This window comes from Arachis hypogaea, chromosome 3 (assembly GCF_003086295.3).
Source record: "Arachis hypogaea cultivar Tifrunner chromosome 3, arahy.Tifrunner.gnm2.J5K5, whole genome shotgun sequence".
NCBI classification, from domain to species: Eukaryota; Viridiplantae; Streptophyta; class Magnoliopsida; order Fabales; family Fabaceae; genus Arachis; species Arachis hypogaea.
This window is the reverse complement of record NC_092038.1, coordinates 100,343,551-100,415,639: the sequence shown is the minus strand read 5'-3', so window position 1 is coordinate 100,415,639 and position 72,089 is coordinate 100,343,551. Positions and strand designations below refer to the sequence as shown.

Here is a 72,089-nt window from a genome sequence, read left to right as displayed (position 1 = left end):
GTAGCTTGACAGTGGGCTCTCATGGAGCCTCATAGATGCTCAGAGCAATGTTGGAACCTCCCAACACCAAACTTAGAAGTTGGTTGTGGCCTCCCAACACCAAACTTAGATTTTGACTGTGGGGGCTCTGTTTGGCTCTGTTTTGAGAGAAGCTCTTCATGCTTCCTCTCTATGGTTACAGAGGGATATCCTTGAGCCTTAAACATAAGGGATTCTTCATTCACTTGAATGATCAATTCTCCTCTGTCAACATCAATCACAGCCTTTGCTGTGGCTAGGAAGGGTCTGCCAAGGATGATGGATTCATCCATGCACTTCCCAGTCTCTAGGACTATGAAATCAGTAGGGATGTAATGGTCTTCAACTTTTACCAGAACATCCTCTACAAGTCCATAAGCTTGTTTTCTTGAATTGTCTGCCATCTCTAGTGAGATTTTTGCAGCTTGCACCTCAAAGATCCCTAGCTTCTCCATTACAGAGAGAGGCATGAGATTTATGCTTGACCCTAGGTCACACAGAGCCTTCTTGAAGGTCATGGTGCCTACTGTACAAGGTATTGAGAACTTCCCAGGGTCCTGTCTCTTTTGAGGTAATCTCTGCCTAGTCAAGTTATCCAGTTCTTTGGTGAGCAAAGAGGGTTCATCCTCCCAAGTCTCATTACCAAATAACTTGTCATTTAGCTTCATGATTGCTCCAAGGTACTTGGCAACTTGCTCTTCAGTGACATCTTCATCCTCTTCAGAGGAAGAATACTCATCAGAGCTCATGAATGGCAGAAGTAAATTCAATGAAATCTCTATGGTCTCAGTGTGAGCCTCAGATTCCCATGGTTCCCCATTAGGGAACTCATTGGAGGCCAGTGAACGTCCATTAAGGCCTTCCTCAGTGGTGCTCACTGCCTCGTCCTCCTCTCCATATTCGGACATGTAGGTCATGTTAATGGCCTTGCATTCTCCTTTTGGACTCTCTTCTGTATTGCTTGGAAGAGTGCTAGGAGGGAGTTCATTAATTTTCTTACTCAGCTGACCCACTTGTGCCTCCAAGTTTCTAATGGAGGACCTTGTTTCAGTCATAAAACTTTGAGTGGTTTTGATTAGATCAGAGACCATGGTTGCTAAGTCAGAGTGGTTCTGCTTAGAATTCTCTGTCTGTTGCTGAGAAGATGATGGAAAAGGCTTGCCATTGCTAAACCTGTTTCTTCCACCATTATTGTTGTTGAAATCTTGTTGAGGTCTCTGTTGATCCTTCCATGAGAGATTTGGATGATTTCTCCATGAAAGATTATAGGTGTCTCCATAGGGTTCTCCCATGTAATTCATCTCTTCCATTGAAGGGTTCTCAGGATCATAAGCTTCTTCTTCAGATGAAGCATCCTTAGTACTGCCTGGTGCAGCTTGCATTCCAGACAGACTTTGAAAAATCATATTAACTTGCTGAGTCAATATTTTGTTCTGAGCCAATATAGCATTTAGGGTATCAATCTCAAGAACTCCTTTCTTCTGATTCGTCCCATTGTTCACAGGATTCCTTTCAGAAGTGTACATGAATTGGTTATTTGCAACCATTTCAATGGGTTCTTGAGCTTCTGCAGGCGTCTTCTTCAGATGAAGAGATCCTCTAGCTGAGCTATCCAATGACATCTTGGGCAGTTCAGATAGACCATCATAGAAGATACCTATGATGCTCCATTCAGAAAGCATGTCAGAGGGACACTTTCTGATCAATTGTTTGTATCTTTCCCAAGCTTCATAGAGGGATTCATCTTCCTTCTGTCTGAAGGTTTGGACTTCCACTCTAAGCTTACTCAATTTTTGAGGTGGAAAGAACTTTGCCAAGAAGGCATTGACTAGCTTTTTCCAAGAGTTCAGGATTTCTTTAGGTTGTGAGTCCAACCATATCCTAGCTTTGTCTCTTACAGCAAAAGGGAATAGCATAAGTCTATAGACCTCAGGGTCAACCCCATTGGTCTTGACAGTGTCATAGATTTGCAAGAATTCAGCTAAAAACTGATGAGGATCTTCCAATGGAAGTCCATGGAACTTGCAATTCTGTTGCATTAGAGAAACTAATTGAGGCTTAAGCTCAAAGTTGTTTGCTCCAATGGCAGGGATAGAGATGCTTCTCCCATAGAAGTCGAGAGTAGGTGCAGTAAAGTCATCCAGCACCTTCCTTGCATTGTTGACATTGTTGTTGTTTTCGGCTGCCATGGGTTCTTCTTCCTTGAAGATTTCTGTTAGGTCCTCTACAGAGAGTTGTGCCTTAGCTTCTCTTAGCTTTCGCTTCAAGGTCCTTTTAGGTTCAGGGTCAGCCTCAACAAGAAAGCTTTTGTCTTTGCTCCTGCTCATATGAAAGAGAAGAAAACAAGAAAATATGGAATCCTCTATGTCACAGTATAGAGATTCCTTGAGGTGTCAGAGGAAAAGAAAAATAGAAGGAAGAGGTAGAAAATTCGAACTTATCAAGGAAAGATGGAGTTCGAATTGTGCATTGAGGAATAGTGTTAGTCCATAAATAGAAGGATGTGAGAAGAGGGGAAGAAATTTTCGAAAATTAAGCAAAAGATTTTAAAACATTTTGAAAAACTTCAATTGATTTTCGAAAACTAAGAGTGGAAAAAAAATCAAGTGATTTTTGTAAAAGATTTTGAAATTAGAAATCAAAAAGATATAATTTAAAACTATTTTGAAAAAGATGTGATTGAGAATATATGATTTGAAAAGTTATGATTTTAAAAAGATGTGACTGAGAATATATGATTTGAAAAACAATTTAAAAGGATTTGATTTTAAAAATTAATGACTTGCCTAACAAGAAAAGATATGATTCAAACATTAAATCTTTCTCAACAGAAAAGGCAACATACTTGAAATGTTGAATCAAATCATTAATTGATAGCAAGTATGGAAAGAAATTGATTTTGAAAACATATGATTGAAAAGATATTATTTGAAAAAGATTTGATTTTGAAAAATTTTGAAAACCTGAAAAAAAAATTTGAATTAAAAACAGAATCTTCCCTCTTGTGCCATCCTGGCGTTAAACGCCCAGAATGGTATCCATTCTGGCGTTTAACGCCCAAAACACTACCCTTTTGGGCGTTAAACGCCCAGCCAGGCACCCTGGCGGGCATTTAAACGCCAGTTTTCCTTCTTCACTGGGCGTTTTGAACGTCCAACTTTTTCTGTATAATTTCTCAGCTGAATGTTCTGAATCTTCAATTCTCTGTACTATTGACTTGAAAAGACACAAATTAAAAATATTTTTGGATTTTTAATATGAGGAATAATCAAAATGCAACTAAAATCAAATAACAATGCATGCAAGACACCAAACTTAGCAATTTGTATACCATTGACACTAACAAAATGAGAATGCATATGAGAAACAACAAAACACTCAAGTCAAGAGAATTTAAAGATCAGAGCAAGAGAACCATCAAGAATAACTTGAAGATCCTTAGACACATGAATGAATGCAAGAAGAACAAAAACATGCAATTGACACCAAACTTAACATGAGACTCTAGACTCAACAAGAAACATACAATATTTTTGGTTTTTATGATTTTGTAATTTTTTTGGTTTTTTTTCGAAAATTAAGTGGAAAAGAAAATAAAGATATCAAAATTCTTAATGAGAATTCCAGGAATCATGCAATGTTAGTTTAAAGCTTCAGTCTAAAGGAATTAGACATGGCTAGCCAAGCTTCAGCAGGACATTGCATTCAAGAGCTAAATTGATGAGAATCAATCAGCTTTGGTGATGATAAGAACATCACCTTGAAACACTAGAATTCATTCTTAAGAACTCTGAAGAGAAATACCTAATCTAAGTAACAAGATGAACCGTCAGTTGTCCAAACTCAACAATCCCCAGCAACGGCACCAAAAACTTGGTGCACGAAATTGTGATCATCAATGGCGCCATCAACATGGTACGCTCAATTGAAATCTCAACTCTTTATCACAACTTCGCACAACTAACCAGCAAGTGCACTGGGTCGTCCAAGTAATAAACCTTACGCGAGTAAGGGTCGATCCCACAGAGATTGTTGGTATGAAGCAAGCTATGGTCACCTTGTAAATTTCAGTCAGGCAGATTCAAATGGTTATGAATGATATATGAATAAAGCATAAAGAAAGAGATACTTATGTAATTCATTGGTGAGAATTTCAGATAAGCGAATGGAGATGCTTTGTCCCTTCCGTCTCTCTGCTTTCCTACTGTCTTCATCCAATCCTTCTTACCCCTTTCCATGGCAAGCTGTATGTTGGGCATCACCGTTGTCAGTGGCTACAATCCCGTCCTCTCAGTGAAAATGTTCAACGCACCCTGTCACGGCACGGCTAATCATCTGTCGGTTCTCAATCAGGTTGGAATAGAATCTAGTGATTCTTTTGCGTCTGTCACTAATGCCCAGCCTTCAGGAGTTTGAAGCTCATCACAGTCATTATTCTTTTGCGTCCCATTATTCACGGAATTCCTCTCAGAAGTGTACATGAATTGGTTATTTGCAACCATGTCAGTAAGTTCTTGAGCTTCTGCAGATGTTTTCTTTAGGTGAATGGATCCACCTGCAGAATGGTTCAATGACATTTTGGAAAACTCAGATAGACCATAATAGAATATATCTAATATGGTCCAATCTGAAAAGATGTCAGAAGGACACTTTTTGGTCATCTGCTTATATCTTTCCCAAGCTTCATAGAGGGATTCACTATCTTTTTGTTTGAAGGTCTGAACATCCACTCTAAGCTTGCTCAGCTTTTGAGAAGGAAAGAATTTATCCAAGAAGGCCATGACCAGCTTATCCCAAGAGTCCAGGCTATATTTAGGTTGTGAGTCCAACCATGTTCTAGCTCTGTCTCTTACAGCAAAAGGGAAAAGTATGAGCCTGTAGACTTCAGGATCTACTCCATTTGTCTTAACAGTCTCACAAATCTGCAAGAACTTAGTTAAAAACTGATAAGGATCTTCAGATGGAAGTCTATGAAACTTGCAGTTCTGTTGCATCAAAGCAACTAATTGAAGTTTCAGCTCAAATTTGTTTGCTCCAATGGCAGGGATTGAGATGCTTCTTCCATCAAACTTGGACGTTGGTTTAGTGAAATCACCAAGCATCCTCCTTGTATTATTGTTGTTGGGTTCAGCTGCCATCTCCTTCTCTTGTTCAAAAATTTCAAAAAGGTTTACTCTAGATTGTTGTAATTTAGCTTCTCTTAGTTTCCTTTTTAGAGTCCTTTCAGGTTCTGGATCAGCTTCAACAAGAGTGTCTTTTTCCTTGTTCCTGCTCATATGAAAGAGAAAAAAAAAAGAAAAGGAAGAGGAATCATCTATATATGGACAAAGAGGATCCTTATTATTAGTAGAAGAAGAAAGGAATAAAAGTGGAGAATCCAATCACAAGGGTGAGGATAGAGGCAGTGATTGGAGATGAAGAGAGGTGAAGAGAAGTGTTAGTAAATAAATAAATAAATAGAATAAGAGAAGAGAGGGAGAATTCGAAAATAATTTTAAAAAAGTAGTTAATGATTTTCGAAAATTAAAGATAAGATATAATTAAAATTAAAATTTAAAACAATTAAAAAGAATTTTTGAAAAAGAGATGAGATATTTTCGAAAATTAAAGAGGGAAAAGTAGTTAGGTGGTTTTGAAAAAGATAAGAAACAAACAAAAAGTCAAATAGTTAGTTGAAAAAGATATTAAAATCAAATTTGAAAAGATAAGAAAATAAGAAGTTAGATAAGATATTTTGAAATCAATTTTTTTAAAAAAGATATGATAAAAAGATATGGTTGAAAAATATTTAATTTTTTTAAAATTAAAATTAATTACTTAACTAACAAAAAACTAAAAGATTAGATTCTAGAATTTAAAGATTGAACATTTCTTAACAAGAAAGTAACAAACTTCAAATTTTTGAATCAATCATATTACTTGTTAGTATAATTTTCGAAAATCAAGATAAAATTAAGAAAAAGATTTTTTTGAAAAATATTTAAAAAGATTTTCGAAAAATAAATAAAACAAAAAATAAAAAGATTTAATTTTTGAAAAAGATTTTGAAAAGATAAGATTTTTAAAATTGAAAATTTGACTTGACTCATGAGAAACAACTAAATTTAAAAATTTTTTGACTAAGTCAACTCAAATTTTCGAAAATTAGGAGAGAAATAAGGAAGATATATATATATATATATATATTATTTTTAAATTTTTAATGATGAGAGAGATAAACAACAAAAATGACTCACAACATGAAAATTATAAATCAAAACTCCTGATGCATGCAAGAATACTATGAATGTCAAGATGAACACCAAGAACACTTTGAAGATCATGATGAACACCAAGAACATATTTTTGAAAAAATTTTGATGCAAAGAAAACATGCAAGACACCAAACTTAGAAATCTTTAATGCATGGACTCTAACAAACGAAAAATGCATATGAAAAACAACAAAAGATGCAAAACAAGAAAACATCAAGATCAAACAAGAAGGCTTACCAAGAACAACTTGAAGATCATGAAGAACACCATGAACGCATGAATTTTCGAAAAATGCATAATAATTTTTTTAAAACATGCAATTGACACCAAACTTAAAAATTGACTCAAGACTCAAACAAGAAACACAAAATATTTTTTATTTTTATGATTTTATTATTTTTTTGGATTTTCTTTTATATTTTTTTTCGAAAATAATTTTTTTGGGAAAAACGAAAACAAAGAAAAATTTTGAAAAATTTTTGAAAACTTTTTTTTTTTTGAAAAGAGAATTACCTAATCTGAGCAACAAGATGAACCGTCAGTTGTCCATACTCGAACAATCTCCGGCAACGGTGCCAAAAACTTGGTGTTGTTGCCGGATCAGAAAAACTTGGCGCTGTAGTTGCACGTAATTGTAATTCAAATAATCCCCGGCAACGGTGCCAAAAACTTGGTGGACGAAATTGTGATCATCAATAATGGCTCTTTGGTATGTGCATCTATTAACTCAGCACTTTCTTTCCACAATTTCGCTCAACTAACCAGCAAGTGTACTGGGTCGTCCAAGTAATAAACCTTACGTGAGTAAGGGTCGATCCCACAGAGATTGTTGGTATGAAGCAAGCTATGGTCACCTTATAAATCTCAGTCAGGCGGATAGTAATTGATTATGGATTTTCAAAAATTAATAATAAATAATAAACATAAAATAAATATAAAGTTACTCATGTAATCCAATGATGGGGATTTCAGATAGGTGTATGGAGGTGCTGTATTCCATCTGAATCTCTGCTTTTCTACTTCTTCCTTCTAGTTTTTCATCACTCCTTTCCATGGCAAGCTGTATGTAGGGCATCACCGTTGTCAATGGCTACATCCCATCCTCTCAGTGAAAATGGTCCAAATGCTCTGTCACAGCACGGCTAATCATCTATCGGTTCTCAATCAGGTTGGAATAGAATCCAGTGATTCTTTTGCGTCTGTCACTAACGCCCAGCCTTCAGGAGTTTGAAGCTCCTCACAGTCATTCAATCCCGGAATCCTACTCGGAATACCACAAACAAGGTTAGACTTTCCGGATTCCCATGAATGCCACCATCAATTCTAGATTATACCACAAAGATTCTGATTAAGGAATCCAAGAGATATGCGCCCGGTCTAAGGTAGAACGGAAGTGGTTGTCAATCACGCGCGTTTATAGGTGAGAATGATGATGAGTGTCACGGATAATCACATCTATCAAGTTGAAGTGCAACGAATATCTTAGAACAGTAATAAATCGAATTGGATGGAAAATAGTAGTAATTGCATTAAAACTTGAGGTACAGCAGAGCTCCACACCCTTAATCTATGGTGTGTAGAAACTCCACCGTTGAAAATACATAAGTGAAAGGTCCAGGCATGGCCGAATGGCCAGCCCCCAAAACGCGATCAATAGTCTCCTAAGATGAATAATAAAATAAAACTGAGACCAAAGATCTAATACACTAGTAAAAAGTTCTATTTATACTAAACTAGCTACTAGGGTTTACAGAAGTAAGTAATTGATGCATAAATCCACTTCTGGGGCCCACTTGGTGTGCGCTTGGGCTGAGCTTGATCTATCCACGAGCTGAGGCTTCTCTTGGAGTTGAATGCCAAGTTGTAACGTATTTTGGGCGTTCAACTCTGGTTCGTGACGTGTTTCTGGCATTTGACTGCAGAATGCAGCATGGAACTGGCGTTGAGCGCCAGTTTATATCGTCTAATCACGAATAAAGAATGGACTATTATATATTGCTAGAAAGCGATGGATGTCAACTTTCCAACGCCGTTGAGAGCGCGCCATTTGGAGTTCTGTAGCTCCAGAAAATCCATTTTGAGTGCAGGGAGGTCAGATTCCAACAACATCAGCAGTCCTTTGTCAGCCTCCTATCAGAGTTTTGCTCAGGTCCCTCAATTTTAGCCAGAAAATACCTGAAATCACAGAAAAAACACACAAACTCATAGTAAAGTCCAGAAATGTGAATTTAGCATAAAAACTAATGAAAACATCCCTAAAAGTAACTAGATCGTACTAAAAACTACTTAAAAACAATGCCAAAAAGCGTATAAATTATCCGCTCATCAGTTTCCAACGCCAGGAATAGCTAGGTGGATGGCGTTGAACGCCAATTTCGGGCCTCCATTTTTGAAGTAAAGTATGGCCTTTATATATTTGTAGAAAGCCCTGGATATTAACTTTTCATAGCCATTTAGAGCGTCCCATTTGGACTTTTGTAGCTCCAGAAAAGCTTCTCGAGTGCACGGAGGTCAGATCCTCACAGCATCTGCAGTCCTTTCTCTGTTTCTGAATCAGACTTTTGCTCAAGCTCCTCAATTTCATCCAGAAAATACCTGAAATTACCATAAAACACACAAACTCAAAGTAAAATCCAAAAATGTGAATTTTGCACTAAAACCTATGAAAACATAATAAAACTTAAATAAAACATAGTAAAAACTATATGAAAATGATGGCAAAAAGCGTATAAAATATCCGCTCATCAGAATATTTAAGAATGCATCATTATTTGAAATTGGGTTTGTAAATTAATCAACATGATCAGAACAAAATATATGACCTCACGTACTTTCTTCAACATTGTCATGAACGAATCCTCCTCGCCGATGATATTCTCCTAAGTATTAGTTTCCAAAATTGAAGCATCAGCTAGGAGCTTCGATTTGCCTTCAAGGTCACCCTTATTTGCTTCCTCCATATTAGTGAAATTTTTATCAAGAACCAATTCTATGTGTTAGTGAGTCAGGCGGAAACTCTCATTGGGCCAACAGTATCAAATAGTAGGCCGGAATAAAAAGGTTAACCCAAACTAAAAATTCACTAGTTCAACAACAAAAACACAAGACTTTCTCTCTTTTACTAAAAACTTTCATGAGAAGCAATCTCTCTGTCAAATCAAGCTTTTACCAACTCTATTTTTGAGAATCCGCACCTTATATTCCACATCACACAAGAATGTTATTTCGTAGCCTTTCCTCCACAGCTTATGTTATTTATGCTTCTAAATGACAATTTTTAAGTACTCTTTTTATAATAAAAATTAATATTTATATATTAAATTAAAAATAATATATAAAATAATATATTTTAGTTTTCTTTTTAAATATTTCTCAATAATATTTTTATTATTATTTTGGTTTTAACTTTTTATCTAATTATGCTTTTATTATTATTTATGAATAATTTTTTATTTAATTGATCATTTCTAATAGAAATAATAATACATATTATAAAAAAAATAGACGAATAAACAATACACAATAATAACAATAATAAATTTTATAATGTCAAGCAAAAAAATATTCTTAAATTTTTTTAGTACTCTCAGTATTCTTTTATTTAGTATTATTTTATATGGTAAAATTTTATTACTTATGATTCTATTATTATGTATGATCATTTAATTTAATATTTTTTCATGTATACATTTAAAATAAATTACTAAATGGAGTATGTAAAATATATTCATATTAAAAAATATTTAATTTAATATGTTCTAATTTTAATATCTTGAAAAAATAAATAAAATTTAAGATAAATTAACTATATATATATATATATTCTTAATATATTCAATTAGGAGTTATTATAAAAATTAAAATATTTTTATATGATAATAAATGTAAGAATTAATAAAAAAAATAAAAAATAAAAGGAATAATAAAAAATTATTGAACATAATGGTAAAAGGCAAATAAGATTTAAAAGATAAAAAATGAGATTTGAATTCAATAAATATTTATGTTAGATAAATCATTAAATTATTAAATTTAAAAGTAAATAATGATTCTTAAATTAAAAAAATATTAGTCTCAGTCACTTTGAAAAAAAAAGTTCTCTCTTTATCAAGTCAATCTTATTCCAAATCCATACTTGGATATCTGCAAAGATTTTACCTGCTACTATGCCACAACCTATATTAAATAGACTTGAGTACATGAAAAAACGAAAAACTCGATCATTATTTTTATCAACATGGTTAACTCAATGTATAATAATATTTAAAAAAATATTTTAATATTAGCTGGAGCGAATATGAATTGTTAATTACTCAGTTAAAAAAAAACTTTTTATTTTTTATAATGGTAAATGGTATATTTTATTTACTGGAACTATAATTGTACATTTAAGGCAGAAATTTCACCATCATAACTCATCATTCGTTTAGGATAATTTCTACTTTAACATAACTGGGCTGCATTTAGTTTGTTTCATTTGTCGATTCAAATTTATTCAAATGGCCTCGACTATTTTTCAAACTTGTTCGCACGTAAGAAGAATACGTCTTGGCACCAAATTTAAATTTATATTGAACCAAATTCGTGAACTCTATTTATCTATAACGAAAATTTGTCATGCCTGTATTTAATACCATTTTATCGACGTTCATTTTAAATAATTTTATGAGATATCGATCGATTTCAACACAAACGCAGAAACATTATGTCATATTCATATGGATAATCCAAAAATGGATAACTCAGTAATTAAATTCTTTTTCAATGATATAAGATAAATAAGTTCAACATTCATCCCAGGTTACAATCACAATGACAATAACAACCCAAAAAAGACATACACAACCTAAAATAATATCTACTCCCAGATTCACATACCTTCAATAGCCAAACCGAACATAGATAATTTATTAATAACCATCTAACATATCCTCAATGAGTTGAACTTGACTGTGTAATTCAGCATTCTCCTCCTCCAGTTGTTGAATTCGCTGGAAGAGGCAATTGTTCTCAGACATTTGTTGTCCATGTTGTTCTTGCATCAAAACCAGCAACTTCTCTAGCATGGTGAATGAAATTTCTTGCCTAGCAATCCTTTCCTCCATTGATGCTGGACCATGTGCCACAAGCTCCACGCCTCTTGGATTGTGGGGAAGAAACACAGTGATTACAAACATGGGTTGTCCGTCTTTTGATTTGAGGTGTTGAGGGACAAACATAAGAACTCCGATTCGAAGCGAGGAACAAACACGCATAAGTATGAGCTTTATGTCTTCCTCATAAAAAAAATCCTTCACCTCAGTAGTAGAGACTACATGTCCCCCTGCAACATAACTTAATTACTTAGTGAACGGTCAATAAGAATGACATTTATACAATTTTTTCAATGAAACAAAATTATATGAGAAACCTGACAAAGCTTCGGTGCCACCACTACCACTGTCGAGCAATCTACTGCTAGACGAAACGTACAACTCTGAAACTTTCTGCGAAAGAGGACTTCCGTACGAAGGACCCTCAAGAAGAGGTTTAGAACTCCCCCTTCCTCTGGAACACTCACCGCCCTTCATATACTCTTCAGCTTCGTCCTAAGAATAAAAGCTTTTGTGTTCATTGTTGCTGAATCCCAGAACCTGTTTTACACAATCATCCCAATTGGTATATATCCCTAGCTTGCGACCCTTCCTCACAGCGTAGAACCGACGCATCTCACCAAAATCCATAAAAACACATACAATTCTACACTTCTAACAAAAGAAACTTTTTTTTTTGAGACACAACTTGATAAGAAGTATAATCCTGAACCATCTCAAACTAAAAAAGAACATATATATCAACAAACAGAAAATTTTCTTTCTCCCACTTACTTTTTCTCTCCGTTAGACTCTCTCTAACTCGTCTGACCTATCACTTCCCAAGGTCATGATAACACAAACCATTTTTTTTTCTTCAAAAGATTCACATGCCATCCATCCTTGTTCAAAGGCCAAAGACCCAAAATATTATTAACATTTTTTTAAACAAAAATATCTACCAAAACCATCTAATTTAATCTATATTACCTTTTACATATGTATAAATATTTTATATTTTTAATTATTAGTATAAATATGTCTATCTATATATTATTAAGTGATCACCTACATGTTAATATATACATAGTTTAGCCATCTATACGATACTTTTTAATTTGATGCCTAACTTCGCTTGATTTATTTTTGCTAATAATTTTTAAATTATTATAATTATTTTACTTTTATCTTTTTAGATCTAAAATAAACCATTTAATATTTTTTTGACAATTTGACCAAAAATTTTAGACACCACAACAAATACCTATATAATTATATATAGTGAAATACTAAAATATTTATACATTATTAAATTAACCTTGAATGTATCAAATATAAATTATTAATTAAAACATATCTTCTTTTATTAATAGCGCCTCCTACCTAACGAGAATCACTTTCAGTATTTCTTCGTCAACAACACTCAACATGTTACTACCATCACAATTGAATTTGGATCCTCTAAATTTTAGATTAACTTTAGAAGATAAAGTGAGATTTTTGAATGTTTTCTGTTGGTTTCACCTATGAAATAAATGGTGATAGGTTATACTTTACCTTCTAAGGTGAAATTTAAAATTTAGAGAATTCAAATCCATCATAATTTGTCACGTCCCAAATCCGCTATCAACGCAAAGATAAACTTTTGACCAGCAATAAGCTACCTATCATCAAAGATTAACTACTTTAAATTTAACTAACACCCAAAAAATTAAATTCTAAATTCAAATAACCATTCTAACCAATAAAACAATAATTTTTTACAAATTCAGTTATTCACTGTATCTTTATTTTAAAAATAATTTACTAGCAAGTAAAAATTTAAATAACAATTACTTAAATATTTTTGTTCGCATTAACCATTATCCTACACATAATTTACGTTATCATTAAATTAACCTACACATAAATAAATTAACAACTAAATTAACATTGTTAAGTATAAAAAATCTTGTCATCAACACTGTATCTATTTTTTAAATTTTATCGAAAATGTCCATCCTAAACACTAAACCCCTCATCATTAAATATTAAAATTCTTAGCAATCCAATTTTAAAATGAAAAACTTAAACCATTTAATTTTAATCTCTAAACAATAAACCATAAACCCTGATTTCTTAATCATGAAACTTAAACTATCCAATCCTGGGCTCTAAACCATCCAACCCTAAATTCTAAACAATATATTTCTAAATTCTAAATTCTAAAGTTTTTTACACTAAAACCTAAACCCTAAAGCATCTTAGAGTAAACCCTAAATCAAATAACAATAAATTTGAATAACTAAACCATTTTATTCAAAGTTTAAAAATAATAAAACAACAAAAAGAATTTAAATGGCTTTTAATCCAATTTTAATATGTTAGACTTTATTTAAATATTATGAATACAAAGTAAATAATTATTTTTTTAAATTTTTATAAGGCTCATTTTTTAAAGGATTCCTTTTTATAACAATACTTATCATTTCATAATTTTAGAACGAATTAAATATAAAAAGAAAGAGAAAAAATAGCAATAAAATTCACCTAAACGAATCATGAAGGAATGATATCATATCATATCCGATAATAGATAATACTCTACTTAATCTCTATATTAACTAATTGAATGTATAAAAGTGGCAACATTTATTTTAAGGATAAATTATTTATAAATTATTTATTGTCAAGGATGAATATAACTTGTCAAGCATGAATTATTTTTATCAATAAATTATTTATTGTCAAGCATGAATATAACTTGTTAAATAACATGATGCCATTTAGTAAAATACTCATGAAAAAAACATACATATTTCATTTTTTTGTAAAAATTATAAATTATATTTTGAAATTCCAACAACTATATTAACTAAATATATTCAAAATTTTTACTAAGGTTTTACAAAAACAATTGTAATTAAACATTAAATTCTATCATCAATTTATAATTGTTACAATACAAAAATTTTATCACGTACCAAAAATATTATCATCAAAATAAACCCTAAACGAAACAAAATTAAATTCTAAATGCTAAAGCATTTTATTCTTGGGAACTATTATAATTTTTTTATAACGTAAATTATTTATCCTACTACAAAAATTAATCATATAACTAATAATAAAATCATAACTAATGAATTATTATAGTCTAAAACATTATTAAGAATAAGATTGTTGAGAGTATTAGAATAAAAATAATATGTGAAAATAAAACTAAACTAATATTTTCAAGAACACAAAAATACATCTTCCATGATAAAAAAAATTGTCCACTTTCCATTAAAAAAATCAATCAATACCTACATCTACAAAAAAAAATCAATAAAGACCCAAACAAAAAAAATTCAAATAACCCCCAAATCCATAAAATATTATGTTTATTATTTTCGTTGTTCATAAAAAAAATTTAATTAAGATCCAAATCCAGTAAAAAAACTTGGCCTGGCCTAGAAACTTATCTCCATTAAAGAAAAAAAATAGCAAAAATCAACCCATCATTATCATTCATAATTAATAACTAATCAATTTTACATCATTAAATATTTTAGTTCATCCACTGCAGTGGGGTCCACATCCTGCACCAAGATTAGCTTTTGTCTCACTATAGATTTAATTGCATTCTAGACACTTGTTCTATTAGGAGAATGACAACAAATTTTTACATATATAGAAGGAATATCTCTTCTACATGATAGAATTCACCCTAAAATATACTACAAAATTAAAAACATACAATAATTTTCTTAGATTCTTCAGAAATATATTCTCCACTTTTCTTTTTATGAATATTATCATATACTTCAAAAAAAGATACACGACGCTTCAACTTAACTTCATGTAACAACATTTATTAGAATATACTATCATAAATCATTTGAGATAGGCAATATTTTTCTTTATAACTTTCTTCTCTTGTGTTCGCCAAAACTGATAGACCATGTAGTGTGTGTAGTTTATGAGCAAGCATAGCAACTCTATTTTTTTATCGATCACAGAATTGTTTTGCCACTTTGAATCTAACCAGTGATCAACTAAGCCATTCCACACATCAAATTTCATTGCTTTAGGTCCATGACCCTTAATGTCAGCAATACTAGTAGAGTTTGCCTCCATAAAAGCTCTATTCCATGCTCATTTCAAAATGTCAGGATAGCAGTTATGCAGTGTCTTATTCCAAATAGTTCTTGTCATAGCTTTATCATAATTTGATGCAAATTTATGTTTTTCCTAAATTTAAAGAGTGAAGGACTTAGCAACTACTCAATCTAATTATTTATAAAAATCACATTAAAGCAACATTATAATAACTAACCAGAAAATCTTTAAACAATTTGTCCTTCATGTTTGAACAATAATCCTGCCATCTTGCTGCTGGAAAAGGCATCCTACTTAAGAAATCTTTCGTGATGTCAAAATTTACCGTATGATCTGCAAATCTCTTCCTACACTTAAAAAAAATACACAATTATTAAAAATAGTTTAACACACAACAACATAGATCATCAAAGCAACAACAAATTTTAGGCTTAGCTATACCACTCATAACATTAAAATAATTTATGAAAATATCATAAATCATAAAAATATAAAGCTCCCAAGAGTGCAAGACTAAAGCAGTAACCATTGTCATCTTCATGCAAACAATCCCAATAAGAATTTCGTATACTCAACAACAAATATAATTGGTCATATGGCTGATTTAATCTCCTTTCTACTCGAAATTTTTCATCTAATCTCCTTCTAAACACACTTTAAATTATTGCTAGTTTAAATTTTAATAAACTAAAATGGAGCTCAAGTAAATTATATATATATATATATAAGTAATTGTTAATAACAGTCGAGATCAAACTTTCTCTCCATAATTTTTTCCTAAAAATCAGTAATTGTTAATTGTAAATCATTGTGTTCTTGTTAGAATAGCTTTATCCTAAATAAAATAAGGCCTAAAATCTATTGATTTTACAAATACAAACCAATCATACAAATATATACAATTAGTAGAATAATACACTATTATAATTTAATTTTTATATATTATTATACTTCTTTTAAAAAATACAGCATATGCATTACTAACAAGAATAATAAATGACATAATGTACACCAAAATTCAAAAATGCATGGCATAGTAGGTTTGGATTATTAACAAAAAATCAAATGGAGTTTTAACACTTTGCTCTATGCACAAACATCAAAATATGCTCAAATGTTGATTTAGTATCCATCCAGAAAAAATCATATCCATGAATTCTATCTTTGTGATAATTTCAACATGATAAGGTGTGAAATAAATATATATAAAAGTCACAACGTAATCAGGGATAAAATCTAATAATAAACTAATTAATTAAAGGTCGTGCACTTAGTGATACCCTTCTTTTTTATTTTAAGTAGAATGCATGTGGATATAGTAAAGTCAAAATAATATTTTTATAACTACTTATGGGTTAATGCCTTTCTCTACAGCTATTACCAGCTTCTTGTTACTCCTAGTTTCAGTATGCACAGTTGATTATCCGACATTATGTTGCTTATTATCTTCTACATCTAAAGGAAATGTGTAAGATGAATTAGCACCTAAAATGAATAAGAGGACAATTTTAAATTATATGTGTAGTCACTTGTAAATATGTAAACATTTAGCAGTTGAAGTAAGTCATACCATCTAATTGTGGTGACGGTTGTGATAAAAATTATGGGGTTATTGTGATGCTGATCCAACATTTAATTGTGTAAGATGAGGTTCATCATTATTATCGCTCTGTTGACCTAAACATAAAAAAGACAAAAAAAGATAGGATAAAACCACTTCCTAGCCTAGGATTAAATAAATCACAATGAAGACATACAACTCAAATGTATAGTACAACTAGATACCTAACACGTGTACCAATAGTTAAGAAAAATCAATATCAACAGTTTGCTCACCTAAACTCAATAAAATACGCATACATCATATTTTCTAAATCAAGAGTTGATAATGGTAAAATAAATTTAACTATAAATGTGTACCTGGCCTACGCGAAGAAAGCTGAGATTGATCGATACGAGTGTTTCGTACTACTCGTCCACCTCTACCTTTTGGTGCCATGATTATTTGTCAAATAAAAAATAAATAAAAAACAAAGTGTTATTTAAATATTTAAAATACAACCAATTAAAATATTTAGAAGTGATAGTTACCAATAAAAATGAAGAATAAGATATTATTGCACAATTTTGATCACAAAATTGAATTAGCATATTTTCAAAATTATAAACATGTTGTATTAACTGCCCGTGTTTTTGCCTGAATAAAATAATTCATCAATTTGAGTTATTAGCTACATTTGTAAACAATGACACTTGTCAATCCCGTTTTGCTTTTAAGCCAGTTACCTCATTAGAATTTGGCATTCATCTTTTAAATAATAAACATGATTTCTGACACATAATACTACATAAAGGTATTTGCGGTGCAATTTGATTCGATTTTTAAGAAAAAACCATCCGATCCAATTTTATATTAGTAGTTCGGTTCGGTTTGGTTCGCTCTTTTTACTGAGACCATCCGAACCAAACCAAACCAATTAAAATCAGTTTAGTTTGGTTCAATTTATTCGGTTTTTCAATTCAAAAAATGTATTCAATTCTAGTTATTTTCCATGCACTAAAACACTGTCCTATATATTATTTTCAACAAAAATATATGCAACAAAATAACAAGTTTAATTTCACAAAGTCATAAATACAGTCATACAACATAATAACTAACAAAAATCTTGATACAAGAAGTTCAACGACAAAAAAAATTATAATACAATAATCGAAAAACATGAAAAGTTCAATACAATAAAAATAAAAAAAGTTGCTTCCATTAATTTGTACAGCAAAGCAGCCATATTTTGATGTTCCCTAGCAAGATCACAAAACATTGCTCAGCAAACAAAGAACCTGAAATCATAAATTGAGTTATAACAATTAATATCAAATAGGGTTGTATATTCAGAAAAAAATGAATGTTAAACGAAAATTAGGGGAACAGGGCTCATGCCTCAATTTTTGCATTATTTTCAAAATTAGAATCATAACAAGTTTCAGCAAATAAACACAGTTTACAAACAAAATCATTGGTTCACTTTATTAAAACTGTAGAATTATTGCAGTAGAAGGCAGCAACCTTAAATCGAAATTAAAAAAAAATTGTCAAAACAGAAATCACAAAGTCACTAACAAGTAATCAACTTGACTCAAATCATTAACAAAGTAGTAGAAACACAACAAATTAAAATAATCAACAATTTTGTAAAAATAGCAGAAGCAGAAGATGGAACAATAATCAACCTCACTCAGAAAAATTAAGAAACAAAAAAAAAGGCAAGAGACTGAATCAGAAATAGAACCAAACTAAATCAAAAATACAACCAAACTGATTCCAAAAATTTTCATGTGGTGCACTAATTCCACAAATTCTTCTTCTTTCACCTTCTATTTTCCTGCATTAACATTGAATAAACAAGAAATTCAGAATCAACCTTAAACAAGAATTGCTCTAAATCAAACAGAACAAAAAATTCAAAATTAAAAAACAAAATTAGAATCAACAACTCAGCCATAGAATCAAGAACAAGCCAAATATCATAGTCTTAGTGTTTTTTTTTTCTTAAAAGATTATTTGAGGAAGGTTAAAAGGGTATGAACTTGTACCTTGAGGAAGTAAAAAAACTTCTCTGCAATATATTTCTGTTCAAGTGCAGCACCTTTCTGTTGGACCTTACCTGGGTGAATGCATAAAGTTGCTTTTCTGTAAACCTTTTTCATCGAAGTGGAAGAGATTATATCTGTAATAGACACTGGCTCCTAGCCACATTCTGGCCAAAGAACATGAATATGAAATTCAGGATAAGATTTGAGAAATGAAAAATTACAAGAAAGATTTGAACAATAAATTATAGAATTGTTTCAACAAAAGAAAATGAAATAATGAAAATATACATAAAGAAGATGCATCATTTTCTTGTACAATAAAGCTAATAAATATGCTCTAGCATTTGAAATGGAGTAATATATAAAATAAACAATTAAGAAATAAAATCATAAAATAAGTGAAATTTTTATAAAACTCAAAAACTTCTAAAACAATACATAATTTGACAAGATGAAATAGTAGTCTACTTCATTTATAACCAATATAAATAATTCAGTTGCAAATATAATTTAGCACAACCATAGTGAATAGAAACATTGATGAACGAGATACATTGAGTGAAAAATTAAAAAATTTCAACTACATATGGTGTTTCTATCTAATTTTTTATCTTGTAACAATAATATTCTAGATAGGATCTAGTCATTCTTGCTTACACTTTCATGCTATAGCTATTCTGAAGCGGGTAATAATTGACTACTTAGTTAAAAACAAAATCAAATAATTTGTTGTGTCCATTTTCTTTACACTTTCTATTAGAGTAGTAACTAAAGAGAATGGTGTATTAGCAAATCAAAACTAATGTCAAAAGAGCATATGTCTTGTAATTATGATAGCAATGCCCGCATATTGGTTTCTTTTCCTGCAGGCCATCTCTTTATCTAAACATCCGTATAATCGGCGATTCTCTGCTACATTAAAATCAAATCACACCCAAATAAAGTATGAGAAAAAATAAGGAAAAACCCATGAAGACATCATTTGTGTTCTAAGTTCAAAGTACAACAAGTATATGAAATATCACATGAGGGTTCATATATGGATCATTAAACAAAAAGATCTGACTATCAAATCAATTTAGGACACCTAATGGGCACATTTAGATAGGTTTTTCAAAAACTTCCCTTTAAGAAAAAACTCAGAATTGGTTTTCTAAATTGTCTTGTGTCATTTGATTGGTTCACTCTTGCAGCCGGACCTCCTTTATTTTTTTTGATATTTGCAGCTAAGTTTTGTTTAGTGTCACCAGTATTTATATTGGCTTTTCTGGTAGTATTATTTTGCATCTTACCCATGGCAAATTCCTCAAGCTCATCTATCGATGATACATTTGAGCTATTAACTACATAAAACATAATTTAGAAAACTGCTTAGTAGTGATAGAAACAAAGATAGGTAATGGTAGTTTTTAACTAAAGCATTCAGAAAAACCTTTATTTGAGTATGTAACATTTGTTGCCTTAAGTGGAGGTCTTAATATTAAGGAAGTACTAGAGTTGTCTCATGTACCTTTGGAAATATTCCACTTATTAATATGTTCCAACGAGTCAAAGAATGATTGTGAAGATGCTGCGCGTGAGTGGTTTTAAACACTAAAAATGGATCATCATGAGAGGCGGCAGCAGGTTTGATTGAAATAGCAGTTGGTTTATGAGACTTATTACTTGCTCTTCTGAAAAATACAAAATAAAAGAGATAAGAGAGAAAAAAATACATGACGAGATTGTTAGACTGATTAGATGAATAGTGAGACACACCTACCAATGGATTAATTTATGTTTTTATTTATGCCTTATTTACAAATAGATTCATAACATCCTTAATCATCAAATCAACAACTTTAGCAACTGCATACTCTAGAATACCAACCACCTACAAATTGCCTTAAGTGAGAGAAAACAATAGCACAAATAGATAAACCGAGCTTATCAAATTTAATATTTACATGACCGCAGTAATGAAATTTGCACAAAAATAAAAGGAGACAAATTACCTTACATCCATTGCCTCCAAAACTGTTTATAGCTGAACCCCAGTCAGATTCTCAACTTGTAAGTGATATCTAAACAAATAAATAAGAATTTTTTATTATATAAACCCTAAAACTAAAACAAAACATATATTAAGAAAGAGATTCAATGGAACAAGCATAGAACCTTACCTTGATTTTGTAAGGTGGCTGAGGCATTTCATCAAACATATGAGATACATAAAGACACAAAATATGTGAATCTACATAACATAGTCTTCATTCTCATATTCGAAACTAGCACTTTTACTATCTTCACTGTCAATATCTCCGTTATCATTAATGAACTCATCATTAAGTAAAGTGTCCATTGGACAATTTATATCTTCTACGTTTATTTCTTCCATTGGAGAATTTGCATCAAAGAATAAAATATCTCCATCCTCCAAAACAACACGTTGCACTCTTAATTCAAATACACTTTCTTGATAAAAATTAGTACTATCATCTTGCTCATTGGGTTCTTCATCTAAATCATGCTATGTTTCATTCATAAAGAGCTCGGCTCTAACTTTACAAGCCGCCCACCATTCCCCACTAGACTTATACCCACTATGTGGATATTTTGTGCAATATACCTGTTGTGCTTGTTCAGCCAAAACAAATGGCTCGTTTGATTGTAGTCTTGATTTATACTTTATGTTAACTAACCCATATCTCTTGTTAATTTTTACTCCATTAATTAGGTCAAACTAGCAGCATTGAAAGATAACTATAGTGTTTCCATAGCCTAAGTATGATAGTTCCAATATCTCCTCAAAAATGCCGTAGTAGTCTAAGTCATTTTTCCTATAAATATTTCCTTTAACACATATTCCACTATTCATAGTAGCTCTATTTTTATCATGATCCTTAGTATGAAATCTATATCCATTAATTTTTAAGCCATTATACGAAGTGACAGACTTGGAAGGACCATGAGCTATCTGTTAAATCATTCTACTTTTAATGTGACCTGTATCTACCTACAAATGAATACAATGACAAATAAAAGTTATACATTCTTGCTTTAAAAAATAATTTTAATGTTTTAAATATTTAATTTTAAAAGTCACTCACTTGATTTTTTATCCATCTATTGAAGTCCTTATCACAGGCATTTAGTATTTCATCTTCGGAGATATTTGGATCTAATTCTTTCAATGAATCCTCAAATTGTCTAATAAATAAAGTAATCAATATAACATTCAGTTTAATTGTAAAATTAATGTATATAATATGAATATAAAAACTAGTTTTGACTTACTGGAGATAAGGTTCTATTTATTTGCAGTTGACAAGAAAGTATGTGTGGGCGATATGAAGCTCTTCATCAATTAAGTATTTTTTTGAACCTCACCCGATGGAAAGGCATGGGTATCTAAAATAGACAAGTGATTTTCGTCAATATTTAAACCACCATCATCATTCCTAGGAACTTGAGTACGCCTTGATTGTATTGTTGACTCAAAATATATAGAAGTAAAATTTAAAATTTCTTCCAAAATATATGCTTCGCAAATAGATCCTTCAACTCTTGCCATTATAGCATACACCTTTCAACTAGATACATCCATTAATATTTCACAGGTCCTCCAACCTTAGCTTCATAGGGGATGTGGATAACTAAATGCTCCATCACAACAAAGAAAGTTGACGAAAAATATTTTTTAGTTTACAAACTGTTTTAATAATGGAAATCTCTGCCTTCTCCACAACATCAGGACATATTTCAGTAGCACAAATTTCTTTAAAGAACAAGTTGAGCTCTATTAATACTCCCCATATAGATTTTGATAACATATCTCGAAATGCCAAAGGAATTAGTCTTTCCATGAAAACATGGCTGTCGTGACTCTTCATTCCATATATCTTCCCATCCACTAGATTAACATCATGAAATATGTAATGCATAACCATCAGGAAATTTTAATTGCTTTGTCCTCTCATATACTGTCCTTCTTTGTTGAGAATCGAAGACATATGTTGCTTTTTGTTTTTTTTTTCACTTTTCATTCTCAAATACCAACTCCAAGTTAAGGCATTTGCAAATTATCTTCAAATCTTCTCTTGCATTTACGTTGTCTTTTGTCTTGCCCTTTACGTCCATAATAGTGTCAAAGATGTTGTCAAAAATACTTTTTATTCAATGTGCATAATGTCTAGATTGTGTCTTATCACATTAGTTTACCAATAAGGCAACTCCCAAAAATTGTTTTTTCTCACCCAATTATGAATGGTACCAAAGTCACCCTTTTTTCCTCTCGAATTAGCCGCAAAGTTAGCTTCCTCGAGTTTTTCCAACTCATTTCAGATTTCAACTCCACTCATTCATTTCGGTGGAAAAAAGTTTTCCACAGTTGACTTTGTAAAAGAGTACCGATCACGACAAAATGCATGACCAGCAAGCAAGTACTGTTGATGACAATCAAACCAATAAGGTTTAGCGTCGTGTTGTAGTCGAAACGATTTAGTGTTCTTCATGCAAATTGGACAAGAAAGTCGACCGTGAGTGCTCCAACTAGACAACATCCATAAGCCAAAAAATCGCTTATAGTCCACAATAATGCTGCCTTCATGTTAAAATTTTTCTTTTTGCATGCATCATAAGTAGTAACTCCATTGTCCCACAAAACCGTTAACTCGTCAATTAGTGGTCTAAGATAATCATCTAATCTTTTTTTGGGAGACTTTGGTCTAGGGATTAAAAGACTGAGGAATATGTACCCTCTTCTCATGCACATATTTGGAGGAAGATTGTAAGGTATGACAAACACAGGCCAACATGAGTATGGAGTCTTCGAGAAAGAAAATAGATTAAAACCATTAGTGCGAAGTCCAAGCCTAGCATTTCTAGATTCTTGGGCAAATAGTTCATGCGTGGCATCAAATTGTTTCCAAGCATCAACATCAGCCGGATGTGTGATCACCGATTCATCTTGGCGTACTCCATCCACATGCCACTTCATATATTGTGCATTAGTTTTAGACATAAACAAATGTTAAAGCCTTGGAGTAAGAGAAAAACATCTCAATATTGAGTATGGCACATCCTTGCTGCTATTAGCTGTATCCCCTTCCTTTGGCTTACATTGTGGGTTTCCACACATTGTGCAGGCTACATAACTAGTCTTGTCACATGTTTCTTTATAATATAGCATGCAGTGATTAGGATAAACATCAATTTTCTCATATTCTAATCCCAATCCTTGAATCATTGTTTTTGACCGGTAGAAATCTTCTGGCAACTTCTCTGATTTTGGGAGCATGCTCTTGATTATAGCAACCATTCGATTATAACAGCTTTACTCATGTTGAATTCTGACTTCAAGTTCACCATCTGGGTTACAGCTAACAATATTGTATGCTTGGTGCAGCCATCCCACAAAGGTTCGTCAACACTCTTCCGCAACTTATAAAACTTCGACGCTGATGGATTTGGATCCTCTTCTAAACCATCCACTACGTTTAAGTTATCACCTGCACCATCAATACCCATGTCTACATATGGATTTGTATTCTCCTCTACATGTTCTTGGGTAACATTTATTGTATCCTGTTCAACCCATCTTTCGTCGCCATGAGCAGTCCAATTTATATAACCCTCCATAAACCCACGACCAAACAAATGCTTTTCGACCCAAAATATTTCATCCCTAATTCTATTCTTGCATTTTTGTTCATGGAAAAAGAATGAAACCTAAACTATCAACGACTATCGGGTTTCTTTCTACAAAATCTATGAATTCCACAACACCTTTCTTAAGTTCCCCGCTTAGATGACCAGTGTAATCTTGCCTTTGTTACATGCAACTTCTATCGGGTGCCATGATTATCTAGACTAAGGTTTCATTTTAGTTATAATACCAATATTTAACATGCATATAAATGGCATAGTCTAGTATATTTTTTTTCCGTAAATTTCATTAATATATTTTTATTCACAATCAATACTAAATAACCCCTTCTATAAGTTATAAAGTAACAAACATAATACATTCAATTTGAAAATAAAGATATAAATCATAAAAAGATAATATACAAAGCTTGAAGAAAATAATAATAAACAATTTGAAGTATTAGAAACACCAAAAACAGTTGGGTATCATTAATCTCATGTCAAGAACTTGAAATCGTAAGGTTAAAAAGTATGGAGATATATCGGGTTCAATAAAAAAATATCAATAACTAATTATATCTTTTAATACAATAAGAACTCAAGAGATTGATAGAAGTACCATTACAGTAAGAAAAGAGGAACTTAAATTCATGACAATATAAAGCAAGACAGCAAAAAACTCAATTTCAATCAGTAAGAAATTCTTTCAACAATAAACAAATTTAAGTAATCATTTCAAAACAGCAATAAATTCAAGGTTCCAGTAACAAATTTTAGCAACACATTCAACTTTCATAAACAAAATTAAAGTGCATCCAAGTTCAATCAGTAACCAATTCTTTCAGCAAAGAATAAATTTAAGTGATCATTTTAGAATAGCAACAAATTCAAGTTTCCAGTAACAAATTTCAGTAACACATTCAATTTTTAGCAACAAATTCAATTTTCAATAACAAAATCAAAGTGCATTAATGAATTACATCAACAAAACTAAAACAGAAAGAAAGGAAAAATTAATTGGAACTCACCAAATTGGTTTATGTGATTGAAGCTGACGGTGAGGCTCAAATTAAGAAGACGAACAAAGACTAGCCCACCGGAACTTACTACTTCTGCTGCCGGCGACGACGAGCACAGGGAAGGCACGTGTCTAAGTACGAGAGGATGACGAGACAGAGAGCGACTCTAGGACCTGCTACTTCTTCCATGGTGACGACGATGGGGAAGAAGGTGTGTGACTGGGTACGAGACAGTGACATTGAAAAAAGTTGGCCAACTAGCCTGACGACTGAAGCAAGAAGACGACAACGAGCGCAGAAAGGTGGCGACTGAGCTTGAGACAGTAAGGATGAGTGCGAGAACCTTGAGTCTGAAACAGTGAGTGCCAAACTAGAAGAGATGTGAGACACCGAAGATGAGAGTGGCATGAGAGAGGTAAGAGAGCTTGAGGGAGAGAGTGGCGAGAACAAGACCCAGGGAAGAGAGACGTTGAGTCTCAGGGTTGGTGCGCGTTTAGATCAAGAGGGAGAACCTGGGTTGGAATGACGCCATTTCTATATTGTTATTTTTTTCCTAATATTTTTAGGAAATTAATTTCTATGTTTTTTAAATCATAAATTTGAGATAAAAAATAAAAATTTTGTAAATAATAAATTATTAATAAATGAAAAATAAAAATTTTATGATTTATTTAATTTTTTAATGTATAGAATAATGAGATTTGAATTAATTTAAGTAAAATACTAAAATCATTATGTTATTATTATATGTAACAATCAAGATAAAAAATTTATAAATATTTGTAAATTTATTTATTTTCTCAATCTTATTTAATTTGAAGCAGATATAAAAATTTAAATTTAAAAAATTTTTTTCACATAATTTTAGTTGCTACAAATTTTTTCTTTTAATTTTATATTTAATATCTTAAATCATCTTTTGTTTCATTATTCTTTCAATTTTTTATTTTTATTTTATTTTTTTCTTACTATTCTTCATACACATATCTATCATTATTTTTTTTCATGAAGTGTAAGAAAGATAGAAAAAGAATACTATATGTACTCAGTAGAATAAGGAAGAAGACAACAAGAATAGAAGTTATTTGTAAAATAAAAAAGATAACAGTAAGAAGAAGGAAGAAAAATTAACTGATAATTACATTTTTGACCAATACTAATAAGAGACAATAATAGTTATACATGTATTAAGAATGATAATAGAAGGAAATAGTGTTTTAAAGATGTTTAAAATAAGATTGAAGAAATATATTTTTTTTATCTATTAGAATTATAGATGGAGATAAAGAATGATTTTTGGATATAAATTTTTAATTTTGTTTCTAATTAAATAGCATTGAGAAAATAAATAATTTAATAATATTTATAAATAACTAATCTTTAAATAATATTAGTAAGTGTTTATATTAATTTTTTTACACATAATAATGATAAAATATTTTTTAATCTTATTTTTTAATTTAAATTTATTTATTTTATATATTTTGCATGTTAAATAACTTAAGATATTTTATTTTTTTAATAATTTATTTTTAATTATTAATATTAAATTTATAATTTTAAAAATAAAAATATAAAATTAATTTCTTAAACTTAATAGAAAAGCGGCTGAACAGGCACTAGTGACCCGCTAGTTAAAGTAATGACGGAATAGGACTAATGTGTTTCCTCACAAATTAGTATCAACATGAAATAAGTGAGGGAAGTCTATGAGTTGTTAAGCGGTCGCTAATTCCTCACTAAATAAGCTTTTGGTTAGTGACTTAATTGCAACCAGTTACTTCTAACATTTTTTCGGTTAGCTTTGGATTTGTTATAACTCTGCGACGGATTTCCAACGAGATTAGCGAGTAATTTGCTACAAAATAGGTAAGATATAACTTTTGCTTTGCTAAAAGATTGTCATTATCAAGTCACTCGTTAAATTAAACTTGCGACAACTTAGCGACAAATGTATTTCGCCGGCAGATCAGCGACTTGAAATCAGCAAATAAAGTGTGTCAGTTGTTAAACAGTCGCAAATTTCTTGCTACTTAGGTCCTAGGCGCTCAATATCCGTATTTCCACTTTAGCGACTAATTAGCAAGGAACACTTCCCTAACTGAATGATTTATCCATTGCGACGAATTAGCAACGACTATTTTCTGTCACTACCATAATTTTGAATTTTTACAATATTATGCAACAAATTAGCGAGAAACTAGTTGCTAGCTAAAAATAAAAACTTTGGTAACAAATTAGCTAGGAAATTGTCCATCGTAAATGTATTTTAAGTCTTTTTGACGGATTAGCTTGTAACATTGTTCCTCATTAATTAGCCTTCTCGCACAAAGTTTATTTAGCGACGAACTAGTGTGTGAATTGTTTCTCGCTAATTGTATGTCAAACATTTGCGACGGAATAGTGTACCATAATATCATTCGCTACTTTACTTTTATTCGATTGAACCCGTTAGTGAGTGATTTGCTAGAACATTTTTACTCGCTAATTAATTTGGGACAAATTAGCGAGGAAATTTTTTTCGCTCTTTTTTTAGTTAGAAAAGTCCATTTGCGAGAACTTACTCGTGAATCTCTCGCTAATTAGTCGCTTTTCTCAAGTTCGGATTTTGTGACCGCTCATTAATTTTATTGTTAGTGTGTTATTATTTCTTTGCAAGTTAGTGACAAATTAATGACAAAAAATACTTCTCACAAAAATTTATCGCTAATTTGTCAAGTTTTTGTAGTGATTCTGCACTTTCTAAAAAATCATTGAAAAAAAGAATTGCTAGATCCAAAACCAAAAAATGAAAGGAAAAAGAAAATCTTCTTTTAAAAAAAAAAGAAAAAAGAAGAGGGAGTAGAAGTTAGAGAAGCATATGATACTTAATCTAACTTTAATATAGTAATAATTGAAATCTGATGAATAAGATAGTGATAGTCTTTTTTTTTAATTTTATCAAATATATAATTAAATCAGTACAATAAAAGCTAGGAAGAACAAGATAATATTTGTCCTATGGCTATTGAAAAGCCTCTGGCTAACAAACTTCAAAAAAAAAAATTGAAAAGTCTATGGTCCAAAAACAGAAGGCTCATCATATATATCAATCCTTCTAAATTATATCATTCAAAATGGTTCTAATGCTTGCTATATAGTTCAGTTATACATAAACAAGATTCAATTAATATCAAATCTTGCACTGCTATGAGTAATTATTATTTCTTCTGAGATGTATGACATGTCAATAGATTCATTAAGAATCAATCTTAGCTTCTTCATACACCCATATATTGAAATCACAGATTTTCATTTGCACAAATAATAATAATTCAAGCAATACAAAGAGTGTTTGATCCATTTATTTTTCTATGGCTTGAAAGTCACTGTCATTCAAATTATTTGAGTTGAATACAAGTTTTGAGGTTCAATTTCATGTAAACGTCCTTTTAAATTTATTTTTCCTAGCTTCTAACATACACTATATAATTTAAATACCCTAACAAACTTATTTTTTTTCTAATGAAAAAGACTAAAAAGAGTGCAAACACAGATAAGATCTCATCATAAGCATGGTCCCATTGTAATCAGCTTCCAAGATTATCCTAATTCCTGTGAGGATATTATTGCAGTGATAATAGGTTAATGAAATAAAAAAAAAGAAAGATAAAAAAATATATATATAGAGTCCATGATTCAACATTGAATATATCAAGTTACTAACAACTATTCAAAATTAAAATTGATCATAAAAACAATGTGAGCTTGAGGAAGAAGATAACATTCTATAAACTAATACAGATAACAAATACCTGCTAACATAACTATGTTATATTAAAAGGAAAAATGCATTTATCAAAAAAGTTAGAGTTACCAAAAAGGCTAAATATATTCACAAACTAGGATAAATGGAAAAAGAAAGAAACAAAACAAGAAGCATCTATCTCAAAGAGAAGACTTTGTTGATTTCTTAATTATTATTTCTTCTGAGATACATGGCATGCCAATTAGATTAATAATGAATCAATCCCAAATAATAATAAGATTAAATGAAATAATAAGAAGAATAAATATCTGATGCACGAAATTTTAATCCCAATATCAAAATCAAGATTTCTTATGATTTCGTACCACTAACCAGCAAGTGCACTGGGTCGTCCAAATAATACCTTACGTGAGTAAGGGTCGATCCCACGGAGATTGTTGGTTTGAATCAAGCTATGTTTATTTTATTATTCTTAGTCAGGATATCAATTATAATTATCAGTTTGAATTATTAGAAAAATAAAAGAGCGTGAAATAATTACTTGTTGTGCAGTAATGGAAGATATGTTGGAGTTTTGGAGATGCTTTGTCTTCTGAATTCCTGTAATGTAATATTCAACTCAATACCATAATGCAGGGTTCCTTCCATGGCAAGCTCTATGAAGGGTGTCGCCGTTGTCAATGGCTACTTCCCATCCTCTCAGTGAAAATGGTTCAAATGTTCTGTCACAGCATGACTAATCAATTGTTGGTTCTCGATCATGTCGGAATAGAATCCATTGATTCTTTTGCGTTTGTCATCACGCCCAACACTCGCGAGTTTGAAGCTCGTCACAGCCATCCAATCCCAGAATCCTACTCAGAATACCACAGATAAGGTTTAGACTTTCTGGATTCTCATGAATGCTGCCATCAATCTGGCTTATACCACGAAGATTCTGATTCAGGAATCTAAGAGATACTCATTCAATCTGATGTAGAACGGAGGTGGTTTTCAGACACATGTTCATGGAGTGAGGAAGGTGATGAGTGTCACGGATCATCACCTTTTCCACAATTAAGCGCGAAGGAGCATCTTAGATAGGAATATGCATATTTGAATAGAAAAATATAAGTAATTGCATTAATTCATCGAGACGCTGCAGAGCTCCTCACCCCCAACAATGGAGTTTAGAGACTCATGCCATCAAAGAGTATAAAATTCAGATCTAAAAATGTCATGGGGTACAAAATAAGTCTCTAAAAGTTGTTTAAATACTAAACTAGTAACCAAGGTTTACAGAGAATGAGTAAACTAAGATAATTGGTGCAGAGATCCACTTCTGGGGCCCACTTGGTGTGTGCTGGGGCTAAGACTTAAGCCTCTCACGTGCTTGGGCTGTTTTTGGAGTTGAACGCTAGGTTGTAACGTGTTTTGGGCGTTGGACTCCAACTTGTAACCTGTTTCTGGCGCTAGACGCCAGACTGCAACACGGAACTGGCGTTGAATGCCAGTTTACGTCGTCTATCTTTGCGCAAAGTATGGACTATTATATATTGCTAGAAAGCCCTGGATGTCTACTTTCCAACCCAATTGAGAGCGCGTCAATTGGACTCCTGTAGCTCCAAACAATCCTTTCCGAGTGCAGGGAGGTCAGGATCCAACAGCATCAGCAGTCCTTGTTCAGCCTAACTCAGATTTTTGCTCAGCTCCCTCAATTTCAACCAGAAAATACCTGAAATCACAGAAAAACACACAAACTCATAGTAAAGTCTAGAAATATGATTTTTGTCTAAAAACTAATAATATTTTACTAAAAACTAATTAAAACATATTAAAATCTACATGAAATTACCGCCAAAAAGCGTATAAAATATTCGCTCATCACAACACTAAACTTAAACTGTTGCTTGTACCCAAGCAACTAGATGAATAAAATAAGATAAAAATAAATTAAGGAGCAATAAAATCTCCGAGTTTTAAGTGAAGCTCAGATTCTAATTTAGATGAGCGGGGCTAGTAGCTTTTTGTTTCTGAACAGTTTTTGCATCTCACTTTATCCTTTGAAATTCAGAACGATTGGTATCCATAGGAACTCAGAATTCAGATAGTATTATTGATTCTCCTAGTGTAGTATGTTGATTCTTGAACACAGTTACTTTATGAGTCTTGGCCGTGGCCCTAAGCACTTTGTTTTCCAGTATTACCACCAGATACATAAATGCCACAGACACATAATTAGGTGAACCTTTTCAGATTGTGACTTAGCTTTGCTAAAGTCCCCTATTGGAGGTGTCCAGAGCTCTTAAGCACACTCTTTTGCCTTGGATCACGACTTTAACCACTCAGTCTCAAGTTCTTCACTTGGACCTACATGCCACAAGCACATGGTTAGGGACAGCTTGGTTTAGCCGCTTAGGCCTGGATTTACTTCCTTGGGCCCTCCTATCCACTGAAGCTCAAAGCCTTGGATCCTTTTTACCCTTGCCTTTTGGTTTTAAGGGCTATTCACTTTTTTCTTTTTCTTGATCCAATGAAATATTGTAATTTTTAAAATTTTTTTCACTGCTTTTTCTTGCTTCAAGAATCAAATTCATGATTTTTCAGATCAGCAATAATATTTTTCGTGTTCCTCATTCTTTCAAGAGCCAATATTCATAAAATTCAAGATAAAAAATATGCACTGTTCAAGCATTCATTCAGAGAACAAAAATTATTGCCACCACATATAATTAATTATAATTTTTCTTATTAAGAACTCGAAAGATATAAATTACCCCTTTATTCTAGAAATCTACTATTTTATTCATGTTTGATGATGATGAGAAAAATAAATTATAACTTAATTGAGAATAAAATCAGAAATAGATATACTAATTACTACTACTCCTATATAACTTCTAAAGTAAATTCCTATAATAACAACTATCACAAAGTTAAAGATAAAATTAGAACTCAACAACCTGTATTTTGGGAAGTGGATGTTCCTTTGGTTTGTGGGGTGCTTGGTCCTTCAAGAATTAATTTCTGACGCTTCAGTTCCCTCAAGTCGCGCCCTTGCTCCTCTTGTTCCCTAAATAATTTGCAAAGCATGCTATTTTGATTATTCTGTTCTTCCTTTATTTGGCCCATAGCTTCTTGTAACTTGGAAACAGATGCCCTAAGATGCTCCCAATATTCAAATTGAGGGATTTCTGGGAGAAATTCCTGTGCTCTCCTCTTGATGGGGTCATCCTGCAACTGTTGTTTTTCCATTGATATTTTCGTGATTGGCCGTTCAACTGAGATATACTCAGTTATTCCCATGCTCACTCCCGCATCTTTGCAGAGCATAGAAATTAAGCTTGGATAAGCCAATTTGGCATCTTTGGAGTTCTTGTTTGCTATTTTGTAAAATTCAAACACGATTAGTTGATGAACTTCTACTTCTCTTCCCAACATGATGCAGTGAATCATCACTGCTATTTTAATAGTGACTTCAGAATGGTTGCTAGTGGGCAATATAGAACATCGAATGAAGTCTAGCCAACCTCTGGCTACTGGTTTGAGATCTTCTCTCTTGAGTTGAATTGGGATGCCTATCGTGCTGGTGGTCCACCTGGCTTTAGGGATGCATATATCCTCTAGAATCTTGTCCAGGCCCTTGTTTGTTCTCATCATTCTCCTATTAAAGGATTATAGGTCATCTTTTAGCTGAGGTAGCTTAAAGATCTCCCTGATTTTGACAGGATGGATGTGAACAATCTTTCCTCTGACCAAAGTCCGATAGTCATAGAGGGCAGTTCCAGATATTCTCTGCCTGTCTGTTTGCCAAAGATTAGCGTAGAACTCCTGAATCATATTCCTTCCCACTTTTGTTTCAGGATTAGCTAGGATTTCCCAGTTCCTGTTTCAAATTTGCTCTTGGATCTCCGGATATTCATCTTCTTTCAGATCAAATTTGACTTTCGGGATCACTGATCTTAGACCCCTTATTTTATAGTAATGGTCTGAATGTTCTTTGGTTAAGAACTTCCCTTGATTCCAAAGTGGTTTTGGAATACTCAATTTCTTGCCTCTTGGGGTGGGTTATTTTCCTTTAGGGGCCATGATCTAAGTGAGTATGTTTTTGTGATCACGGATAAGCACACCAAACTTAGAGGTTTGCTTGTCCTCAAGCAAAAGAAAAGAAAGGAGAGGGATAGAAGGAGAGCTAGTGTGGAATGGTGGATGAGAAGAGGGAGGCCGAATGGGGATTTAAAAGGGAGGGGGTGGGTTTCGAAAATTAAAAAGATATAAGATAAAAGATATGATTAATAAAAGATAAATATGATAAGAAAAAGATATTATTTTAAAAAAATTGTGAATGATATTTGTAAAAGATAAATCTGAATTTTTATTTTGAAAAAAAAGATTTAAAAAGATAGTTGAGTTTTGAAAGATTTGAAAAAGAGTTGGATTGGATTGGAAAAGGATTTGTTTTTATGGATTAAGATGCACTTGATATTTTTTAACAAGGGATTTTAGAAATTAGGGTTTTTAGAAATTAGGATAGAAATTTTTGGAATTGAAGGACGAGATTTTGAAACATGTTTATGCAAGAAATCATGAAGTTGAAACGTGGAAAATAAAATAAAATAAAAATTGTGAATTAAAAACAAATTTACCTCCTCCCCACCATCCTGGCGTTAAATGCCCAAATGCTGCATGTTTTGGGCGTTTAACGCCCATGTGCTGCTCTCCTGGGCGTTCAACGTCCAGCTGTTGCTTCTTTCTGGCGTTGAACGCCAGGAAGTCCTTTGTCACTGGGCGTTTTTTTGAACGCCCAGGACGCTGTCAATCTGGCGTTAAATGCCCAGAAGGTGCTTCTTTCTGGCGTTCAATGCCCAGAAGATGCTCCTTTCTGGCGTTTAACGCCCAGATGGCTATCCTTACTGGCGTTGAACGCCCAGTGGATGCTTCTTTTGGGCGTTCAACGCCCAAAATAGTTTTTACTGGCTTTTTCGAACGAGTGAGCTTCTTTTTACTGTTGTATTCTCTGAATCCTTCTGTAACTCTGTGAACTCATGCAAATTGCCATTTTACTTTGAAGAAAATTGACATAAATCTGTAAAAATTAATTAATTAAAGAAAGAAAAAGCTTCTTGCCCAATCCTTTCGACGGTTAATTACAGTCCGTTTCAGGATTCTTTTAAGTTCTCTATTAGAGACTTTAGCTTGCCCATTTGTTTGTGAATGATATGGAGTGGCTACCATGTGGCTAACTCCATATCGAACCAAAGTAGAGTAAAGCTATTTATTGCAAAAATGAGTGCCCCCATCACTGACTAATACTCTAGGGGTACCAAATCTGCTAAAGATGTGTTTCTGGAGGAATTTTAGCACTGTTTTAGTGTCATTAGTGGGTGTTGCAATAGCTTCCACCCATTTGGATACATAATCCACTGCCACCAGAATATAAGTGTTTGAGTATGATGGTGGGAAAGGCCCATGAAGTCAATACCCCATACATCAAACAACTCAATCTCCAAGATCCCTTGTTGAGGCATGGCATAACTGTGAGGCAAATTGCCAGATCTTTGGCAACTGTCACAATTAAGTACAAACACTCGGGAATCCTTATAAAGAGTAGGCCAGTAGAAGCCACATTGGAGAACTCTTGTGGTTGTTCGCTCACTTCCAAAATGTCATCCATACTGTGATCCATGGCAGTGCCAGAGGATCTTCTGTGCTTCTTCTTTAGGCACACATCTACGGATTACTCTGTCTGCACATCTCTTGAAGAGATATGGTTCATCCCGAAGATAGTACTTTGCATCCGTGATCAACTTCTTTGATTGCTGCCTACTGTACTCTTTGGGTATGAATCACACTGCCTTGTAGTTTGCAATGTCTGCAAACCATGGCACTTCCTGGATGGCAAAGAGTTGCTCATTCGAAAAGGTCTCAAAGATCTCAGTAAGAGGGAGGGACGCCCCTTCTACTGGTTCTATTCGGGACATGTGATCTGCTACTTGGTTCTCTGTCCCTTTTCTGTCTCTTATTTCTATATCAAATTCTTGCAGAAGCAAAACCTATCTGATGAGTCTGGGTTTTGAATCCTACTTTGTGAGTAGATATTTAAAAGCAGCATGATCAGTGTACACAATCACTTTTGATCCTACCAAATAGGATCTGAACTTGTCAATGGCATAAACCACTGCAAGTAATTCTTTTTTTGTGGTTGTGTAGCTCTTCTGTGCGTCATTTAAAACACGGCTAGCATAGTAAATGACGTGCATAAGCTTATCATGCCTCTGTCCCAACACTGCACCAATGGCATGATCACTGGCATCACACATCAATTCAAATGGTAATGTCCAGTCTGGTGCAGAGATGACTGGTGCTATGACCATCTTAGCTTTCAGGGTCTCAAACGCCTGCAGACACTCCTTATCAAAGATAAATGGCGTGTCAGCAGCTAGCAGATTACTCAGAGGTTTGGCAATTTTTGAAAAATCTTTTATAAACCTCCTATAGAATCCTGCATGCCCCAGAAAGCTTCTGATTGCCTTAACATTGGCAGGTGGTGGAAATTTACCTTAGCTTAATCCACTTTTATACCCTTGTTCGAAATTTTGTGCCCAAGGACAATTCCTTCAGTCACCATAAAGTGACATTTTTCCCAGTTTAAAACCAGGTTAGTCTCTTGGCACCTCTTTAGAACAAGTGCTAGATGGTCAAGACAGGAGCTGAATGAGTCTCCAAATACTGAAAAGTCATCCATGAAGACTTCTAGAAATTTTTCCACCATATCAGAGAAAATAGAGAGCATGCACCTTTGAAAAGTTGCAGGTGCATTACATAGACCAAATGGCATCCTTCTGTATGCAAATACTCCTGATGGACATGTGAATGCCATTTTCTCTTGATCTTGGGGATCTACTGCAAATTGATTATAACCTGAATATCCATCCAGGAAGCAGTAGTATTCATGACCTGCCAGTCTTTCTAGCATCTGGTCTATGAATGGTAAAGGAAAATGATCCTTTCTGGTGGCTATATTGAGCCTTCTGTAATCAATACACATACGCCACCCTGTAACTGTTCTTGTGGGAACCAGTTCATTTTTTTTCATTATGGACCACTGTCATGCCACCTTTCTTAGGGACGACTTGAACAGGGCTTACCCTGGGGCTATCAGAAATAGGATAAATAATCCCAGCCTCTAGTAACTTAGTGACCTCTTTCTGCACCACCTACTTCATGGCTAGATTCAGCCGCCTTTGTGGTTGAACCACTGGCTTGGCGTTACCCTCCAATAAGATCTTGTGCATGCATCTGGCTGGGCTAATGCCCTTAAGATCACTGATGGACCACCCAAGAGCTGTCTTGTGTGTTCTTAGCACTTGAATTGGTGCTTCCTCTTCCTGTGGCTCTAAGGTAGAGCTTATGATTACAAGAAAGGTATCACCTTCTCCCAGAAATGCATATTTCAGGGATGGTGGTAATGGTTTGAGCTCGGGTTTGGGAGGTTTCTCCTCTTTCTGAGGGATTTTCAGAGGTTCTATTATTCTCTCTGCCTCCTCCAGATCAGGCTGAACATCTTTAAAGATATCCTCTAGCTCTGATACGAGACTCTCAGCCATATTGACCTCTTTTACCAGAGAGTCAATAATATCAATGCTTATGCAGTCATTTTGGGTGTCTGCATGTTGCATGGCTTTGACAACATTCAACTTGAACTCATCCTCATTGACTCTCAGGGTTACTTCCCCTTTTTGAACATCAATAAGGGTTCGGCCAGTTGCTAGGAAAGGTCTTCCCAAAATGAGAGTTGCACTCTTGTGCTCCTCCATTTCCAGCACCACAAAGTCAGTGGGAAAGGCAAATGGCCCAACCTTGACAATCATGTCTTCAATCACGCCTGATGGGTATTTAATGGAGCCATCAGCAAGTTGAAGACATATCCAGGTTGGTTTAACTTCATCAATCAACCCAAGCTTTTTGATAGTAGCTGCAGGTATTAGATTAATACTTGTCCCAAGATCACATAGAGCTTGCTTGGTACAAGTACCTTCTAATGTGCATGGTATCATAAAGCTTTCCGGATCCTTAAGCTTCTCAGGTAAGCTTTTCAGAATGACTGCACTGCATTCTTCAGTAAGGTAAACTTTCTCAGTTTTCCTCCAATCCTTCTTATGACTTAAGATCTCTTTCATGAACTTAGCATAAGAGGGTATTTGCTCAAGTGCCTCTGCAAACAGAATCTTTATTTCAAGAGTCCTGAGATAGTCTACAAAGTGGGCAAATTGCTTATCCTGTTCCGCTTGGCGGAGTTTCTGAGGATAAGGCATTTTGGCTTTATATTCCTCAACCTTAGTTGTTGTAGGTTTATTGCCTACAGATGTAGGTTGAGAAGCCTTTTTAGAGGGGTTGCTATCAGCACTTGTATGTGTCTGATCTCCCACTTGCATTTGAATGCCAGGGGTGGAAGTTGGAGTGGCGTTAGACGCCAGCTCCTTGCCTGTTTCTGGCGTCTGAACGCCAGAACTGTGCTTCCTTTGGGCGTTCAACGCCAAATCATTGCTTGTTTCTGGCGTTGAACGCCAGGATTGAGCATGGACTGGGCGTTCAGCGCCAGCATTCCACCCATTTTCTGGTGTTTGGGTGTCAGAGTCATTCCTCTCTGGGCTCTGATTGTCCTCAGATGGATTTTGGGTGGTCTACTCATTTCTTGGCTTCCTGCTACCTTGAAGTGAGGTATTTAATGTTTTCCCATTCCTTAATTGAACTGCTTGACATTCTTCTGTTATTTGTTTTGATAACTGCTGTTTTGTTTGCTTCAACTGTATTTCCATATTCATATTAGCCATTCTTCTCTCTAGTAGTATCTCCTTGAATTTGACTAACTGTTTTGTTAGAAAATCTAATTGCTGAGTGAATTCAACAGCTTGATCTGCAGGACTGAGTTCAGCAGTTATTGTTTTAGCCTCTTTGTTAATGGAAGATTCCCCACTTAGGTACAGATGCTGATTTCTGGCAACTGTATCAATGAGCTCTTGAGCTTCTTCTATTGTCTTCCTCATGTGTATAGATCCACCAGCTGAGTGGTCTAGAGAAATCTGAGCTCTTTCTACAAGCCCATAGTAGAAGATGTCTAATTGCCCCTACTCTGAAAATATTTCAGAGGGGCATTTTCTTAGCATCTCTCTGTATCTCTCCCAGGCATCATAAAGGGATTCATTATCTCCTTGTTTGAAGCCTTGGATGCTTAGCCTTAGCTGTGTCATCCGTTTTGGAGGAAAATAGTGATTCAGAAATTTTTCTGATAGCTGTTTCCATGTCTTTATGCTGTCCTTAGGTTGGTTTTAACCACCTCTTAGCTTGGTCCTTTACAGCAAATGGAAACAGTAATAATCTGTAGACATCCTGATCTACTTTCTTATCATGTACTGTGTCAGCAATTTGTAAAAATTGTTCCAGAAACTCTGTAGGTACTTCCTGTGGAAGACCGGAATACTGGCAACTTTGCTGCACCATGATAATGAGCTGAGGATTCAACTCAAAGCTACTGACTCCGATGGAGGGTATACAGATACTACTCCCATATGAAGCAGTAGTGGGGTTAGCATATGACCCCAGAGTCCTTCTGGACTGTTCATTTCCACTTAGTTCCATGATGGAGCAAGGGAGATGATATGGATGTAGATATTATTTATTTAATTATATATAAAAATTTATTTTTCAAACAATAAAATAAAATAAGATAAAATAAAAATGAAATAAAAATAAAAATAAAAAATTTGAAAATATTTTGTGAAGATTTTCGAAAAAATTGAGGAGAGAGAAAGTGGTTAGGATATTTTTGAAAAAGATAATAAAATATTATATAAATTTTTTTTTAAATCTTAGGAGGATAAGATTTGAAAAATTTTGAAATTGAAATCTGAATTTTTATAAAAAAATTTCGAAAAAGTAGCTTAAAATAGTTAGTAAAGATATTTTTTTAAATTTTGAATTTTATGATGAAAGAGAAAAACACATAAAAGACACAAGACTTAAAATTTTTAGATCTAATGCTCCTTGTTTTCGAAAATTTTGGAGGAAAAATACCAAGGAACACCAAACTTAAAAATTTTAAGATCAAAACATAAAGAAGACTCAAGAACACTTTGAAGATTCACAAGAATACCAAGAACAAAAGAAAGAACACCAAACTTAAAATTTTTAGAAAAGAAAATTAAATTTTCGAAAATTAAAGAAAAATAAACAAGAAAACACCAAACTTAAAGTTTGGCAAAAGATTTAATCAAAGAAAAAAATTATTTTTGAAAAAGTTTTAAAAAGATAATACCCAGTTGCCAAGAACATAAGTCAACACTCAAGCCAACTGATTTATAAATGTAACGTGTTTTAAAGATGTATTATTTTTATAGATAAAAATAAATTTTTGAAAACTAATGTTTTGAAAAAGCACAAGAAAAACAAGAAAAGACACAGAACAAGACAAACCAAAGAACAAACAAGAAAAATTGACAAGAACAATTTGAAGATCAAGGAAAAACAAAGAACACTAAATCGAAAATTTAAAAGGAAATACAAAATATGCAATTGACACCAAACTTAGAACAAGACACTAAACTCACGAAAAAAAATTAAAAATGATAAAGAAAAATAATATTTTTTTTTGAAAAAATTTTGAAAAGGAAATAAAGGACTCAGAATTTAATGACTCTATAGCAACAAAAATAAATTATTCCTAATCTAAGCAACAAAATAAACCTTGAGTTGTTCAAACTCAAACAATCCCCGGCAACGGCGCCAAAAACTTGATGCACGAAATTTTAATCCCAATATCAAAATCAAGATTTCTTATGATTTCGTACCACTAACCAGCAAGTGCACTGGGTTGTCCAAGTAATACCTTACGTGAGTAAGGGTCGATCCCACGGAGATTGTTGGTTTGAATCAAGCTATGTTTATTTTATTATTCTTAGTCACGATATCAATTATAATTATCAGTTTGAATTATTAGAAAAATAAAAGAGCGTGAAATAATTACTTGTTGTGCAGTAATGGAAGATATGTTGGAGTTTTGGAGATGCTTTGTCTTCTGAATTCCTGTAATATAATATTCAACTCAATACCATAATGCAAGGTTCCTTCCATGGCAAGCTCTATGTAGGGTGTCGCCGTTGTTAATGGCTACTTCCCATCCTCTCAGTGAAAATGGTCCAAATGCTCTGTCACAGCATGGCTAATCAGCTGTTGGTTCTCGATCATGTCGGAATAGAATCCATTGATTCTTTTGCATTTGTCATCACGCCCAACACTCGCGAGTTTGAAGCTCGTCACAGCCATCCAATCCCAGAATCCTACTCAGAATACCACAGACAAGGTTTAGACTTTTCGGATTCTCATGAATGCTGCCATCAATCTGGCTTATACCACAAAGATTCTGATTAAGGAATCTAAGAGATACTCATTCAATTCGATGTAGAACGGAGGTGGTTTTCAGACACACATTCATGGAGTGAGGAAGGTGATGAGTGTCACGGATCATCACCTTCTCCACAATTAAGCGCGAAGGAGCATCTTAGATAGGAACACGCATATTTGAATGGAAAAATATAAGTAATTACATTAATTCATCGAGATGCTGCAGAGCTCCTCACCCCAACAATGGAGTTTAGAGACTCATGCCGTCAAAGAGTATAAAATTCAGATCTAAAAATGTCATGGGGTACAAAATAAGTCTCTAAAAGTTGTTTAAATACTAAACTAGTAACCTAGGTTTACAGAGAATGAGTAAACTAAGATAATTGGTGCATAGATCCACTTCTGGGGCCCACTTGGTGTGTGCTGGGGCTGAGACTTAAGCCTCTCACGTGCTTGGGCTGTTTCTGGAGTTGAACGCCAGGTTGTAACATGTTTTGGGCGTTAGACTCCAACTTGTAACCTGTTTCTGGCGCTGGACGCCAGACTCCAACATGGAACTGGCGTTGAACGCCAGTTTACATCGTCTATCTTCACGCAAAATATGGACTATTATATATTGCTGGAAAGCCCTGGATGTCTACTTTCCAACCCAATTCAGAGCGCGATAATTGGATTTCTGTAGCTCCAAAATATCCGTTCCAAGTGCAGGGAGGTCAGGATCCAACAGCATCAGCAGTCCTTTTTCAGCCTAACTCAGATTTTTGCTCAGCTCCCTTAATTTCAGCCAAAAAATACCTGAAATCACAGAAAAACACACTAGCTTAGATTTTTGGTGAATTATTTTGTCTGACGCTAACTACTGGCGGATTTTGTGTCGGGGTTTGCAATCTATACGACAAAAATAAGCGTTTGGTTACTGGCGGATTTTTCCGACGGTAATTTTGGTCCCATATTATGTTTTGTAGCACCCATTTAGCGTTGGATTTTTCCACCGGTAAATTCGAATATAAGCAATTTTTTCACAATTAGTGCACAATTAATAGTCAAATTCAATTTTTTTTTCAAAATTAGTGCACAAATTCTATATACCAGAAATCAATTAATTATTAAATATCAAGGGTCTGAATATAATAAAAAGTCAAATAAGTAAAATATAATGACATAGAGATAAAATAAATAAAATTTCTAAACCCTACGGATCTCGATAATCATCATCGTCGTCGTCTTCCCCCTGCTCAGGCGGCGGACTAGGTGGTGATGTCGATGCCCCACTAGCACCGTCGCTGCCTCCAATGCGCATCTGCTCGTTGTACACTGTCATCTGGTCTCGTAAATGCTCTAGCCGCTCCAGGTCCTCCCTCAGCTACAGCTTGAGAGAATCGGTGTCTCTCATACGTGCAAGAAGCTCATTGTATCTCTCCTTAGACTACTGAGCTTGTTGGTGAAGCTCTTGTGTGAGCTTCTACACCTGCTCTCTCAAATCGACGACTTCCTTGGGATCGATAGGGCTGGTGTCAGAGGCAGTGGCAGATGAAGCCACTAATAAGGAGGTTCGAAGGCCGATGACTAAGACCGACTCCAACCCGCAGACACAATTCTTGTAGGGCTCAGAGGCGGAGTCACGCCAAAACCTATCAAGATAGATGACTAAGGCATCAAAGTTGGGATCATCCCCACTAGGATGAGATTGCTGGGTCGCGGCCTCCAATCTTTGCGTGTAGTCCTCTTTTGTAACACACGTTGTGATTAGGATGATAGTTAATTAAATTTAAACCGAATACTCTTCAAACTTCGAATTAATTGAAAACTACCATAATGTGCCATAGACTGCTCATTAGCAAATCTCTCCTTGTTGGCCTTCAATGTATAGATATACTTGAAGGTCTCCGCTAATGTCGCCTCACGCTCCAATGATTTATACTACACATGTTGTAACCAAGTAATAAATCAAGTAACAATTAACTCAAGTAATAATTAACAAAGAATGGCAAACTACATAGCAGCCTGCTCTTTGTCTTCATGAAAGCCGTCGACCCACCGGCGGTATACTTCGATGACCTCGGCAATGCCCTATTAGCTATGTTCATTAGACAGCAGCGACCGCCTTAACCCCTCATCAGTACTAAAATGGTTGTCCAGTTCCTTTTTAATATCTGGACAGATCCAAATCGTGAGCTGGTCGCGCCCCTTACGAATATTTTGCATCATCTGCTGAAGTCGTCTAGCTATCTGGTGGTCATAAATCTTCTTGATCATGAGATTATGTTTCCTATGCCATATACATTCTCCTATATAAAGTAATTCAAAAATATTAATTAGTTGAAATAAAATACAATTAAAATACAGTTAATTCAACAACATTGGGTTCTTACCGCCCACTTCTAAAACCATCGCTCTCTAGTCTCAGTAGGGATCTTCGTGTAGCTTGGCCATGGGTTGTCGTACATGGACTTAATCATATTGAAGATCTCATGTGTACATGTATTGTTGTTTGGTGCAAACCTAATAATGAAATCCTTAAGATTAGTAAACACATAAAACATAACAAAATCAAAATAGTTTACAGATAAAAGACATTTAAATAGTACTCACGCCGACATGCCATCAGGCCAAATCGTCATCCGTATGACAGGCAATAATGGAGGGGCATCTGGCTGTGATGCATTAGAGGATTCCATCACCGCAGTCTCTGTTGCTGGAGTTGGAAGAACATAGTAGAAGGAGCCATGTACGTAGTTAGGATTCGTGATCATGATGAACTACTGGATACACCTGTGACGTCACAGGGGTCGACAGGGTAGTCAGGATAGAAGGTGATGACTGAGAAGTCCCTGGGTTACCGGTGGAAACCCTCCCTCTACCACGACCATAAGACTGACTCGTGACACCTCTACTACCTGTCGCCATGTCTACGAAGAGAATACAAATTAACACTAATCAGCATATACAACACAAATCCTTCAATATTTATATTATTTAAAAAAAATTGATATAACCTCCCCTAAAATTGGACATATATCCATTTTTACGGCTCCCACAAATCCAACCAATCTCAATCCACTGCAATTTATGGTGAATTTGTGCAAAAGTAAAGTTTTAAAGTGTGATATGTAGTGATTGAAAGTATGTTCACAAAAAAATCAATGTGGCATTATATCACTATATACACACCAAAAACTCAATTATTACAAGAGGTATATTATCGAACACTTGACATTCAAAAACACCAAACATATCAAATAGCACAACCAAGCATTCTTTCAACTCTAATTGACAAGAAGTCAACATTAACAATATACTAGCTGCAATAATTCACAATATTTCCAGCAGAATATCGAAACAAACCATTTTAATTGATTAATTCATTCACAATTCCAAATACTTTTCAACAACTTAAAACCTAATACTTTAAATCTAACCTATCGTAACAACCTAAATCCTCTAAAACTAACAATTAAATCTAACTCGAGTATAATACTAATTAAAACCTAAAACCTATAATAATAATAAGGATAATTAAAACAAATATTGAAGTTAATATTAAAATGAAGAAGAACCTGGAATGCAAGAGTAGAAAAGAGAACAGAGAAGAGGGCGGCAGTGACAGCAGTAAAAGCGGCAGCAGCAATGGCAGTAATGAGGGTAGTAGCGACGACAGCGGCGACGGGAGAATTTTGGAAGGCCCGCGCTGTTGGTAGCGGCTGGCAGAGGTGGATGGTGCTGCGAGATGGACAGGGGCCACCATAGAGGATGTCAAGGGAGAGGGTCATAGAGAGTGGGCTACAAAGGGTGCGGGGAGAGGAGGCAGCAATAGTGGGCTCTAGAGGGGCTGCCGGTGGCGGCGGGGCTAACGGAGTGGCGGGGAGAGGGTTAGAGAGAGAGTGGGAGAAGAGAGGCTAGAGAGAAAGGGAGATTCGAAATAAACGGGGAGAGAGTTCATGCTTCAAATTTTAGGACTCGTTATTATCGGATTTACTGGCAAATAAATTCGATGGTAATGTTTTGTGGGTGACCAAAATGCTGTGTCGCACTAAATTGAGTTACCGTCGGATAGATGATAACGAGTCTATGCCCAAGTTTTCCATTTTTCCTCCAATTATTACTTGAGACTTTACCGTTGGAATAGCGAATCTGACGGTAAATGTTTGACACGACGAAATAGTTCCAATTTCTGCCTGCAAATCTAACGGTAAATCTGACGATAACATGCGAAGCTAAATCCGATGGTATTCAGCAATTTTCTTGTAATAAAGTGGAAAGGATGGAGACAATGATAGGAGGATGGATGGGCAGCCACGTGACTCCACAACAACACAGAAGCTCAGGGTGGATGAGAGAGAATAAGGGTTTTGCACGCTTCCACTCTCCTTTCAGGCAGGTTTCTAATGTTGGAGAAGTTCTATGATGTTAATTATATGATAAAGATGGGATAAAGTGTTTGATTCAGCAACGGTTCTCCACAAAATCACCGGTAACCCATCAGATTTTGCTGCACATTGAAGCGCTCTGATATAAACCGCTGTTATTTTGCCAATTTGCAGCACTTAAGAAAACGATAGCCAATTTTCTGCCGCTATGTGCCGCTTGTGCTGTATAATTATTATAAATTTTATTTATATTAATTATTAAGAGTTATATATTTTAACAATAAAAAGTTATATTTTTTAGGTTTAATTACTCTGTAGGTCTTTTAGTTTCGCGAAATTTTCAATTAGGTCCCTATACTTTTTTCTTTTTAATTGGGTCCCTGTACCAATTTTTTTTTTCAATTAGGTCCCTCTTGATAGTAATTGCTTAATTGTATAGAGAACCAACTAAAAAAAATTGGTACAGGAACTTGAATAAAAGGAAAAAAAAAGTGTATGGACTCAATTTAAAAAAAAATTGTGTAGGGACCCAATTAAAAGGAAAAAAGTATAGAAATCTAGTTGAAAGTTTTGCAAAATTATAGGAACTAATAGAGTGATTAAACTATTTTTTAAGGGTAAAATGTATTTTTAGTCTCTGACATTTGTGAATTTTTTTAAAATATTCTCAATATTTAATTTCATTAAATTTTGTCTTTAACATTTTCAATTTGTTCAATTTTATCATTAACATTTTCGATTTTTGTCAAAACGATCCTTAAGAGTTCTTATTTTTGTCCCTAACGTTTTATATGAAATTGACGTCTAAGGATAATTTTGATACAAATCGAAAATAATAAAGACAAAATTAAATGAACTAAACATTAAGGTTATTTTTGAAAAAAATCACAAACGTTATATATATACTTTACTGTTTCTTTAATTAGAATGATATGATTAGTTTGCAAATGACAATAACTATTTTTAATATTATATTTTTAAAAAAATTATGTATATATAAAAAATCAGATACTAAATTAATTATCGTGAATACATGTATTATTTCACTTATTTATAATATATATTTTATATTTTAATATGTATTTTATACAAGTATCTAATTTAGTAATTAATTTTTTATATGCACATCATATGATACTATATTTTAAATTTATGTATAAAAGAAATGTTACTACATTGCTAATTTAAATATTTTTACAAAAATAATTAGTCGCGTATTATTATGTGCAAAATTTTGAGATAATTTATTCAATTAAATAATTTTATTTTATATATTTATCTAAAATTTTTTCATTAATATATCCTGAACATTAAATTCGTTAACTAACTAACTATATATTAAGTATAATAATTAAAAAGAAATCATGCATGACAAAAGAAGTGCTTTCGCCGGTACCCCTTGCATCAAGCCTCAAGTATTTTAAAATAGCGTTTAACTAAAATACAAGAAAGTTTAAATAGATAAATTATATATAAAATTTAGTTTTTTAATGTAATTAAGGAGTGATCTCACAACTAGAAAATAAATTAATACAGACAGATTTATAGATAGATTTAGTCTTTATTATAGACAGATTTTTGGTTATCGACGAAATTACCGACGGATTTTGTCTCTCTGTAAAAGTCCCGTAAAAAATTATTTATCGACAAATTTTTTTCGTCAGAAAATTACCGACAGATTTTTACCAGTTACCGACGAATTTTTCCTCTATAAGTTCTCCATCCATTTTCCGAAGACGACGAACTTTCCGATGTTCTATTTCACTCCCCGATGGGGTTCTTTTCACCCTTCCTTCACGGTACTACTTCACTATCGGTCACCCAGGAGGGCTTTCGACTAGAATCATACATCCACTCAGAATGCCGAGGATCCTCATACGAGATCCTATACTAGGTTCCGCGGGATTAATCAGTGAGGACACTGGCTTAATCGTTCTTGCGGGTTACTGGACAAGACTGTATTGGCAATACCGGAACATGCCGCGTTGAGCTTGGTTCCGAGATTCTAGTCTACTTCCTTAATCCTAACATCTTCAGACAAATTTTCTATCTGTAATTACAAACGAATTTTTTGACAAATTTTTCGCCTATAATTACAGACGAATTTTTCGACGCATTTTCCGTCTAAAATTATAGACGAATTTTCCGTCGGTAATTGGAAACTTGAAAAATCATCCCAAACTCTGAATACAGACAAAAAATCCGCCTGTAAATCTATCAGTAAAGTAAAATATTTTTTTTTTAGATTTTTCTATTGCAAAATAAATTTGTTTTCATACAAAATAAATATAAATTTAATAAATACAAATTTTTATTGATGGTACAAATAGAAAAACACACAAGTGAGTACAAAGTGCTTTCTTTATAATAAGAAGCAATTATTTCCATGCAATAATATAAACTGAATACATTAGATGACAAGTAACTACTAGTGACTCATCAGGATTCAATACCCTAATTTATGGATAGCTTCATTCTTTCTTGAGCTTTTTAGTGATGGTGGCAATATAATGCTTGATCTAACTCAAATTTAGTTGGTTGTCTTGATCCATCACCACCAGCATAAGTTCGGACACCGTACGGACCGCCACCCTTAGCTTCAATTCATTCATCTCAAATATGCCGCCACCGCATGTATATCTGATTGAGGCAGTCTATCTCTACTTCTAATTCAGTAGAGAATTAATTAAGACCAATAAGGCAACAAAATATTTCATATGGGTGGAAATATAACTAGGAACATATAAATTATAAAATGCAAATCATAAAATCTCAGCTCTTAACTAGAAACATGTAAATTAAAGTTCAATCAGATGTTAGTGTGGTTAATTACCTGCGATTGAATTTGTACGGGGAGAGATGTCCAGATGCATCTCTTGCAGCCCAACCAAGGCAATCTTCTGAACTCATTGTTTTCTTCTCTGTTTCACCATAAACACAATTATTTTTCAATTTTCATGAAACGTCTTATACATGGATTTATAAGGCAAGTAAGAAGTAGTTAATAAGAACCAACCTGGTTAATAAGTTTTCTTTGTTCTCTTAGCGTTCACAATTTTTTGATGAGGCAAATTCATGAATGGTGTTTATATAGCAGACTTGAACGCATGCTATATTAATTTATTTCTCATTTGTTAAGACCAAACTGTGTATTGGAGTATCACTTAACATGTAACACAGTGAGATGGGTAGCAAACTTGAACGCATGCTGCCATCATTGGTGGCTCGTTCTCCTGACTTGCTTCATTTGCACCATTAATGAAGACGGTGACACTGAAAGAGTTTATGCAGTTTCATACTATTACAAAAGAGAATCAAACATGATGGGAAGAGGGAAAAAACTGCAAGGGCAAGTTAAAAACACCATCAATATCACCTTGTCTAGAAGGCTGACCATGATTAGCTTCACCAGCAAATGAATCCTACAAAACACGAAATCAAAGGGGAAAAACATTTAAACTTTGATCTTAAAAGACTACAGCATGATACATAATCTAAGTAAGCTCCAAAGATCACTATCAGTGTCAACTCTTCTTCTCCTTCCTCTTTCAAATTCCTCTGTAAAAATCAAATACTTATTAATTAAGTTAATCATACAATAATAAAGATGTTTCTTTGGAAAGCATCATATGACATTATTCCAGTTTTTTCGAATCTATATAAAAAGAGAATAATTAATTCACCCTTATGTCCATTTTGCTTGCAGGTACTGAAAACGATAGAGCATGCTCTTCTACTTTGTCCATGGACAAGAGCAGCTTGGTTTGGAGCACAAATTCAATATTGTCCAAATGAGCATTCAGTTTCAACATTTGAAGCAGGAGTTCTATTAAAGCAAATACCAGCTAATTAGTGAAGTTCAGAGCATTACAAAGAGAAGAGTAAGAGCAGTTACCTGGAGACCGCCAACTACAAATTGGGTTAAAGCTAATGTGAATGCATCATTAGGTGCAATTGCAGCAGTCTTCAGGGATCACATGAAAAGATTCCTCACTAGTTTGGCAGCAAGATTATTTGTTAACTCAAATCTCGCTGCAGAAGTAGAAGTAGTCAGGAATGCACTAATAGTGGCAAAAAACTTTCAGTTAGAACAGGTAATTATAGAGATTGATAATCAAAAGTTATGCCAAATAATTAAGTCAAAAAGTTCCATGGTAGAGATTCAATGAATTCTTCAGGACATGTGGGAGCTATTAGGGGGCATAAAGAAATGTGGCATTACCTGGATTCCGAGAGAAGGAAATGCCTTGGCACATGTAGCTGCGAAATTGGCAGCAGTGGGTGATCAAGAAATTCGCAGCAACAATAGCAGAAATTCAAGAAAGAAAAGAGGAAGAAGAAGAAATTAAGCACAAAATAGAAATTGAACAACTTAGCAGAGAAGAATTAGAAGAAGAAGAATCAAATTCCGGATCTCAATCACAACCACCACAGCACCAAGAAGGATCAATAGAAATTACAGATTATTACCGAGAAGAAGCATTACCAGAGAAGAAGCCATTAACTGAATTAAATTTCTGTTCTAGACAACATTCATCAAGCTCATATTAACAATGTTCAGCAATGTTCAGCAATCCAGATTAACAATCTAAACATTTCTCAGCTATTCAGAATCAAAACCTAATCTAATCCTATTTTAACAACCTAAAATTAATTGAACTCAACAGAAATTAAAAGAATTTTGAAACCAAAACCTGGAAAGAAGGATGCCCAGGTCTCTACGGTTCGAACAGGGGGAAAGAGAGAGGTGGTTCTAGACAACATTGTGCTGATTGTTAATCTATAATATAAAATGCAGCAATCAAAGTGAGCTTCATAACCCGTAGTCTTCAAACTATTTCCCGTTATACAGGAAAATAAAATTAATTAAAAAAAAGAAGCTAAATTACCTTCAACCTTGGAATGTAATATCTATGTCTACGAGATTTTGCAGCAGCTCCACCAACGATTCTTTAGACTGAAAGATAATTTTGGCGTTGAGGGAGAAAACAAAATAAAATAAGAATGAAAACTACTATGACTCCATTCAAATTAACAACAAATTCAAGGTTTCTCATCATATGCGCATGATAGTGTGAAAGTGACCTATTGAAAGAAACTAAGAAAGCAACATTAGATGAGGCTAAATAGATAAACTTTTAATTTGGTTATCACTAAGATCAAGGAGCGTGACTTCTCTTTTTCCCATAGAATGTAAACATGTCAGTTACTATTGATAGAAATCCCTACTATATATATATATATATATATATATATATATATATATATAGCCTATCATTTTTAAATTGCTTTTATAAAATAATTGACACCAGTAGTATAATACTTGACCCAAGTTTCAGTCCAAGAAAAAACTATTAATTAATACTTGAGTGTTAATACCTTAATCAGGTCATTAATTAATTATTTCTATGAACACATCACTAAAATTAAATTGGAAATTTCATTTACCCTATTTGCAAGAAAGGCTCAGGTTGGCAATCCATAGGGTTATTGGTTTGAGAAGGCTGAAAGGTAAAGTTGCTATTTGTAGCAGCTGAAGTTAAACTCCACAAGCTTTCCATAGCTTTTAGATTGAACCCTTCTGCCTCAAGCTGAAAATTGAAGTTTAATTTTTTCAAGAAAATAAATTAATTTAAAAATGTGTTCATTAATTAAATTAATTAAACAAATATGACAAGAGGCATATATCCTCCGTAGCTAGAATTGTTGCAATAATAATTCCTATGCTGAAATGTTTGGTGTATGTTATATTTCAAAACCTTGAGCCTAAGTTGCTTATTCATATCTCCAAGATGGCGCTCCTGCAAGATCAATGAAAAATACAAAAATTGAGAATAATAGCATGCAAGTTCAAGTGAATCCCTTATACACTTTTGCAAATATTCCTATATGAAAATGCACTTTTACTAAAATTTCAACCAAAAGAACCTTTACAAATTCTCAATCAAAAGAAGAGGTAGAACATATTAGTTGGATGCACATGGGGACCATCACACTTTCAACAAGACAACAACAATCTAAGGCAAGAGAGTAATATTCTCCATCTTCCTCAAAATATACATATATCTCCATTTCCCTTAGAAAAATAATGCCAAAAATTAAGTTTGATATCTGGTCGTTCAACTTTATGGTTTAGGATATAGAAAAATATCTCATACGTTCAGCCAAATTATATTTAGATTTATGGTTCAAGACAACATGATTTTTCCACCTTGCTTAAATTCATGCTAAAAAGCAGAACTTCTACAAAATTCTAGTATCTAAAATTCTAAATAGCAGTAAGCAAAAATGAGTCACAAACAGTGAGCATTTAACTAAACTTTCGGAACAAATAAAATCCATCCCCACCTACCAGGCATATCTCATACCTGTAACCATAACAATTCATAATCTACATTGATGTTTGTCATGAAGGCATGATCGCCATGAAACTGTCACCAAATTCTTTGATCAGAAAGCTCTTTTCTCTATATTTATTCATGGAAGCTATATCCAACTATAAAGCAGCATCAGGATCCAACCTTCTCTGGATTGCAGCAGCAGCCTATAGTGACACAATTACAAATAAACAAGCAGAACCATTAAAACCAACCAAAGAGCCTCAAATAGTTTAATTTGGGATTCTCACCTCAAAGTTACCAAGCTTGTATTGGTATGCCATTTCCTCCCTCAGTTGAGCTTACTCTATCATTGCCTGTGCCTGTAAATGACAGCCTAGAAGTGTGAGAAGAAAAGGACCTTGACATCAACAAAATAATCTAAGAATAAGAGCCACATCAACATAAAAAAGCAATCTGGTAAAAACTAACCATTCCACTTTGCATAGAGTGCTTCAAAGCAATCACTTGCTCTTTCTTATGCTTTTTCACGTGCTTGCAACAATTCTTGCCTGCAGTGGCAATGAAAAAATGATCATGCTATAATGAAAATAAAGGAATTTAATGTTAAATCATATAAACTACTATATGCCTTGATGGTGTAGATGTTCTGATTTTGTGCAAATGAAAAACAGTTGACAAAGTCAAACAAACAGATTGAGAAAATCCTATGCATAACAAATTTAAAACAATGAGAGTAAAATTTTTTGCTTCATGAATCAAATAAAACCAGGTGCAGTGTAAGTTCAGAGGAAAAGCTTAGACAAATGGAATCAATTTACAATGCCAATAACAAAATCCACATGTAGGACGACACATACCTACGATGTTCTTCATCGTTAAAAGAAAATAACAAAGGACAAAAAAAGAAAATAAAATAATGATATTTTGCCACAGTATATATATGAAGAATTAAGAAATTTGAGAATAAATTGTTGTAACCTTGAAGAACTCATCTGAATTGCCAATAACTCTCAACAACCAAGCCTGCATTCTTAAGCTCCTTGGCAAATACATTGTCGCAATCAAAGTCTTCATCTCCTTTAAGAATCGCCTCTCTCTTCAAAATCACCACACAAATCTCAAAATACCAATTCCACATCCTCTTTCATTTTCCAAAACAAAAATTCCCCTCCTTCAACAAGTATTTCCAAGAAGAGATTTAAAAAATAAAGAATGAACCTTTAAATGAATGTGAAACTCAAATGGCGAGGCATTCTAAAAAACAAAATAATAATAAAATGGAAATAGAAAGAGAGAGATGAAAGAAGGGAAAGTGAAATGAGAATTGGAAGGGAATGTAGTTGTGTCATAGAATGGAACGGCCATTCGGCAGAACGGGAGGGTGTTCTTGTCATTGTCCGAACCTTCTTAATACATTTCTTCATATCCTTTTTCCATTTGACGCCTGTAATAAGCATCAAGGTTGTAGTACTTGCCAATACATATTGAACCAGTTGTCAATCCCAACAAGTATACAGAAAAATTCATTCAAGGTTTTAAATCCAAGTCAACATTGCACAACGAGGAGTTTAAGAAGATGATAATGTAAATGAAGGACAAAAACATCCCCAAATTGACAATTAGCAGACTCATGAGCAAAGATTACTTCTTATCTACAAAAGTATGCAGAGGCTTGTTCAAATTTAAATGAGTTAAAGTATAACTCTGCATGAGCTTACTTTTTGGAAGGAAAGGTAGCTGTGTTGTGATCCTCCATGAATCTGCACCAGAATCAGAAAAATTGTCTTACATTAAATTAACAAAGAACCTAATGTAAATACTTGAACCAAACAGTTATATAACACAAAGCAAGTTTATGTGTTTTTTCCACTTAACCTAATGTAAAAACTTAACTGATTACACAATGATCCATCACAACAGGGAATTGTTTCATAGAAGCTACAATTCCTCTTCCTTAACTAAAATAACAAAAGATATGTAATTGATTTATATCTAAACCCTACACCTATTGCAAGCGCTTACTTGATTTTGACCTAAACATCAAGACTGAAATCACGACCAATAGATAACAAGAAATCACAAGTTGATATCAATTCTGAATGAAGAAAATGGAATCGAGAAAAAGAAAAGGTTTACAGCGACGATGTCAGGGTCACACCAGGGAAGCTGGTCTTTGCCGGAGAAGTTACCAACGGAGTCCACTATCATTCCGTGCTTCGCTTCAAGCTTCGCCATTCAACAATAACCACCGAGTTTCCACCGAGTTGAGTTGAGCTGAGTTCTACGAATCGATGCAGACACGACGAGAGCAGCGGTGGAGGGAGCCCATGCGACGCAAGGATGACAGAGAGAGATCCTGCAACGCGAAATGTGGCGACAGCGGTGGAAGAAGCTGGTGCGACGGAGAGAAGAAGCAACTCGGTAACGGATAGAGGAACACGCTCATTGAATTTGTGTGGAGTGTGAATGGAGCTCGATGGGTGGGGATAAAATTAGGGTAAACTCAATATTTCCGAGGGAAAATTTTAAATTATAGACAGATTTTTTGTCTGTAATAATTTAATAAAATGCATCGTCTTTGTCCATTTAATTACAGACGGATTTTCTGTATGTAACTATTTCCCACGAAAAAAAATTAATTTTTTTGACAGAATTATCGACGGATTCTCTTTTCCGTCTGTAATTTATGCTAATTTATTTTTTTTGGTTTCCGATAAAAAAATCCCTCTGAAATTTCGTCTGTATTTCCGTAGGATAAAATCCGTTAAAAATATCCGTCTGTAATAACTAGTTTTCTAGTAGTACCTTATGAAAAGAAATTATCTAAAATAAATCAAGAGAAGAGATTAAAGATAAATAAATTTAAGAAAAAAAATACTTTTATTAATGTACAAATAAGCAATATAAGAATAAAATATGGAATAATAATAAAAAATAATATTTTAGACCAAATAATAAAAGAATTTTTCACAAGTTAAGATAGCAGTTTTAACGTTACTCCGGACGATGTTTCTCTTGAGAATGTCTAAAAAATTTGAATGTTTACTACATGTCATATAATGAAAAGATATTTAATTTAATTTATTTTTAACTTGCTAGATGATTATCTCAACACTGCAAATCTAATCAAATAATCATTTATTATTCTAGTGTTCATTTAAAGAGATAAGTTTAACTCTTTAAGATGTTTATTTTTTTAAACTTTAACCTTTTTTTCAACGAGTGAAGTACCAACTCGATTCCTGTCTATTTTCTCAAATGACAAGGCGACCCTTAACCAAAAACAGGTTTTATTTCAGTCCTTGAACCTGTACTCCGTTTGCCAACCCAATCCTTCTGTCACTTTCACAGCAAAAACTCGACGGAAATTACTAACGTGTGAAGGCAAGGGTATGACACGGATGGCTTGGGTAGTTACGTGGAAGATGAAATCCCATGTGACTAGGTGAAATGGACAGGATCCTTTCTATCCTCGTCCACAACACAAAAACAATGGCGTTTTGAGGGTTCCATGCGTCTTTATTAGACGAGTCTGGTCGTCTATCTTCCCTGTTTCGTGTATGGAACTGATACCACCATGAGCAATAGCAAAGATCGTGGGATTGGAAGAGATGCGTCGAACGATGAGGGTAGGAGTATTTCTGTGAGCTCCGTTGGTAGTGCTGAAGCGAAGAAGAAGAAAAGATTAGAAAAGATTCGTTGTCCCAAAATGCAATTGTGGGATTCATGCAATTCTATTCATGTCGTCAACACAGTCGAACCCTAAGAGGCTATTCTTTAGATGTCCAAATTTTAAGGTATGAATAGGGGTGGAAATAGGCCAGGCGGCCTGCCAGGGGCCTGCAGCCTGGCCTGTGTTTGGCCTGGCCTAGCCTGGCCTGATAGGAAATAGGCCCAGGCTCAGGCTATTAAAAAAGCCTATATTCTTTAAAAGGCCAGGCCTAGGCTTTTGAAATAGCCTGTTGGGCCTGTCAGGCCGGCCTGAGCCTGCAAATATATATATATTTTATTATACTAGTAAAAATGTTATTAGAAGGATTTGAACTTGGGTCTTTTATCTTATAATAATACCTTTATCCACTCAGCCATTTGTCTCTTTAATTATATATGTGTATTTTGTATCAATATTATTCATAAATTTATTATTTTATATTTTATAATTTTAAAAATTAAATTATATCTTAAATTTAATTATTATTTAAAAAAAACAGGCCTATTGACAGGCTTCAGGCCAGGCCAGATTTAACAACAGGCCAGGCTCAGTACTCATTAAAAAGCCTATACTAGGCTACAGGCCAGGCTAAGGCCAATATACTCTATTACAGGCCTGGCCTGTTAAGAGTAAAGCCTGGCCTGGCCTGGCCTGTTTCCACCCCTAGGTATGAAATAGGTAGTTATGTTGATATTCCTGCCAAGATCTGTAGCAAGCATCTCTTTATTGCAATTTGAGTTTTCCTTTTTCTTACTGTGCAGACTGCAAAATGTCATTGCAAATATTTTCAGTGGCTGGATGAATATGTTTCATTGTTTCAAGAGAAGCAAATAAATGTTGACAATCCTTATGCTTGGAATCCAAAGCAAAATAATTTGTTGGATGCAACTTTTCGTTGGAGGAAAAAGTGACAAAGCTAGAGGACAGAGTTTTTAAGTTAGAATTGCAGATGAATAATTCTAGGCACGTTAAGTGTAATAGGTGGTTTAATTATCCATTGATATCTGTTGTGTTTGTCATTGGAGTTGTATTTGCAAATTATCTCCGTTAGTCGTTAGACTGTATAGCAGATAGTTAGTGTATGATGTTGGTTTTGTGTTGGAAGTACTTGTTGCTGAAATAGTTGTATTGTATCACTTAACAGTGTGAATCCGAGATTATTAAATGAAACAATTGTGTTGGTTGTTTGGAAAAGATTCATTGTGTCAAAAAATAGAATGTGTGATACTCGAATTCTTTCATTCCATGAAAAGCAATTCAGTAATAAGTAAGAGTAATATGTAATATTAACAACTTCATACAACCACCAAATGTCAACATGTTGTGTACAAAATAACTCTAAAAGTGGGCAACATATAGCCCTATACCAACATCAACAACACAAAGATAAATAGAATATTATAGGTCCTTAATTCACATAGGCTATCAAAACAAAAAGCAAAAAACTGTTTATTGTGGCTGTATGTAAACTAGTTTATCAAAAAGTAATCATCTACTTGGGATATAAACCTAGGACTACACTTCTAATTCTTCCTAGGAGGCCTAAATCCAAGAGTGGGACTAGATTTCTAGTTCTTCCTATGAGGCCTAAATTCTGGAACCCTCAAAACGCCATCGATTTTGTGTTGTGGCGAGGACAGAAAGGACCCCACTACAAGAAAAACACTCATTCAGGTACACTTAAAAAGTGTAGCCAAAAGTAAAAAAAAAATATGTCTTAGGCTACGGCTACGCTTTCTGCGGTGATTCCTATTCGGCCGTTGCCTATTCTCAAAGGCTACACTTTTCTACACCAAAGGCTACGTGATGAGTGGATAATTTTTACACTTTTTTGCATTGTTTTTACATAGATTTTAGTATGATTTAGTTAGTTTTTAGTTTTTTTTATTAGTTTTTATGCAAAAATCACATCTCTGGGCTTTACTATGAGTTTGTGTGTTTTTCTGTGATTTCAGGTATTTTCTGGCTGAAATTGAGCGATCTGAGCAAAAATCTGATTCAGAGACTGAAAAAGGACTGCAGATGCTGTTGGATTCTGACCTCCCTGCACTCGAAATAAATTTTCTGAAGTTACAGAAGCCCAATTGGCGCGCTCTTAATTGCGTTGGAAAGTAGACATCTTGGGCTTTCCAGCAATATATAATAGTTCATACTTTGCCCGAGTATTGATAACGCAAACTGGCATTTCAACGCCAATTTTCTACCCTTTTCTGGCGTAAACACCAGAACTGGAATAAAAGTTGGAGTTAAACGCCCAAACTGACACCAAAGCTGGCGTTTAAATCCAGAAATAGCCTATGCACGTGAAAGCTTCAATGCTCAGCCCAAACACACACCAAGTGGGCCCCGGAAGTGAATTTCTGCACTATCTATCTTAGTTTACCCATTTTTCTGTAAACCTAAGTTACTAGTTTAGTATAAAAACTACTTTTAGAGATTCATTTTGTACCTCACGATATTTTACATCTGAATTTGTATCTTCTACGGCATGAGTCTCTAAACCTCATGGTTAGAGGTGAAGAGCTCTGCTGTGTCTCGATGGATTAATGCAATTATTTCTATTTTCTATTCAATCACGCTTGTTTCTATTCTAAGATATTCATTCGCACTTCAACATGATGAATGTGATGATCCGTGACACTCATTACCATTCCTAACTTATGAATGCGTGCCTGACAACCACTTCCGTTCTACCTTAGATTGAGTGTGTATCTCTTGCGTTCCTAGTTCACGAGTTTGATTGCCTCTCCTGACAACAGAGTGATCAAATCCGTGAAACTAGAGTCTTCGTGGTATAAACTAGAATCAATTGGTAGCACTCTTAATATCCGAAAAGTCTAAACCTTGTTAGTGGTATTCCGAGTAGGATCTGGGAAGGGGTGACTGTGACGAGTTTCAAACTCACAAATGTTGGGCGCAGTGACAGTGTGCAAAAGAATCAATGGATCCTATTCCAACACGAGTGAAAACTGACAGATGATTAGCCCTACGGAACTATAGTTGGACCATTTTCACTGAAAGGACGGATGATAGCTATTGACAACGGTGATCCACCAACATACAGCTTGCCATGGAAAGAGCCTTCCGTATGTGAAGAAGACAACAGAAGGAAAGCAGAGATTCAGAAGACAGAGCATCTCCAAAACCTCAACATGTTCTCTATCACTGCATAACAAGTATTATTCATTTCATGTTCTTTTACTTTTTACAAATAAAACTCTTTTTCTTAATCTCCTGACTAAGGTTTACAAGATAACCATAGATTGCTTCAATTCGACAATCTCCATGGGATCGACCATAACTCACGTAAAGGATTACTTGGACGACCCAGTGCACTTGCTGGTTAGTGGCACCGGAGTTGTGAGAAGTGTGAATCACAATTCTATACACCAAATTTTTGGCGCCGTTGCTGGAAATTGTTCGAGTTTGGACAACAGAATGTTTATCTTATTGCTTAGATTAGGAATAGTTTATTTTTGTTGGTTTAGAGTCTTTTGTTTGAGTTTAGCTTCATGTTTTAAGTGTGGTGTCCTCTTTGTGTTTTTCCTTTTTAATTTTCGAAAAATTGTGTCTGGTTTTCTAAAAATTTTTTAGTTTCGTGTCTTTTGTTGCTTTTTATCTTATACATTTTCGAATTATTAGTGTTCCAAGTATAAAAATTTTTATGTTTGGTGTTCTTTGTGTTCTTATTTTCTTAAAATTTTTAAAATTTGTTCTTGATGTTCATCTTGATCTTCAAAGTGTTTTTGGTGTTCGTCTTGACATTAAAAGTGTTAGCCAATAAACCACAATAATAATCAGTTTAATCTTCATTATCATCCTCAAATATTATCCTGCATAATTATATAAAAAAATAATTAGAAAAATATTTATAATGACATTCACAATTATAAAAATTAAAAAATCAAACTCAAAACTATCAATGACTGATATCATTAATTCTTTCTGTACTGTGTGCAAGTTTCACCAATGCATAGAAGTGTTTCACAAATCCAAATTTAGAATTCAAAGATCAAAAAAGCATAAGCTATAAACCATAAGATAAAATGCTATAAATGATTGGGGGAACAAGCAGATTCACAAGAAATATTCAAGTTGCAGTTTATATCCAATCAATTATTAAGGAGATTAAATTGTGTAATATACAATGATTTGCCTGTTGGTGCTGTCCAATGTGACATTTGGTAATTGGTAATGGTAGTGTGATTACTCATTAGTCATTAACCACTTCTGGGGGATTGCTTGGGGGAACTCTAACTAAGCAAAAGGGGGCGTTTTTTGCAATATTTTATTTATTTTTATTTTTATTTTATAATTATATAAGAATTTATGAGAGGAAGAAAGATACTGAATGCAAAAATGGATATCAGTGTTGAAAAGGATCTCGTATTTTGCATGGAGAGAATATATCATATTATGAAAGAGGGAGAGTTAATTTTTATACTCAATGAAATAGAACACACAAATGCTAATGTTTTGAAACTTTTAAATAATTATTATTTTTTAATTTACAATTAATTACTTACTCTTCTTAAAATAAGTTTTCTATTAATAGTATTATTAAGAAGGCATCGAAGTTTGGCATTCCATTTGGGCCTATGATATTAAGTCATGATGATTATAGTATTACTAAATTACGAATTGAGATTAGGGTATAATAGTCAAGTTAGAGGAAGGGCGTGTGTGAGGAAGGTGTGGAAAAAAAAAAGAAACAGGGCAAGTAATATCTAAATTACAAATTGGTGCAAGTTATTGCTAAATTATGTGCCGCAATAAATAACTAACCTGAAATGAAGTTACACTTCTCTCTAACTTTGATATGTATTGCAGCTTCCTATGTGCAGAATGTCTATTTGCCAAGAATCTAACACAAAACAAATAAGAATTTTCAGTCAAAATCATAAAAATGTAATGTAAAGCAATTTCATATAATAATTGTCAATAAAATTCATTGGTCACCATTCATAATGAACTCAAATGCAAATTACAGAAAATGCATATAATAATTCTCAATAAAATGCTAAGCCAATATCCCTAAATAACTGCACAGAGCATGCACCAAAGTAAAATTATACTGAAACACTTAGCCAAGCATAATTACAGAAAATAAGAGATCAAGTTTCAATTCCTATGTGACAATCATTAAATGTCTCCACTAATACGTTTAGCCAAGCATCCAAACTGATCATTTTCGAAATTTTAATGAGTCAGTGGTCCATTTCTTTGTTTCAAGTTTCAACATCCTTATAAAATCCCTGTTCTTCAATCATATGTAATTCAAATGCAAATACAACATACTTCTAAATTAACCACACAGAAAAAGAAATACCAAAATTACATGCCCAGCAGCCTCGTGGCTAAAATTTTGGAGAAAAGTGGAGTTTGTCCCTGAAAGGCCAAAGCATAAAAAGAAATGACAAAATGCATAACTTAATTCCAAAGTCTTCAACAATAATTTGTATCTCCACCTATTAATACACACAATTGTATAAGTTCACTCAACTAACGAACTCTGTCGACTAGTAACATGGAACCAAAATCAACATTTTGTAGACACAGTCATGAATGCAGCATAAACATTGTTGTTACTATAACCACTGAAATTGCATCAATGCAGGAATTGCAGCCATGTGAACCAATTTTTCCATGAAATTAATTTTTAATTTGATTCACATGCTAATGAGATAGAAATTACAACTTACAATATGTAACTTGATAGAGGAAAAGCATTAATTAAACATGTATTGAACATTCAGGATATGCAAATTATTTCAACAATAATAGCTACGCACATAGACAAATTTGAACAGTGTGCAGTGTTTCTATTGAATATTGAAACCAAAAATTCAAGGAAACCCAATTGAATAATTCGAGCGAATCGTAAATACAGTAGAAGTTAGTATACTATTCAATGATCAAATCGTATGGATTGGAGAAAAAGAAACTAACAAAAACACAAAAAATGCTTGACAGTTAGTACTATGGTAGTAGTAGTGGGCATGGAATCAAATTTCTGGAAGCTTTGGTGGAAGTTATGCATGTCTTCCATAAAGGATTAATTAACTAATTAATTATATATCAACTTAAAAAAATAAAAAATAAAAACAGAATCAATATGGAGACAAAACTAAAGTGATGTAGTAAAGAGCAGACACCACTTACCACTCTTGGAGGAAAACAAAAATCAGTTCGAATGCATCCTTTGGAAGTGTCACACCTAACTCTTCGAGCTCCCTTCTGAAAAAGAACTCAACACACTATTATCTCTGAAATTACCACAACAATGACGTATCTGGCACATGCATCAACTTGGTTTATCCTCAAATTTCAACATTCTAATTGTAATACAAGAAATAAATAAGAGCATAGTAGCTGTGTTTGTGGTTATCGACCGGAAACCGCTTTCAAAAATCGGAACCCTAAACCCCTCAAATTTCAGAACCAAATGGAAATTAATACATACCTAATCAACGACGTGAGCACAGAGACAACGATGAGAAGCGCAGAGATCGACGATAGTGAGGGCGGTGCAGCGATGATCAGTGTAGGAGGGTGAAGAGGAGCGACGGTCAGTGCGCAGCGATGTGGTGAGTGGTGAGTGGGGGGCGACGACGGGCAATGGCGGTAGTGAGAAGGTTTTCGATCTTTGCGATGGTCAGCTCTCTGAAAGGGTTTTCTTCGCGCTTTGGAGGTGATGAGTGTCTTTGGAGGGAAACAAAAAATAAGTGTGAGCTGAGGCCTGAGTGTGCTTTCGGGAAAATTTGGAAAAAAATTCTGCAAGGGTGAAGCTTTTGGCTTTAGATACATTTGCCATCACTTCACTATCTAAAATTTAACAAATAAACTACCTTCTAAAAATGCTCTTTTTAATACGAAAATTTGATACATAGATATCAACATACGGCTACACTTTATAAGTAATTTTTATAATACTTAAAGCTACATTTTTTAAATGATGCCACAATTGTGTATGCTTTTCTCGTATAAAAAGGTAATACGGAGAAAAGCGTAGCCTATTTTGTGAATAGGCTACACTTTTTAAATGTAGCTTAAAAAAAGTGTAGCTGAATAGGTATTTTTCTTGTAGTGCCCTATCCATTTCACCTAGCCACATGGGATTCCATCTTCCCCGTAACCACCCAAGTCATCCGTGTCATACCCTCGCCTTCACGCGTCAACAATTTCCGTCGAGTTTTTGCCATAAAAGTGACAGAAGAACTGAGTTGACAGACAAAATACAGAGTCAGAGACCGAAATAAAACCTATTTTTGGTTAAAAATTGTCTTGTTATTCAGAAAAATAGACAGAGACCATATTGATACTTTACTCTTTTTCCAACATCCATATGAAAAATTTTATTTTCTTTTTAACCATATTTTGAGAGATCATAATTATCCATACAAAATGAAATTTTACTTTTTATATACAATCTCAATGCATATGTGACGTATTTATTAAGAATTAAATCAATATTTTTATTTCAAGACCTAAATTCAAAATCTTTTATCTACGTTATAAATAATTTGTTGTTTTAATTAATTTTATTTTTATTATTTTTATACGAATTTAATAAATAAAAAATTAAATCAATACACACATTTAGATATGCCAAATAAAGCAAATAAAAGAGGGACAAGATTATGGATAAGACATGAAAGGAATGTCAAACAGCGTGTTTGGATTAGAGGCAGCTCATGCAATTGAAGATAACGTTTAGATGCCTCATAACTGCTTTATTCTTATTTAGATGTTTTTTGAAGGTTGCCAAAAGCCAAATCCATCTTCTTAACTATTCAAAAATTTCCAATCATAGAAGCAGGTAGAACCGGAGAAGCTCCTTTGGAACGACGCTCCTAATGCCTGCCACGTGCGTGCTTTAGTAACAATTTTTGATTTTCTCATGTAAATTGGTAAGCTCGTGATTCACTGAGAGTCCAAAGTCTTGGCTTGTTATGGAGTGTATGTGATCATTACCTGTATGTACCATTTATCAAAACCTCTCAAGTGCTAAGATTTGGAGGCCCCACAAGATAAGGTCAATGGCTTCCACATTATTAAATGTAACAACTAACATTCTATTTTATGCAGTATAAAAGGAGCTTCTATGCCCGGCCAATGAGAACAAAGCTGAAGAATCAGTTAAGGGTTTGCTTGCTCACTCTCCCTCAAGGGCTTCTAATTGCTAGCACCAACCTTTTCATTTTTTTTTTTATTGGGTACAAGTATGGCTAGAAACCCTTGATGACGAGTGAATAAACTATCCCTTACAAAGCTTTCCATCATTATTATTCACACAATCAAAGCTTTAATCCCGTGTAGCATTCATTACTCTCTCTCCCTCAAGGGCTTCCAAATTGCTTCCCATGAAACAAGTTTGAGGCCTTTTTGGGAGGGAGTATAGTGTTTGTTACTTCTAATTTATTTAGAAGGATAAATTCAATGTGTATGGAGCTTGATAGGATTTGTTCAACGTGTCTTGAGTTGCTCAAATTCCTTTAGTTCCTAGCTGATTTATTGCTCAAGCACTTTCTCCTTTATATATCTAGGTTAGGTTGTTACCTGCTTTTTAAGCATTTTTAATTATTAAAGAACTTGATAAGTCATCTTATATATCAAGTTAAAAAAGGAGGACATATATATGGCTATAGAAAATGAAATGATATTTGAAGAGGGCGCTATAGTGGTCAACGGAAGTGGTCTGGTACTTGTACTTTATTTTTGCTATTAAAAAAAAAGGAAATGAATTATTTTATATTAGAAAAAATTATAAGAATCAACAGCACAGTTTTAGTATAAAAAAAATGAAAATTAGTATTAGAGTAAATACAAAATAAATAAATAAAAATATTGTTCAGTTAACATTTTTAAAAAATAAATAAAGTTTTAGTTAAAATTTTTTCCTGGAACTCCGGAAGTGAGAATCCTAATTGAATTTTTCTTTTTATTATTTGTATGAAGCGTGTTCTCACTTCTCACATGTTCTAATGTGACTCTAGATAAAACTTCGGTTGAGACTTGCAGGCAGAAGTTGCTCTTCAATTTGTAGGATAGAAAGAGAGATGGTGTAGCTGACTGGCTGTACACATAAAGTGGGGGAGCTAGCAGGGAACCTTTTTGTAAGAGAAGGAGCATGTGTAGATAGAATAAGATGAATTTTGTGGGGGGCAGCATGTGAAATTGATTCTGAAACCCCCTTGTTCAAAACTGGAAGCAAGTAACACAATTAGGCGTCTAGGCCCTGCCCCTTTTATTACCTAAACTAGCAAATCCTGTTTCCCCTTCTCACTTCTCACTTGGCCAATTCACTTCCTTCCATAAATCACCCCAATGCCAATAGGAGTATAGGACAATTGATAAAAGCTATAATAATTATCCTCTGATTCAATTTAATTTCTAATTTTTTTATGCATCGAAAATGTTCAATTATCTTCTATCATTATTATAAAAAAAAATTTTACATGAATACTTACATGAAGTTAGATTTAGATTATTCAGTCAAACATCAAATATATTAAATTATTTATGATTCGCCGTATAACTTTTACATAAAGATATTTTTATGGAAATAACAACTTTTTTATTATTTTATTCACCCTAATTATTTACTTTATCATCAAACTTAAAAAAATCAATTATAAAAATTATTTCTTATATATTTATATATAAATATATATGTTGTTCACTTATTTTTAATATAAATTTTTGATAATATTAAAAAAATAAAAAATATTTTAACTGATTTTGACTAATTATTTTTTGTTATCAAATATTTTTATTGCAGTAATTATAAAGGAAAGCAGAGCTGAGAGCAGGCCCCAGCTTTGGTGTATTATTAGCTGAATGAATCAGCTAAGTCTGGTCCCGTTGTTATCCTTGCCTTGCTGTATTAAGTGACATATTCATGCTTACTTTGGAGGAGTCAATGTCAATTCTCACTTCTTTCTTTGTCATGTAATTTTCTATGGCTGCCAATCCACACCTAACTATAATTATTCTGAAGTCTACACTTTCGTCGCTCTCAATATTTTTTTTATTTAAGAAACATGAACACCATGCTGGTTTGAGTTTATTTTTCTTTTTCGGCGGTGAGATCCGTTGCATATATGGTTATAATAAGAGTTTATGATCACAATGTCACTACAATATAATGTAAAATATTAGGATTAATTAGAATATCTTTCATGACTTGTTTAAGTAGTGTTCTATAACAAATTGGCTGCATTACATAATATTCATATTTCATACTGATATATAGGTAATAGTGTAATACGGTAATCTGTAATAGGCAACACTCAAATTTCCGTAGCAATTATTACACACACATATCATACCTAACCGAAATCTAGGACCTTGTTAATGGTTTCAATAACACCTGGCCTACATAGCAAATCACGCATAACTAACTTCATCTATCAAGAAAGCAGAGAATAACGAACTAAAGTAGTGCTTCCTTCCATATACATATATATGTTAATTTCTCTGGATCATCTCCTATGGAACTTGTTCGTTTTTGTCAACAACCCTCACTCCTTTTGCAGATCTGAGCACATTGGCCTGTTTTAAGAAATAAGAAATGGGTAGCGGGTCGTCATTCATATGTATTAAGAAAGAAAGAGAAAGAGAAAGAGCAAGAGCAAGAGGAGGAGGGTATGAATATTACTTGATCCTCAGTGATTTCGACTGCAAAGCCATCAACAATGACCAAAGAAGAAGTCTTCCTGTAGGTTCCAGGCTCAAGGCTGGTGGCCAACACTTCATCGTGCTTTCTGCTTATGTACAAATCAAGCTCGTGCGTCCCTCTCTTGCTTCTACATCCCCATAGGCCATATATATACTACTAATTAGTTAATAACAAGTGATAATATTAATATAAGAATGAACAACTTAATTATTAACAAACCGATCAGCACGAAGTCTCTCGTATTCTGGATCATAGCTCATGAACACAAAGTATGGCTCGCCTTTTCTGCTCCCCATTCAGAAGTACGATCCCTCGTGTATGTGATTGAAAGGAATGGAGGGAAATATCTACGATATAATGGTGCGTGTGTCTTCTGCTCCACCACCACTCGCTACCTATATATACTACAAACCAATAATAGAGAAAAAAACAAAAAGAGGCCCACGTTGGTTTCAATTCGATTTGCACGAGTAGAGTTAATTGGTAACTTTTTTCCGTAACGCTTGCTAATTAACTAGCTCAATGCATGCAATTATAGAGGGAATTTATAATTTCATTTGAATGATAGCTTTTTTTTCCGATTTTTCACAGTATTTTCAGTTTTTTCACCCCCAACAATTCAAGAATTAATTTGTCGTCCATCGAAGTTTTAATTAAAAATTTGTGGTGAATCAATGAGTTATTACATGTATAAAACAAAATTTAAATTATTGAGACTTATTAAACGAATTAATGAGTTAATTAGTAGATCAATCAAAGTTGATTTCATTTGAATGATAGCTAGTCATAGTCATTTCCTTATTAATATAATGGAGAGATTTAATTAGATAGAATATTTAATAAAAATCGATGAGATGTGGTGAGCCTTAAAGATCCATGTTAATTTTTATAAGGTGGGAGGAGATAGAGGGGATGATGAGCGAAGCAGCGGTGTTCACACTTAGCTTGTACATGTACAGTGCACTATGAGATGTGTGTGTGTGAAGTCAAAGCTCACCCCTTTATTTAATCTAATCTACACCGGCTACATTAATAAAAAGGGTGAATTAACTAGGTAGGTGGCTAACTTTACATTACAATTTACAAATGAGTGATGATTGTTTCGAAAAACACAGGAGCAGCTAGATCCAATCACGTGGTAGGCTTCCCAGTTGACGGCCACTGGTCAATCTATGCTCTTTTTTTGCAAATCGTGAGCGAGTGTAGGCATGATCATGTTTTAATGTGAGTCTTCCTTTATTAGTGTGCGACACAAATTTTATGAAAATCATAAAATTATTAGTAATTAATTTCTCATTTTATAAGAATCTAAATTCGTTCTTGATTTGGTCACATCTGCCAAGCAACCATATCATGGTCAATTCTTGCATTCACTACATAAGAGGATCCATCGAGGACATCCATATATAAGCCCAAATCCCCAAAACAAAAATATTTATATTTAGGGCCTTAAAGAATCGGGGATGTTAGTTGTTGTGAAAGCCCACTGGAAAGATGGTACAACTTACAAGTGATCTTATTGAGCAATACTTGCAAGTTTCCTCCTCTTCTAGTGATTATGGAGGCTGAATCGAGCAGCGTTATTGGCACTTTAAATAATCAAAACGGAATCAGTAAACATCAAAGGCATATTAAAACCTTACTTCAGAGAGGGAAATAGATGCACAGACTTCTTGGCAAAAAAGGGGTCTAGAAATGCAGTAAAATTTTATGTTCATACATGTTCCTCCAAGTAGTCTTCGACAAATTATTGATGATGATCGTAGAGGGGTTATTTTACCCCCAAGTATTGTAAATAGTTTGGACTTCCGTCTAATACCAAAAAAAAAAAAGTTTCATCCTCTTCTTTGACCTTTCATTAGCACTAGACTAAAAATGAGAAGTGATAACCGTTACAATGCATCACATATTACTTATATATGCAATCTATTGGAGTGACATAGAAGGGGTTGCATTGTGTTTCCAAATTTTATTTTATTTTATTTTTAAATACCCACTCATCAACATCCTGTGAATAAATTTATAAAAAATAAATATAAAAATTATAACTAATTTGGTCAATAAACTTATTACTTATCACTTATCACTTATTAATATAGGTGAAAACTCAGGTGCAGTCGATTTCACGTGAAGTTGATAGATGGAAATCGTTAAATAATTTGACTGATTTGATTAAATTTTTATCTAACGACTCTCAACTATCAACTTTATATGAAGTCAACTACATTTGAGTTTTTACCATCAATATAACTTGTTAATTGCAAAATGATTTACCTTTTTATGATTATTTATTAATTTCGACTCTAAGTAACTGATTATTTTACAACTTTCCTTCACCATAAGTCACCTGTAAAGCATTATCTAAATTTGGAAAAATTATGCTTTTGAATCTCATATACTTCAAAATTAAAATAGACTTATACTAATGTAAGTGTCAAAATACTTTTTGTAGGTACTCGTATTCCTGTTTTATATCTTGTCAAACAAAGAAGAAACGGGCTCTTCTAGTCCTCTTCACCCAAAATGAAATATACCTCATCAGGATATATAATAAAAAAACATAATAAAAAATAAAAATAAAAAAACAAAAAATAAATCATGATATATATCTATGATTAGTCGAATTTATTGCTTTCAAACATACTCTCTTCCCCCTAAATACACGAGAGCTTATCTCATATCCATGTTTTAATATAATTATATAACAAGGTTGGATAACAATTGAATTCAATATTATTACATAATTAGTTAAGACAACAGAATTTAATAGATTAATGAACACAAGTTCGAGCATTTGAGAAATATGGGAGAGACAACACAGTATAATTAGGCATTATATTGAAAAAAAAAAAAAGACAGGGCCGACGAAATTACAACTATCATATCATATCCCACTTAATACAAAAGGACCTGTCCCCATTCTGAGGAACAAGAGCTACACTTAAGCACCATGCCAATAATACCCACTATCCAGAAAAGAAAGAGAACGTACAACACACACATCCAAGACTAAGTGACCTGATGATGATGTTCTTTGAGGAAATGTTTGATGCATTCGTGTACCTTATTATTGTTATATCTCATATTATAAAAGATAATAACTTAATGGAAACGTATATTTAGTTAGGCAGAACTTCCCAAATCAAGTCAGGATCGAAGGAAGGCAGTCTTGCTAAGGAACAGTTTTGGAAATCATCGGATGATTCAGAATCTGCTGTTGTCATTGTTGGGGGACACTCTGCTAAAACGATACTGTCCTCTACTGAAAGGAAACCGCCAGCAGCTGCTTCAACAAACTCGGCGCTTGAACTAGACAAGAACATCCGTGGATTCTCGAGAGGACTAGTGGTATTGTTGTTATTATTCTTGCGCATGCTCCTCTCTCGCTTGAGCCTTTGGCATATGGCACGAATCTTAGCATCCACGTAGCAGTTGAGAGAGTTAAACTTGATGGAATCTTGGGAAGACAAGAGGACATCACTGGAGGGTTCCTTCAAAGCAGGGAAATTCAAGCGCGCATACTCGCCACGAAGCTTATAAGCAGCGCGGTCATAAGCATAAGCAGCGGCTTCTGGAGTATCGTAAGTGCCAAGCCAGACCCTCATTCTGTTCTGAGGGAGTCGAATCTCAGCCACCCATTTTCCCCAGCTCCTCTGCCTCACTCCTCTGTACAGCTTCTTCTTCCATGGCGAGGGAGGGGGAACAACAAAACAAGAACGCTTCGTGGTCACTCGGCTTTGCTCGTACAACTTCTGCAGGATGTTTCTTTGGCGGGTGTAGACGGAGGAGCACCCGAACGGTTGCTGGAAGGCCACTGTGGGATTAGTGGGAGGGCAGTGAGAGAAGATTGAGTCCAACGTGTTTGAACCCGATGATGATAATATCAGATCTGATAAACACCACCCAATGTCATCAAATGTGTTTCTTTCATCCGTTATTTCCATGGTTTTGGATTCAGGGGGAAGGATAGGGTTGAGTGAATTGAATTCCTTTAGTTTGGGTTCAAACTCAAACTTCAGCGTGTTATATTAGCCATTTATAGGTGTAGAATAAGAGAGCACATAAATAAAAGATGCTTAAAATATTTTTATTAATGATATTTTTAAATAATTAAAATTTAATATATATATTAATTAAATTATATTATTTTTATTAAAATTAAATTTAATTAATTAATTTAACTAAAAAATCGATAAATTATATTTTAAAGTAGTCTAAATTAATATTTTTTTATAAAAAATAACTATATTATTTTTATTATAAAAAATGATTAAAATATTTTTATATATATTTTTTAAAATCTTTAAATTCTAATATTTTTTCTTATGTCATTAAAAAGTTAGAATTTAAGATTTTTAAAATTAAAAAAAATATATATATATAATAAAATATTTTAATTATTTTTTATAATAAAATTATTATAATTATTTTTATAAAAAATTTTAATTTATATTAGTTTAAAATTTAATTTATTAATTTTTTGATTAAATAAATTTATATATGATAAAAATAATATAAATTAATTAATTATATATATTAAATTTTAATTAATAAAAAATATCTTAAAAGACATCTTTAGTCGGTAGAATATACGGTTGCATGCAAGACAAAGACGCCAAAGAAGCCACGTTTTACGCTAATAAGAACTTCTTCAGTTCTTCTTCATAACTACACTCAAATTACTTAAATGCCCTCATTCTCTTCCAAAAAAAATATTCAATTATATTATACTACTATTATAATTAGTTATTCGATGTTATATGTACACTAAAATTAACTATTAAAAATATATTTAAAATATAACTATATATTAAAAATAAATTAAATTACATATTTATTTATATGTAAATATATCAATAATTAATTTTAGTATATAAATAATATTTTTGTTAATTATTATATGACAAATGTTAGATAACTAATATTTTTGTTTCATATTCAAATTAATTACTCTATTTTTTGTTGTTTCACTAAAATATTGATTTTCCTAGCCTTCTTCTTTATATAATATATATTGTTTTGTTTTAGGTATAAGTGAATAATTAATATTCTTTACAATATCATTTTTCATATATATTAAACTATCAAATATAAGTACATTACTCATTTTATTTCCAAATAAATTCTAACAAATTTTATCAAGCACAAAGGCACAACGTAGTACTTTTCATATTTATTATAAAAAATACTATGTGTATACTAAAATTAATTATTAAAATTATTAATTATATATTTTGATGGTTTCAGTGGCTAAGAGAAGGGGGTTGAATCTTAGCCCCCTTTTTGCTTGCTAACACTTGCTAGACTTAGAGGGGATTTTTCTGTTTTTTAGTTCGTCCCTAGTCAAGAGACATTTTTATTTTGTCTCGTCACTTGGCACGAGACATTTTTTATTTTTCATCTGAACAGTAGAAACAGAAGTGAAGTAGGAGAGAGACAAGATTACACCCAGATATATCCTGGTTCAGCTGCTAAGTGCAGTGCAGCCTACATCCAGTCTCCATCACAACAATGATGGAATTTTACTATAATCATTCAGATTACAAGTTGTAAAGTGCTAATCCAATTTACAAGGGGATTCCCACAGAATCATGAAACACAACATAGATGAACAAAGGAACTCTAAGACATCTATGGCTTTTTCTTTTAATTTTGCACTCTTTGCCTTTTTCCGCTTTATGGCTTTTTCATACAAACCTCACTGTTTGCCATTTTTCATGAGACTCAAGACATGACAAAATTAAATAGAAAAATTACAAAACAGAAAACATTGAAGGAGAAAAAAATCTGTAAGCTTAGGTAGCTATGAGACTTCTGTGCTTTGCACTCTCACTTTCTTTCCTTGAATCAAACCATGACTGTTCACCCCTTTTATAGAGAAGTGAAGCCTTCATAGTTGAAACATAAAACCGAGCTTAGCTTCTTTTCCTTCAAAACAAATGGTTCGGCCACAGAGAGAGAAGAGGAAACTTATGCAAAAACCAACATGCAAATACCTCTAGTCTTTCCTTGGTCATCACTCTTCATCAATCCGAGCGCTCCATCTTTGGCTTCCTCTCTAAGATGGATTTCTGGCCCTTGATGCTTCATGATGATGATGGCTTCATCTGCTCCAATCTCTGCCTATTCCATCACTTCGCCACTCTAGCTACTTCCTGTGGTGGTTGAGCAGAATCAGAGACAAGCCATGCCT

General features: G+C 33.5%; 3 protein-coding genes and 1 non-coding gene across 49 annotated transcripts; 1 reads left to right on the top strand and 3 right to left on the bottom strand.

The window, feature by feature from the left end:
* The first annotated feature begins 4,650 nt into the window (after window positions 1-4,650).
* Window positions 4,651-4,757, top strand: LOC112792958 (small nucleolar RNA R71). The gene has a single exon (XR_003197673.1). It is a non-coding gene; the product is annotated as a small nucleolar RNA R71 (small nucleolar RNA).
* A 42,698-nt stretch (window positions 4,758-47,455) lies between these two features.
* On the bottom strand, window positions 47,456-62,059 carry LOC112790800 (agamous-like MADS-box protein MADS3). 46 transcript variants are annotated; one of them, XR_011880061.1, is made up of 22 exons: window positions 61,679-62,052; window positions 61,378-61,449; window positions 60,545-60,603; window positions 60,001-60,079; window positions 53,222-53,263; window positions 52,907-52,947; window positions 52,482-52,599; window positions 51,972-52,051; window positions 51,791-51,862; window positions 51,684-51,706; window positions 51,531-51,593; window positions 50,922-50,963; window positions 50,611-50,753; window positions 50,052-50,119; window positions 49,857-49,942; window positions 49,385-49,422; window positions 49,058-49,194; window positions 48,846-48,988; window positions 48,539-48,584; window positions 48,179-48,435; window positions 47,996-48,083; window positions 47,456-47,828 (listed from the first exon to the last, which is right to left on the bottom strand). XR_011880061.1 is itself a non-coding variant. In XM_072233195.1 (21 exons), exons 10-13 carry the CDS (start codon window positions 51,570-51,572, stop codon window positions 50,080-50,082), a joined length of 267 nt encoding a protein of 88 aa, XP_072089296.1. In that variant the 5' UTR covers window positions 51,573-51,706; window positions 51,791-51,862; window positions 51,972-52,051; window positions 52,482-52,947; window positions 53,222-53,263; window positions 53,640-55,165; window positions 60,001-60,079; window positions 60,545-60,603; window positions 61,378-61,452; window positions 61,679-62,056; the 3' UTR covers window positions 47,456-47,828; window positions 47,996-48,083; window positions 48,179-48,435; window positions 48,539-48,720; window positions 48,846-49,007; window positions 49,058-49,194; window positions 49,385-49,422; window positions 49,857-49,942; window positions 50,052-50,079. The 46 variants fall into 44 exon arrangements, 45 of the variants coding, with proteins under 45 accessions (XP_072089296.1, XP_072089316.1, XP_072089295.1 ...); XM_072233195.1 differs by adding an exon at window positions 53,640-55,165 and having other exon boundaries at window positions 48,539-48,720; window positions 48,846-49,007; window positions 51,531-51,706; ... (1 more) ...; window positions 61,378-61,452; window positions 61,679-62,056; XM_072233215.1 differs by adding an exon at window positions 53,640-55,165 and having other exon boundaries at window positions 47,456-47,822; window positions 48,539-48,720; window positions 48,846-49,007; ... (2 more) ...; window positions 61,378-61,452; window positions 61,679-62,056.
* A 3,342-nt stretch (window positions 62,060-65,401) lies between these two features.
* Window positions 65,402-66,817, bottom strand: LOC112790799 (subtilisin-like protease SBT2.5). Its single transcript, XM_025833370.3, has 3 exons — window positions 66,116-66,817; window positions 65,876-66,023; window positions 65,402-65,769 (listed from the first exon to the last, which is right to left on the bottom strand). Exons 1-3 carry the CDS (start codon window positions 66,190-66,192, stop codon window positions 65,707-65,709), a joined length of 288 nt encoding a protein of 95 aa, XP_025689155.1. The 5' UTR covers window positions 66,193-66,817; the 3' UTR covers window positions 65,402-65,706.
* A 1,885-nt stretch (window positions 66,818-68,702) lies between these two features.
* On the bottom strand, window positions 68,703-69,988 carry LOC112790798 (ethylene-responsive transcription factor ERF061). The gene has a single exon (XM_025833369.3). The coding sequence runs from the start codon at window positions 69,838-69,840 to the stop codon at window positions 69,016-69,018; it is 825 nt and encodes a 274-aa protein (XP_025689154.1). The 5' UTR covers window positions 69,841-69,988; the 3' UTR covers window positions 68,703-69,015.
* Window positions 69,989-72,089: the final 2,101 nt, after the last annotated feature.

Excerpts from the sequence above, each read along its gene's own strand:
- LOC112790800 (XM_072233217.1), bottom strand. The coding sequence starts at position 51,572 with ATGACAAACATCAATGTAGATTATGAATTGTTATGGTTACAG. Across the intron at positions 50,964-51,530 it reads ATGAATTGTTATGGTTACAG|GAGCGCCATCTTGGAGATAT; the intron begins GTATGAGATATG and ends TTGATCTTGCAG. Across the intron at positions 50,120-50,610 it reads GAGCCTTTCTTGCAAATAGG|TCTAAAGAATCGTTGGTGGA; the intron begins GTAAATGAAATT and ends ATTATCTTTCAG.
- LOC112790799 (XM_025833370.3), bottom strand. The coding sequence starts at position 66,192 with ATGGGGAGCAGAAAAGGCGAGCCATACTTTGTGTTCATGAGCTATGAT. Across the intron at positions 66,024-66,115 it reads GAGAGACTTCGTGCTGATCG|AAGCAAGAGAGGGACGCACG; the intron begins GTTTGTTAATAA and ends ATGGGGATGTAG. Across the intron at positions 65,770-65,875 it reads TCGAAATCACTGAGGATCAA|GCCAATGTGCTCAGATCTGC; the intron begins GTAATATTCATA and ends TTCTTAAAACAG.
- LOC112790798 (XM_025833369.3), bottom strand. The coding sequence starts at position 69,840 with ATGGAAATAACGGATGAAAGAAACACATTTGATGACATTGGGTGGTGT.